The following is a 72,089-nucleotide window of genomic DNA, read 5'->3' as shown; positions in this document are numbered from 1 at the left end:
TTGAAAGCTCTTTCCTTATGCTTCCTAATTCATACTGGAATGTTTTTTCAACTGTTGAATATGCTTCTCCATACTATGGATACTATGACTAGATTCTTGGAGAGGCCTCATAGTCAGTTTTCTGTAGTCTTTCTCTGATAGTCCCTCTGCGTCTGTATTTTCTTGGAGTCCTTGTTTCATTTCTATCTCTCTAATTTGGCATGCTTGGTAGTTTGTTTCAGCTATATTTCTCTTTACACATTTATCATGTTGTTATTGCTGGCCAGCAGGTGGTGCTATTGTTGTGGTTTCTGGGCTTTGCTTTGTTTATATGGTGTTAGGAAGAGGGGTGGGGCCTGGGGTTAGGGTTTTTTGTATGTTTTTTTTGTTTGCTTTCTTAATCTGTTTGCTGCTCTGGTGTGTGTCTATGGTTTCTCTGTATGATTTTAATATGAAACCAAACCTCAGGGGTTTGCTGCTGGGCTGCAGTTGTGTGCATAGAAGCAGGGCTCCTGCATCCCCAGATCCCTGCCCCACTAAGGAAAGAAAGAGATAGGCTGGGAGTATGGATTGACCTGTCAATGCCCATGTTCAGCAGAGAAGCAATTACATAAGCCAGACCTTCCACCTTCTACACCTCACAATGACCCTGGGTTCATGCTTCCAGAGAGATAAAGAATAGGGAAGATATCAAGGGAAGGGATTGGATATGGAGCTCTGGGTTTGGGTATAGTGTGTGGAAATGTACCCCTCTTATCCTGTAGTCTTGTCAATATTTCCATTTTATACACACACACACACACACACACACACACACACACACACATATACTAATATATACTAATTTAAAAAAAAGAAGCATCGCTCACTTTACCATTTAGGCATCCCTTTGCCACAAATTACCTTTATGTTTTGATGACAGACTGGGCTTTTTTGGGTCACAAATGCTCCTTGCTTCTTTTGGTGTGTCCTTGCCTGTAATTAAGTAAGTTAACACCCCAAAGGTCATGGATTAAAAGGACATAAATTCCCTTTTCTCACCATCAGCATTGTGTGTTGTGTTGACTACTAATGTGTGTAGAGGGGAAATGGCACTGTGCTCTGCTGAAGCTGTAAAATCTTTGTGTTTGACTTCAGTACCACACCCATTCTCATCCCAAACATTCACATACCTGAGGCTATGGTATTTCTTCAGATGTCTCAGCTGTAGTTGGTAAATTTTGTTAAATTTGATAGTTGTAGGTATTTTCTGTTTTGAGGAAAAATCTGATCTGGTTTCTGTTACTCCTTGGTCACTCTTCCCTCTCTGACCTCCCTTAATTCCATCTTTATTGTCTGTTTTCTTTAATTTTTCTCCTGGGTTTAATTTAGTGTTGCCTATACAAAATCCTCTTTCTTGGTTTATCCCATGTGTTTTGAAGCATATTAACTTAGCTAACTTGCTAACAACATCTTATTTTATAAGAATAAATTCTTGAAAATATTTGCTGGTTGTCGCATTTGATAAAATCTAAAAGTCAACAGCAAATATGGTTTCCATATTTTTTAATAATATGGCACTTATATCTGAGAAGTTGAGGCTTTCTATTTAAAAACTCATACTTTATTTAAAATATAGCCTGTTATTTACATATAGTTCTATTCACTATAGACAAGGAAAAAAAAACTCACTCTCCTACAACTTTACCACCTAGAAGTAAAAGTATTAAAATCTTAAGTTATTTTATATTCTTAGACTCTTTCTATTGACAGAAATGTACCTATTTATATTTAAAAATAAATACATAATTATACAATAATAGCATTTTTGACCTTATTTTTTAAGCTCAGTGTTATTGGGAAATATTTTAATTGCATTTTCATTCATTGTGTAGCCTTTTAAAACCAATTCAGAAAGTGTCAGAATGAGAATGGTTTGTAATAACATTATCATTAAATAGTATAATACTTTTAAATAGTTCTAAATTATATCTATATTAGTTTGTAAAAATATTTATTTACTTATTATGAAAGACAGAGAGGAAGAGGAAGAGAAAAAAGGGGTACTGAGACACCAGAGCTCTGTTTAACTCTGGTGTAAGACATTATACAAAGAATTAATCCTATGATCTCAGAGACCTCAGACATATGAATTTGGTACTCTAACAGATTGAATTGTCTTCCTGTTCCTTTTCCTACATTATTAACTTTGTTAAACACACACACGCACATGCACACTTAAATTCTGAAGCATGGAGTCAGGAACATCAGTAACCTCTTCAATTTTCTTCTTTATTTTTGTAGAACACAAAAATTGAGACAGATAGTACTTGGTACAGAAACAGTAATTGTGATAGTTTTATATGCCAACTTGAGGGGACTGGCTCGATTAAACATGATTTCTGGGTGTGTTGGTAGGATATCAAGGTGAGATTAGCATTTGTATCAGTAGAATCAGTAAAGTAGATTGCTTTCCTCAGTGTAGGTGGTACCATTCATTCCCCTGAAGATCTGAATACAATTAAAAGGTGAAAAAGGGAGAATTCACTTTCTGCCTGACTGTATGAGCTGAGGCATCTATCTTCTACCCTTGTACTGAGACTAACCTCATCATTTCCCCTTTTATTTGCTTTTGGGCCCTGGTTGAATTTACCACTGATTTTCCTGTATCCTCAGGAAAACAATTTGCAGATGGTGGATTATGGGAGTTCTCAGACTCCATAATAACACAAGCCAATTTCTTATAACAAATCTCATTCTCTTTTTTCTTTGTTTCTGCTTCTATGGAGATCTCTAATACAGTGATATAAAAATTTAGGACTTAACATGTTTTTTAATTGTAAATTTTTCCTCTTTGTGAATAGTTATTTACATATATCATGGGAACCACATTTCCTGATCATTTCTAAAAGCTTTTTTTGATACTTCAAATGTACAAGAGGTACCCAGAAAATGGTATTTATATTCTATCTGCCTCAATTTCACTATTACATAGTGACAGTATAAGTCAGTAGTAAAAGAACTTGTCTTAGTACAAACTAATTTCATTGACTGGTCAAGTCCCCATTATAGGACTTGTAATGTTCTTAACTTGGTTTACAGATGAATGCTTGATGAGTCCCTGGAGTAAATGAATCCTATGGAAGAGGAATTTCTGCCAAGATGACTGAACTTACATAAAGAATCTGATCGCTTTTTTTTTTTGAAATCTAATATTCATGACATTTATTAGTTAAAGAGTTGAGAAAGAAATGGATGACTTTATTATCAATAGTTGGTAGGGTTATCATTACATAACACTACAAACTAGTTGACTTCAGACAACAGAAATTTATTCTCTCACAGTTTCAGAATCTAGGAGTCTGAAATCATGGTGTCAGAAGACCATGATCCTTTTCAGTTATGGGGTAAAACTCTTAACTATCAGGCCAGCAAAATAGATCACTTGGATAATGTGCTCCTTATGTCATGTTACAGCATGGGAGGAAACTTCATTGTTGTGGTTTCTTTTCTTTTCTCTCTCAGTTTCTCTTTCTCACTCTTTCTCCCTGAAAAAGGTCATCCTAGAGTGGTGAAGTACAGAAGATAAGAAAACAGGTAGGAAAACAAACAACAAAACCCTTCAGAACTTGTGGTGGTGCTCATCAAATCTTAGTGTGCTCACATAACTACCCCTGGCACTTATTGTGCTTGAGTGATGCTTCACTTATTCCCCCACCCCCTCAGTCATTACATTAATAAGTAAACGATTAAAGGAATGAGTAAATATTAATTTAAAAGAAGAACAAGATAGAAAACACGCATTCTATTAAAAAAAAGTTTAAGTTGACAACATTGAGTAGTAGATGGATGTTCTCATTCTTGTCTCATCTCCTGTATTTTATTTTACTTTTTCTTTATTGAGGGGATTAATGGTTTACAGTCAACATCAAAATACAGTAGATTGTACATGTGTAACATTTCTCAGTTTACCACATAGCAATTCAATCCCCTCTAGGTCCTCCTTTGCATTATGTTCCAGGACCTGAACTCTCTTCCCCCATCCTCCCCATCTCCACCCCAGAGTCTTTTATTTTGGTGCAATACAACAGACCCAGTCCAAGTTCTGTGTTTTCTTATTTTTAAGTTTCCCTTTTTTTTCTTAAATTATTCTTAGAGATTTAAAAATTGATATGCAAGACTGTGGGATAAGGGACACAATTCACACAACTTACACCCCTAGCGTGCCATATCCCATCCCCTCCATTGGAAGCTTCCCCATTCTTTATGCCTCTGGGAGTATGTATCAAAGATCTCTATGGGGTGGAGAAGGTTAGTGGTCTGGCTTCTGTAATTGATTCTCTGCTGGACATAGGTGTTGACAGGTCAATCCATACCCCAAGCCTGTCTCTACCTTTCCCTAGTGGGGTAGGACTCCCTGGAGGTGGGGTTCCAGGACACATTGGTGAAGTTGTCTGCCCAGGCAAGGCAGGTTGCTTGCCGCCCTCTACATGGTGTTCTTCTTTTGTATCTTCATACTGTTTCAGAAGGACAGCCTTGAGGATGAATATGGGATGATCTCACTCTCAGGCAGAAGTTGCAAAACAAGATCAGAAAAGAAAACACAAGTAGAACCTGAACTGGAATTGGCGTATTGCACCAAAGTAAAAGACTCTGGAGTGGGTGGGTGAGGAGAATACAAATCGAAGAAGGATGACAGAGGACCTAGAGGGGGTTGTATTGTTATATGGAAAACTGGGAAATGTTATGCATGTACAAACTATTGTATTTATTGTCAAATGTAAAACATTAATCCTCCAATAAATTAAAAAAAAGGACAGCCTTAAATTAGAGTAAGGGCCAATGCTACTCCTATACAACCACACCTTAATTAATTATATCTGCAGTGATCTTCTGCATCTACTCTCTTACACTCTTGTAAATAAATATTAAATCACTAATAAAAAAGATTTATGTTAGTGAATGTCACACAGCCAATACCATGCATTTCTTTCTTTTTGCAGTTCTCTAGTATTTTATGATAGGGAGGCAAAAAACAATTCTGAGATATTATTACCTTTTTAAGATATAGTTATCAGGGGTTGCTGTTTGTTTTAATTTACAAAACACTGTCACATACATTGTTACTTAGATCTTAATGACACTGTGATACTGTGAGACTGATTCCCCATTTTAGAAAAGTGGAAATAGAGACTTGCCGGGATAGCCTGAGGGTACTTCTTCCCGAGCTAGTGCTCTCTGGGTTGGAGAGAACTCAACTGGAGCTGATCTAGGCTGCTGTGTGGGAGAGGGATCAGGAACTCGTGCTGCACCAACTTCCGCAGGAGATACACTCTGGAACTCTCGGAGCCGGAAAGCAATTTCCAAGTGTCTTTAATCAGAAGAGCAGCTGTTTTTATACTCTCCAAGTAGGGTGGAAACAGGATGTGATATAGAGAGGGTGGAGAGAAAAGTGACTGGTGAAAATCAGAGTGTGACAAGGAGGGGGCAGAACAGGCGAGAATCCTATAACTGAACCACCAATGCCCTGGAGTGCTTTATGTAAAAGTGATTTATGTAAATAGACCAAACCTTTGGATCAGTAAATCCCTATATAGCCATATGGATAAGAAGAAGCCAGGGGGAGATGGCAACTACCCAACATCTCCCCCTTTCTTTTTAACTTTTTGCCATGGTATCAGGAGTGTGGGGCACTTTGTGAGGCAGGGAGACTGATAAGAGGCACACCTTTTTTGGGGTTCTACTGTCCCTCCTTGCTCAACCTCTCCGTGGAGAGAGAGACTAACAGGATTGACACACCCCTCAGGCTCAAGCCCTTCCAAGCTCAACCATATCCTCACAATTCCCCAACATCTTCCTCTTACTTAATGGCCATATATAACTGGGTCAATGTCTGTAAAAGGCTTCATCTCTGTGAGGGGAATAGCAGTGTAGGGGTGAACGGAAACCTGTTGGGAAGAAAGCAGAATGATAGTGTGTAAGTGTCTTTAAAAAGAACTAGCACAAGATGGAGGGATAAGTAAGAGTAGCAAGAGACAGAGTGAGCCTGATGGGTGGAGGAGTGGGGGCCTGATAAGCCGAGGGGCTAGAGGGGTGATCTGGCATTGCAAAATCCCGAGTCAGCCTGCTACAGTCATTCTTCAAGAAGTCCAGGAGTATAAAAGGAGTGTCCAGCAAGTTCTATAGAAGCATCAGTCCAATGTCAACGGCCAGGAAATAAATGCCACACGTCTATCTTGATGGAGGAGGACGGCCACCGGAACTTTTCTTCTCTGTAGAGAGTGACCTGGAACCGCCAAAACATGATGGGCGAAACAGAAGCAGGAAGAGCAGACACCGATGGTTGAGAGAAAGGCAGTAGGAAAGTCTTGTCCTTCGGAGTCTGTGAATCAGGTTCTCCAGATCGTGTCAGGTCACATCATGGGTTTCTGGGGATGGCTGTAATTGTGGGTGATGTCAGAGGTCAGGGGTCCAAGATGGATTTCTGTGGATTCTATATGAGCAGATGCTTCTTTATGCGAAGGCTTGTCATAGCTGTAGTCAATTACTTATGAAAAAACTTTGTAACAAATTAGAAGTTTACTACAATTGATAACTCAATGATTATAACTGGTTTAGGTATCTTTATAATTTTGTGTAAAGGTCATCTTACGTGACCTCATGTAGCAGTCTTTATATAGCAAAGTTTTCATACCGAGTTTAAGTTACATATATTGATTCTTGACTATTTTTACATTGGGTTTTTAAGCAAACTCAGGTTACTAGAGTTAACACATTTTATTGACAAAATTTTTTTTTTTTTGGTACATTTACAATATCAGATTGATGCCAAATTTGTTGTGGATTAATTTCCACAAGATAGCTTACAGGACATTTTTGGAGGCCCTCCAAAAATGTCCTGTATAGAGAATTTGTATTTTAACTTAGGAGATGATGAATTGTCACATTGAATATTTAGAGTTTTACCTTAAACACTCAGTTACTTAAATGAATTGATTTTACCTCTTCTCGTAAAAATGTAACTTCGAAGTTACGATTTAACTGTCAAGTTAATGTTTACCAAACTTGAAACACGCATATTAAACATATAGTTTATAACACACAGGAGGAGAAAAACTTGTAAATAAGATATATCATTTCAAATGTGAATTTAGAACTACTGTCATAGTTGAACCATCTTTACTCACACAGTTTAAGACTAAACATTTCATATTGATATCAAGACTTAAAAAAGAAATCAAAAGGGGGAATGAACAATTTTTGGACTGTTTCTGGACGTCTCCAGAAACCATGGATGCGTTCAGCCGTTTGATATAAAGTCAGTTAACTTTCAGAGTACTCTGAGCACAATGGGTCATACAAAAATTTTGGTCACTCAACTCACTCAATTTTTTTTTTTTTCACTCACTCACTCACAAAACACAACTGGCCAGTCATAGCATAAGACATTCATTCGGGGGGGGGGGAGAGTTCTGTGAATCAGATTTTTTTTTTTTTTTTTTTGATTCTGCCATGCTGTATTATGGATCCTGGGGTGCATCCTGTAGCCAGTCCTCTTGCAGCCAGTCTTCTTGCAGTGTTTCTTGTTCTTCAGGGATATCAGCACCATCATGTGGGTATTGCCGGACATGGCGGGCAGGAACCCAAACAGGCTTGGAGTAATTTTGTGGAAAAATACATGCGAAACCCCTCCCCATAGTCAACAGGGGGTCAGGTCCTTTCCAAATTTTATCAAGTGGGTCTTTCCATTTGACTTTAATAGCTGGGAGGGTGGGTGGTGTTTGCCAATGAAGAATTATAGGAGGTTGGTCGGAGTTTTTGTAAATATTAAAGAGATTTAATGTAGTTAAGGCTTTTGCCAGCTGGATATTAGGGGGGTACATTTCCCCTTTTTCTTTATTTAATTGAGCCTTAAGAGTTTGATGGGCCCTCTCAACAATGCCTTGTCCCTGTGGATTATACGGAATGCCTGTAGTATGAGTAATGTTCCAGAGGGAACAAAAATCTTTAAATTGTTTGCTGGTAAAAGCAGGTCCATTATCCGTTTTAAGTTGAAGAGGTAAGCCCATTACAGCAAAACAGGAGAGCATATGGCTTATAAGCTTTTTTGAGTTTTCTCCAGTTTGAGCTGTAGCCCACATAAACTTAGAGAAGGTATCAATTGAGACGAACACATATTTTTGTTTGCCAAAGTTAGGTATGTGGGTAACATCAATTTGCCAAAGAGCGTTGGCTTTTAAACCTCGAGGATTAACTCCTAGAGTCTGAATAGCAGGTGTTTTGATTAGACATGCACAGGAGGAACATGTAGCAAGAATACGTTTTAACTGTGGCAGAGGAATATCAGGAAATCGAGCTCGAAGACCTTTAAGATTAACATGGGTTAGGGAATGAAAGTCAGCAGGATCAGAGACAGAGGCTAGGAGAATTCCTGTGGAGGCAAGGCGGTCAGCTGCAGCATTCCCTTCGGACAGGGGACCAGGAAGAGGGCTGTGGGAACGTAGGTGCTGAACATACAGTGGATGGGTTCGAGAACAGAGCATAGAGGCAATTTGAATTAAAAGAGGAGAAAGTGGGTTGTCATCAATTCTTACATAAGATCGAGCAAGCCATGGAAGTAAGTTAACAGTATACACACTGTCAGAAAAAAGGTTGAAGGATTCTGGTACAGCTTTTAATGCAAGGAAAACAGCATAAAGTTCTTTGTACTGAGGGGAATTATCAGGAAGTTCAGTAAAGAGAGGTTTGGGGTATTGCTGGTCTGGATAATATATAAGGGCAGCAGCTCCCTTTTTTCCACCATCAGTGAACACTGTAGGAGCAGAGGGGATGGGATCTCGAGAGAAAAGTTTAGGTACTAGTAGAGGCAACAGAGGTAAAGAAGCTATCAAATTATTAGAGGGAAAATGATTATCTAATTGTCCTGGAAAACCCATTAAACTTATGGCAAAACGAGAATGGTGGCGTATGAGCCATTCTGTATCAGTGAGAGAAAAGGGAAGAATGATTGAATCTGGTTCCCTTCCTAAGACCTGAACCGATCTGTTTCTTCCTTGGCGAACCATAAATGCTAAGGCATCAATCTCGGTAAGGAGTCTTGGAGCTCCGCCTACTGGCGTATGAAGCCATTCGAGAACGCCATGCTTCTGCCACAATGCCCCCACTACCGTGGGGGTGGAGTTAAAGATTAGAAGATTTACTGGAGAGGAGGGGGAGAATCGAACGAGGTGCATGTCCTGGAGAGCCTGGTTAACTTTTTCCAGAGCCAAGGATGCTTCGGGGGTTAACATACGCTTTGAGGAGGGCTGTTTGTTTCCTTTTAACAGATCGAACAGTGGTTGCAGGCAGCTCGTAGGCAGATAAAGATACTGCCTAAGCCAATTCAAATTTCCAAGAAAACTTTGTAAAGAAGCAAGAGTGAGATTAGAAGGAAAAGTAACACAAGGTTTTAAAGGACGAATCTGCGTTAGGGAAATCTCTGAGCCTAAGAAAGATATTGGAGGGATTAGCTGTATCTTCTCAGGAGCTACATTAAGTCCACTTCTCTTTAAGGCAGGGATTAGAAAATCACGTAGGGCGGAGAGATCTGTATCTAATTCTCCCCATATTAACACGTCATCCATATAATGGAAAACTTTAAGGCCCTTATGAATATATGGGAAAAGGGCAGATTTAACAACCTCTTGACAAATAGTAGGACTATTAGCCATGCCCTGGGGCAGTACCACCCATTCAAATCTATCGGCAGGGCTGGCATTATTAATAGAAGGAACAGAGAAAGCAAAACATTTACAATCTTGTGGGTGTAAGGGAATAGAGAAAAAACAATCCTGTATATCAATAGCTATGATTGGAATTCCTGTGGGAATTGTGGAAGCAAGAGGCAAACCCCTTTGGGGGGAGCCCCAAACCTGCATGGTTTTATTAACTGCATGAAGATCTTGGAGGAGGCGCCATTTTCCTGAGCGCTTTTTAATTACAAAGACTGGAGTATTCCATGGGCTCCGAGAATGACGAATGTGTCCCAACGATAACTGCTCTTGGACGAGTTTTTTTAAAATTTCTAGCTTCTCCCTAGGCAAAGGCCACTGTTCCACCCAGACAGGCTCATTAGAAAGCCAATCTAAGCGGGGAGTTCTGTTACGAACAGTGGCAGTTAGTATTGGGGGTGCTGGTTGGGTCTAGCAGTCTCACAGGAGTGAGTGTGGTGTCCTGCAGAGGTGTCTGAGGATATCACTACATCTAAAGATTCCAGCAAGTCTCTTCCCAATAAATTGGTGCTTATATCAGCTATTAAAGGCTGAAAGCGTCCGGTAGTCCCTTCTGGATCTTCCCACACAAGGGAATCTCGTGTGCGGAATGCCTGAGTCAATCCTCCAACACCATGTAAGCGTGGTCCTGGGAGGAGTTCCCAACTCTGGGGAACCTCTGCTTGTCTTAATATTGTCTTATCTGCTCCCGTGTCAATCAAACACTTAAAAGGAATATTACCAATCTTTACTGTCATAGTTGGGTGACCCCTTTCTAAAACAGGGGTGGTCCATAAAATCTCAGGCTCTGAATTCGAGCTGTTCTCTTGCTCCAGCCGGTTATTTCTATGCTGGAAGTTCCCACATACCACGGGTTCCTCCTTCTGCTCACCCTCTGTTATTGTTACTTGGCGTGGTGGGTATAGCGACGGATTGGGTCCCAAGCTGGGCTTCTGTTTGTGGAAGAAGGGCACAGCACCAAGCGGGCGACCTGCTTCCTTCCCTCTTGGGGGCGGGGCTAAGGGAAGCCCCATACTTAGTTTAAATCCCTGTTTACATTTGGCAGAGGCGTGCCGTTCCTATGGAACCTTGACCAACAATCTCTCCTCCAGTGAAATCCTTTCTGGCATCTGGGACAAGGCATTCGTGGTCTCTGATTCCCTGTCTGGAGGCGGGGTTGCCCTGATTGGAGGTGGGGTCGCCCTGACTGGAGGTGGGGTCGCCCTGACTGGAGGCGGGGTCGCGGTCTATTTTCTGGACATTGGTTACGCCAATGCCCTTGGCGACCGCACTGAAAGCAAGCTCCTTTTTGCTTATGTAAGGTAGCTGCATAGGCCTGTAACATAGGTCCTTGAAAAGAGCTTGATCTGAGATCCTGTGTAGCTAGAATCCAAGTATCTGGGTGTTCATTTTTAAGAGTGATACAGGCCTGTCGAAAATGCGGAAGCATTCCATCCCAGACTATGGATCGCAGAAGGAGAAAACGAGCATCAGGATTATAAATCTTCCTTTCCAAACTCGACTGGACCCTGGCAATGAATTTAGCAAGGGATTCATCAGGTTCTTGTTGCAGGGAGAGAATGGGGGCTGAGGCTGCTCCCATGGGTGGTGTTAATCGCTCCCATGCTTTTAATGCACACAGGCGTACTTGATCAAAATACCCCGCTGGAAACTTGGCTTCCGCCTGTTGAATCCCTGTTTCTAATTGGCCTGTTCCAAACAATGCATCAAAATTACCCTCTGGCTGATTTTGAATATTTTTCCGCGATTGTTGTAAACATTCGTCGCGAAAGAATGCCTCCCATTGCAGGAAGAGGGGGCCTGGGAGCGTAGCACGAGTCACATCTCTCCAATCTTGAGGGGTATTAAGGTTCTGAAGCAGGCCTTGTAAAATGGACCTGGTCCATGGGGCATGAACACCGTCATCTTTGATAGCCTGGCGTAGTTCCTTCAGGTCTGTGGCGGAATATGGATACCAGGCCTGAGGTTTTTGTCTATTGGGGGCAACATTGACCGGAAATGTGTGGACTTCCTCTGATAAGTGTGTAGTGGTAGGAGGAGTCACTGAAGTGGAAGCTTCTGGACAAGTGGCCGAAGAAGCGGTTTTGGAGGCTACAGGAGAATTCGGACATGTGTCTATCAAAACAGGGTGGGGTGAAGAAGCAGCCGTGGAGGCGGCAGGAGGTTCCGGACACGTTTCTGCCAAAATGGGGGTGGCCGAAGAAGTGGCTGTGGAGTCCAAAGGAGAATTCGGACACGTGTCTGCCAAAATAGGGGCCTCAGGGCAAGATGCCAAAATAGGGGCCTCAGGGCAAGATGCAGAGGAATTAGGGTGGGTCAAGATCACGACAGGCCTTTGCTTCTTCTTGTTTTTAAGGTGCTGGTTAAGTTCTATGATTACTTCCTTTATCTCTTGGACCTCAGCCTCTAGTTTCTTAAGCCTTTTGAGAGGTTGCCCTATATATCCCTTAAAAGCTGCTATGATGATCAACAGGATATAAGGTGAAGCCCCGAGAAGAATGTCCCAGATATATAAAAATTGTATACTGGAAAAAGAATGCAGGATTTGGAAAAGATTTTCCATGGTGGAAAGATCTCCGGAAAACAATAAAAAAGAAAAAAAATCACAGTGCCTTAACACAATATTGCAGATACCCAAAAGGTGTGTACTTATCTAAGATGTCTTCTTGTAAATCTGCTGCTTACGGGTCCCTGTTCCGGGCGCCAGATGCCGGGATAGCCTGAGGGTACTTCTTCCCGAGCTAGTGCTCTCTGGGTTGGAGAGAACTCAACTGGAGCTGATCTAGGCTGCTGTGTGGGAGAGGGATCAGGAACTCGTGCTGCACCAACTTCCGCAGGAGATACACTCTGGAACTCTCGGAGCCGGAAAGCAATTTCCAAGTGTCTTTAATCAGAAGAGCAGCTGTTTTTATACTCTCCAAGTAGGGTGGAAATAGGATGTGATATAGAGAGGGTGGAGAGAAAAGTGACTGGTGAAAATCAGAGTGTGACAAGGAGGGGGCGGAACAGGCGAGAATCCTATAACTGAACCACCAATGCCCTGGAGTGCTTTATGTAAAAGTGATTTATGTAAATAGACCAAACCTTTGGATCAGTAAATCCCTATATAGCCATATGGATAAGAAGAAGCCAGGGGGAGATGGCAACTACCCAACAGAGACTGAAGCAGGTTACAAAATCAATCATGGACTCCTATATCAAGTTACTCTTCTCATACCAACCTTGGTACTTTGATAAGTCAAATCTCTCCCTCCTGTGGCTTCCTATATTATATTTAAGTATTTACTTAAGTCTCATTAACTTGGGAGAGTAGTGGGGAAACTGAATAATAAACCTATCAGTCCTTGGGAATGGCTGATAAAAACATTCTCTTCAGCTATTTCAAGTGTCTAGGGGCTCCTGAAGTGGCGTTGAGTTTTTCTGTTTCATCAGCTTATTTAACAGAAAGCTGATGCTTTTCTTCAAGGCTTTCCTTTCCTTGAGTGAGGGATTCTGTGTGCACATTAATCCACATAAGCAAGAAAAGGATTATTTTATGAAGAAAAAAACCTATTAAAGGGAAGGCATTTAAAAGATTTATCTGAGTTGGAGATGGACTATGATCGTATTTCCTTTCACATTTACCTACTAAAAAAAAAGACATTTTAATGGCAATACATGTAGATGGAGTATAAATCAAAGAATATAAAAAGTGCCAGTCATGGCCAGGGAGGTAGATCACTAGTAAAATTCAAGTCTTGTATACAGGAAGTCTCAGTTCTATCCCTGGCACTTACTGTGCTAGAGTGATGCTTCAGTTATCTCCCCCATTAAATTAATAAATGAATGAGTTAATGAATGAATAAATATTAATTTAAAAGAAGATATAAAAAGACACACATTCTACTAAAAAAAAACTATTGACAACATCTAGTGTATGCATGCTCTCATTCTCTTGTTTCATCTCCTGTATCTTATTTATTTATTTATTTAATCATAGCACTGCTCAGGACAGGATTATGGTGGTGTGGGGGATTGGACCTGGGACTTTGGAGCTTCAGCCATGAGAATCTCCTTGCATAACCATTATGCTATCTCCCCCACCCCCATCACCTGTATTTTATACAAGACAGCACATCATTCATAGTCTGCTGAACTGTGATTTTTTTTTTTTTAAATTCAGTAATGTATTTTGGAAGTCATTCCACATTAAGATACATAGAATTTCTTAATTTTATGTTACACTGTATAGTTCTACTGTGTGACTACCCCATTTTATTTATAGTTCCCCATCACAGGACCCCTGGGTTGTTCCAATTTGTTTTTATTATAGACAATGCTATAAAAAAAGACTTATGCACATGCCATTTAGAGTATATATATCTAAGACAAAATCCTAGAAATGAGATTGCTGGGTCAAAAGAGAAGTGCTTTTGTTATTTTGATAGTTTTTGCCAATTGCCCTTCGCAGTGGCTGGATACATTTTTAATTTTGCTATATTTTTAGAGTGTATTGTCAACATTTAAAATCTGGGGGAAACTTTATTATGGTAAATGCTGTAAGCATATTTTCATGAGTTTAAGAGTTATTTGTAGTTCCAATTTTAAAAAATTACTAAATTCCTTTGCCATTTTTGTCTGGATTGTCAATTTCTTTAGTATTCAGTCGCTCATTATGATATTTAGTTTTTTTTTTTTTTGGTTTGTTTTAATGAGAGATAGCAGAGAAAGACACACACACACACACACACACACACACACACACACACACACACACACACGGAGAGACAGAAAGAGAGACCAGAGCTCTGGTGTAGGGTGATGTTGGGGATTGAACCTGGGACCTCAGAGCATCAGGCATGAAAGTCTTTTGCATAGCCATTATGCTGTCTCCCCACCCTCATCTTTAATTTTTCCAAATTATACAACTAATGTATGCTCAATAAAACAGAAAACTCCAAGTATATGTGACACCAAAAGATAACAGGCAATTTTAGAACTATTTACATCTATATATTCATATTTTTATGATATAACATCATATTGTATGTAACACCATCTACTCTTTTTTTTTAACCAGATGTTAATGCTTAGCTCTGGTTTTATGGTGGTGGAGGGGATTAAACCTGGGACTTCAGAGTTCCAGGCATGAGAGTCTCTTTGCATAGCCATTATGCTATCTACCCCTGCCCATTCTTTGAAAATATATTTTGTTTATTTTAATGACAGAGATAACAGAGAGAAAGAGTGAGAGGGACCAGAGCACTGCTCAGCTCTGGGTTACGATTAAGCTGGGGATTGAACTTGGGACCTCAGAATCTTAGGCATGTAAGCCTTTTGCATAACCATTATTCTATTTCCCCAGCACTGTAGTCTACTTTTTTTTATTTTAAACATATCATAAATATCTTACTATGACAATTTGGAGACCTGGCATAATTAACAAATGAGGACTGAGGCAAGTCTGAGTCTTTAGACACTTAGGTCTACAATAAACTCCCAGTTTGTTGAAGGGGAAGTAGCAATAGTGATAAACTAGAGGTTAGATACGAACTCAAAGATGAGATTCTGCCAAGTGGAGTTTAGACCAAGTAAGGGATGAGAGACCTCGGGTTGGAGAGTTACCTTGGGGTGTAGGTTCATCAGTACTGGGTCTCATGTTACACAAACTCTTCCTTGGACCAGGGTATCTCAAGGATAGAGGCAGGGATGACATTCACTTAGTCAATAATCCTAATTCTGTTATAAATGTTGAAAGACTAATTTCATCAGAAAACTATATTGTTACTTAAAAAGACAAGGTAACAATTTACTTACTACCATATTAGCTAAACAAATTTATGGAATAAATAGTACATTCTTATTCTATTTATGGGTGTCTTTTGTCATTATAAGCATAAAACAATTAAAATTTGTAAGGTGATTTCCATTAATTCCCCCACTGGCTATGTATTGATCACTGGGCATTTTTTTTTTTTTTTGGTCTTAGATTCTTACAGTTCTACTTGCCCTGAGTCTTCCACTGGTTTCTTTATCGCATATGCTCATTTAATATTCTTAATGTTTTTCAAAGTGAGGTCTCTGGACTGGCAATGTCATTGACACCTGGGAACTTGTTGGAAATGAAAATTCTCTTCAGATCTTCTGAGTAATAAACTATGTAGATGGGAAAAATGATCCATGTTTTAATAAGATTGTTAATTGTGTTGTGTAGTCAAGTTTGAGAAAACTGGTTTAAAATAATAGTCCACTAAAGTGAAAAAAATAAAAGAGAGAGAGGGAACCTTTGTATTAACTCTCTGGCAGTCCTTTGAAATATATATTAACAGAAAACTGAGGCTCAGAATGGTCTAGTAATTTTATCAGTTTTTTTTAATTGTTTATATTTTGGATAGAGACAGAGAGAAATTGAGAGGGGAAGGGAAAATAGGGAAAGAGAGAGATACAACTGCAGCACTGTTTCACTGCTCTTGAAGCTTTCCCCTTGCAAGTTTGAACTTGAGGGTCTTGAACCTGAGTCCTTGCGCACTTGTAACTTGGCTCTAATGGGTGAACCAATGCACAACTGCCTAATTTCATCAGTTTTTAAGAATTAGAAATGAAATTTTAATTGATAATTGCTGTGCTTAGCCTGCTTGTTTGCTTTTCTTCCTTCCTAGCAGTTACTGACCTTTCTACCTCCTTCTAATCCCTGTAATCCATTAATTTCCTTTCCATCTCTTTGTACCTTAATATTCTGAACATTATATGTAAGTGAAATAGTACAGTGTGTAGCCTTTTGTATCAGGCATCTTTTATGTGTTACATGTTTCAAGGTCTGCTTATGTTATATAGTGCATATAAGTATCACATTCCTTTTACTGAGATACTGTTATTCCATTTTATGGATATTGCATATACTATTCAATCTCTTATTTGATGGACATGTGTTTTGTTTCCATTTTGGAGCTCTTGTGGATAAGGCTGCTATGGATAATTTGGTAAAAATGTTGTATGACCTTTTACAGGAAATCTTCACAAAAGCATAGGGGAGGGGGACAACTTAGAAGGACTGAGACACGTTGCTCAATACTATTACTTTGGTTGGTGATCTCTGTCCTCAAATGTTCTGAAAATTTTACGCTACTTCAGTGGGAAAATATTTTAACACCTGAGTTGGGAGAAATCCATAGGAAGGTAAGCATTCACATCCCTGAGTTTGTTTGGACATGACAGAGAGAAAGGAGGAAGAACTGACACAGATGGGATGATTAGGGAGAGATGCCATCACAAAAAGAGCTTCTGATTTCATTACTGTGGGCGTCTTTGCTCATTATTCTGATGAGAGGTGTGAACCTCTGCCTTTCTGTGTGAATGAAGATGGACGTGGAATGTCTATTGGAAGGCAACAGCATTCCAGCTGGCTGCTGTGACATGTAGAACCTGGAGTTGGACTTAATCAGCAGCAGTCATCCATACTTTCTGTTGCTTGCTCCAGGTCACACTGAAGAGGCCACCAGCTGGTATTTTGGGGAGTGAGCTGATGAGATATTATTATCTGCTAGTCTTCATTTTCAAAAATAAAAATTAATTCAGATGAATGCAGGGACTGTTGTATGCTTCACAATAGTTTTGTCTCGCTCTCCCGCCGCCAGGAGAATTGGTTTGGCCTTTGCTAGTTTTGCACCCCTCTTTCTCCCCGCCCGTATGCTAAGGACGTCCAGAGTCCCAACAGGAGCAGCGGGGAGAGAGAATGATAGGGAAGCACATGGTGTGGTGATTTGCCTGTTCATGAATAAAGATTAAACTGCAGCTTCTCAGCCCAGCCGTGTGTCCCCGAGTCTCTGTCTCTGTCTACCGCCGCGACGCTAACCCGGCCTGCTGGAGCCTCCGAACTTAACAACAAGGGACCCATGTTTTTAGCTCTCAGCTGAGTTGTGCATGAGCCTGTTTAGAGTTTAAAGGACTTAAAACATTTAGTGAACTGAAAAACTGACAGATTTGTTTGTACTACTAGGTAGGCTCAAGGTGTCTGTGAATTGTTCTTTCTTTACTTATAGTCTCAATATCTTGGTGGATGTGCTCCCCACACCCTGTTCTGTTTTTAAAATTTCCTTTGTCAAGGTTTTTTGACTTCACTTTTTTATTACTCTACTTTAATCTTGACTACTAGTTTTTTTTTTCTTCCTCTCAAATGCAAGTTTGAAGCTGTTGAAAAACAATTCATAGTGGGGGTCGGGCAGTAGCACAGTGGGTTAAGCACACATGGTGGGAAGTGCAAGGACTGGTATAAGGATCTGGGTTTGAGCCCCCTGCTCCCCACCTGCAGGGGGGCCGTCGCCTCACCCACAGTGAAGCAGGTCTTCAGGTGTCTGTCTTTCCCCCCTCCCTCTCTGTCTCCCCTCCTCCCTCGATTTTTCTCTGTCCTATCCAACAACAACAACAACAATGATAACAATAGTAATAACAACAACAAGGGCAACAAAATGGGAAAAATGGCCTCCAGGAGCAGTGGATTCATCACAGGCACCGAGCCCCAGCAATAACCTTGGAGACAAAGAAAAAAAAAAGTTCATAGTAACCAGTTTGGAATGTAGGGCAGAATTGCAGTCTTTACATAAAATCCAAGTTCTCTATCATCTTCCTGTCAAACAACTTAAGTCCTGGGTACATATGAACAGTTTAGGGAGGACTTGTGTCTTCCTTCACCTTGGTTATTCTTATTCATCTTTGGAGGTATAAATGTAATATATCTCTTTTAAGAAACCTCTTCTGATTCCTCCAAGCAGGAAAAAATGTATTCACCAGGACACTCCCATAATGTTACACAATGTGCCTTTTTCCCAGCACAGAATTTTTTTTGGGGGGGCTGGGATTCAGTCAATGTTCTAGGCTGAGTCCCCCACATCCCTTGCAGGCTCTTATGCAACCAAGAATTCTCAGTTCCTAGCAAAATATGTGTGTGTGTGTGTGTGTGTGTGTGTGTGTGTGAAAGAGAGAGAGAGAATAGAGGAGAGAGAGGGAATATATCTGTATTAATACTATTTTTTTCAAAGAAGGAACGGACAGTGGGGCCACATACATTGATAAAATATAGTCAAGAAGAATTTCATATTTAAAACAGGGTATTTTAAAACCAGAACTCATACCATTTATATATGTATTATTATTATTATTATTATTATTATTATTCTTTTCAGATGAAGGGCACCAAAAATGAAGGCTCCAAGATCATAAGCAGTGAGAAATCCCAGAATTGTCAGGGTTCATTGTGATTTGAAAATGGTGTCCTTACTAGGAAATTAAGCTTAGCTCATTATCTCATTAACTTTTGACTGGAGAGGGAATATTTAGCTGAAATTGTATTATCTTTCCAATATGACAAGTTGGTAATAACCTGGGATTTTGAAAGACATTTTGTTTTCTTAGCAAGAAATTCTGCCAATACAAATGAGTATCCATGGAGAAGAATTCCATTTTAGAAAGATCCTTAAAGGCAGGAACCATGCGTGTCTAAATTGCTTTGTGTGCATGATAAATCCCAGTAGATGATAAAAGTATTCTTGTGCTAAGATTAAATCTCACCATCAACATATTGGAGTAGTTAAGAAATGTAACAGCTATACAAGATAACTATGCCTGACTAACCTTTTTTCTTTCCCAAGAGATTCTGTGAAATGCAGATAACAATCTTAGCATGCTTATTAGCATCCACTATTTTCAATGTCCTTCAGCTTCTGTCGGCATGCTCCACTCTATAGTTGATCAAATTCTTTACATTATAGCCTTATTTTCTAAAGATGGGAGGTCATATATTGATATTAATAAATGATTTTCTGGTCAGATAAGCACTTACTTCACAAAATAGAAAGGATATGTATTCTTGGAAGAAATTATTTTATTTATAAAGGTAGATGGTAGGTGATAAAGTGGAAAGAGCAGTGGATTTAAGGAGATAGGAGTTTTAATTACAATTCTTCCTCACATTTGTTTAGCTTTCCTTTTCTCTTAATCATAAAATGGGTAGAGGATGCATGTCACATGGGATTTTTTGGGGGGAAGAGGGGCAACCCTACTAAATGGGGGTAAAAACTGGTATGGCACAGAACATTTGGATGTTTTACTTGGCTTACAAAGATCCTCATGTGTTAACCTGAGCAGGGAGGTCCACTATAAATATTCGGAACAAAAACATTAATTGATTTTCTTCAAACGATTTTCTTCTTTATAGAGTTCAACTCTTTTAAAAATTAATTTCCATGGGCTGGCAAAATAGCTCACTTAGATAGTATACTGTCTTGCCACAAGCATGACAATCTGAAGCCCAGCTCCCATGGCATTAAATGCAGCTTTAGTGTTGTGGTCTCTTTCACAGTCTTTCTGCCTATCTGCTTCCTATGTCTCTTACCTTAATTTTTTAAAATAATTTTTATTGAAAAAATATTACATTATAACATTAATGTTTCTGGTATGTATCATTATAAATTACAATCTTTCTGAGTTCACCATTAAATGTTCAGGTGTAGCCTTCACCAAACAGTTGACCAGTTTTAGCAACTTTAACTACCTTCAGAGTTATCTGGTAATGATCTTGGCTTCTGCTTCTTTCTCTCTCTTTTCAGTCATCACTACTCCAGGGTAACTTTTCTAAATTGATAGATACATGGGGAGAAGTCTATAGCATCAACGCTTCCCCCAGTGCAGCAGAGACTGGGCTTGAATCTCAACCATACACATTGCCATGTAACCATAACCCGTGATCCAAGTGAACCAAGTGATCCAAGTGATCCAAGTGATCCAAGTGAACTATTTTGCTGGCCCATCTACTCTGGTCTTATAGTTTAAGTGTTTACTAAATGTTATATTTAGCTCATTAATTTGTTTTCTTCTGTGTCTGCTGATGGTTAACTCTAGAATTCATAAATTGCAACAGTCAGTTGGAATGCTTTTCCCTTCCAGCAAATCCTCCACATCTAACTTTATTTGCACTGTATCGTATGAACAAGATAATTTGTTTGCGATTTTTAATCTGAGTTATCTAACTAAACATAATGCTTTCTGGGTTCATCTATGATGTTTCAAATAGTAGAATTTTATCTTTTCCACTGTGTTTATATTTCACATTTTTATCCAATCATCTGTTGATGATAGACACTTAAGTTGTTTCGAACTATTGGTCATTATAAATAATGCTACACCAAGCAGGAAGACATATTATGTATATTAAAATATCTAATACTGGGAAGTAAGGAATCATAGGTTTAAGCTTCTTGGTGACCATTTGTCACTGCTTTACAGGGTGAGCACCTATCAATGTTTTACTTAGATGTGGCAGTAGAATCTGAGGAGGCACCCAAAATAGTAGCCTCATGTGAAGGCAAGCTGAGGGATCACCATGACAGTGACTGCAAATTTCTTTTATAAAATTCTTACTCATCTGCTTTGTCGCACACAATAATGAGCACTTATGTTTGAGAAACTAAAATCGTAACTCTCTTTAGCTAGCATAGGTTTTCTTTGCTGTCTTCTAGAGCAACACAAGCTTTCAGCCAGGATGATAAAGAGGTCACACACACATAAACATAAAGATTATAGAAACTAGAAATTCTTTCCAGGATTCCTACACAGAATTTAAGACCTACATTAAGGAGTAAAGGAACCTGAGGCTAGAGAGCTTGCCAAGGAAGACTAAGACACAACTTTTCAGAGCTATGGAAGTAAGGGCTAGGGAAGAGCAGTTGTGCAGCATCTACAATAACTTTTCATTAAGATGAAAGGGTAGCAACAGCTGAAGGAATGTTACAGGTGGCTGAATTAATTAACTCTAAATCCCAACACCCCCAAACATCCGGTACTGGGATTAGGGTATCAGAGCTAGTTTACCAGTGAATCCCAAATCTCTGACATTATTTGGATTCAAATTGGAACTGTTGCAGATAGGTCCATGTGGGAGAAAGATAAGGAAAATTAGTTGGTTGGATATTTTCTTTCCCATTGGGGCAAAACTGCTTTCTTTTTTGCTATCTTTTCTTCTTGCTCTTATACCTCTCTTCTTTATATCTCTTCAATTGGTCAACCATTTTCCTCTTTTCTTTCTTCTCTCTATCCATCTTTCTGTTCCTCTATTTCATGGGATGTTTGATCTTCACTATTTTCTTCTCCTGTCAACCATCTCTCACAATTGATCTGTCTTCACAGTCTTTCTATTTCTTCTTAAAAAAAAATCACAGTTTACTTTTGCTTAAGGCACACAAGTCTTGGTGGATTTATATAATTTATAAAATATTTTATTTATTTATTTATTTTTAACCAGAGCACTTCAGAGCCTCATGCATGAGAGTTTGTTTGTATAACCATTATGCTATCTACCCCTGCCCTAGAATATTTTATTTAACTTAAAGTGAAAAGTACTGTCAATACAAAATTGTGACTTTTAAGGATGGTAATGAACAAGCAACAGGAAAGCAAGTGGACTAAGAAGATAGTTCACCTGGGAGGGTGTCTGCATTTTCATGCCTGCAGCCCAGGTTCAGCCCTGCTGCCATTGTACTGTAGGAGACTAGAGTGCTGTGGGGTCTTTCCTTCTCTCCCTTTTTCTCTTAAAAAGTTGGCATGAAGTGCTGAAACCCTAGCTACAACAACAACAACAACAACACAACCACCACCACTGTTATAAAAGGGATGACATCAAAGAACACCTTTTTACCGTAATGTATGTGACACATTTTTTGTTCCCCCATACCTAGCTTATATCTCAGTTACTGGTGGAGCTTTATTTATTTGAGGACTAAGTAGCCAAAAATAAAATTAAGGGCTGTTGAATGTACTTAGCTTCCATAACAAATTTATGATTAGTCAACAACTTGTTTGGCTTTATATGTTAACTCTCTTTTTAGCCACCAGGTTCCAGATGCTAACATGATGCCAACCAGATTTCCCTGGGCAGATGAGCCCACCAATGTGTCCTGGAGCCCCACTTCCCCAGAGCCCGCCCCCACATGGGAAAGAGAGAGAGAGACAGGCTGGGAGTATGGATCAATCTGTCAAAGCCCATGTTCAGTGGGGAAGCAATTATAGAAGCCAGACATTTCCACGTTCTGCATCCCACAATGACCCTGGGTCCATACTCCCAGAGGGATAAAGAACAGTAAAGCTATCAGGGAAGGGGATGGGATATGGAGTTCTGTGTGGAGTTGTGGCCCTCTTATCCTATGGTTTTGTCAATTTTTCCTTTTTGTAAATAAATAAAAAGTAATAAAATTTAAGAGGAAAATAAACTAGGGCAATCTACTGTGTATAGGAGAATTAGGGATGTAATGGAGTTAATGAGAAAAGCAATTTCAGGTACAATAGATTATGGTGTTACTCCCAATATGACTTTGAGCCTTCTTGAGAATGGGCTTTTGATTCATAAACAAATAAATCTAAAAATCAAACAGACCTAGGTTTGAATTTTCATTTGGCCATTTATTAGCTGTTTGATCTTGGGAATATTTAAATTTCCTAAGCTTTGGTTTACTTACCTTGAAAAGGGGGATAATGAATCTATCACAAGGAATTGCAGAGCATACTAATGAGGTAACACCTTTGAAATGCCTGAAACTTATTATTGTGTGTTCAATAAATAATAGTTGCTATTACACTTTTCATAGAAAAAAATCTATGTAAATGCTTTTGTTGTACTTAAAATATTCTTTTACTGAAATAATCACCTGTGACCTTCAAATTCTTTTAGAATGCTTATATAAATACAAATGTGGAATTCACTGGCAGAACTTTATATTTTAATGGAGTAGCTTGGAATGATACCTAAAATGAAGGTCAGCAAACTTTTTCTATAAAGAACTACATAGAAAATATTTATATTTTCAGACCACAGTCTCTGATGCCACTGCTCATCTCTGTTGATGAATTATGAAAGCAGTCATTGACAGTATGTAAATGAGTGAACACAACAGTATTCCAATGCAAGTATATTTATGGCTGCTAAAATGAGAATTTTCTATCTCTTTCCTGTACCATGAAATCCTTGCTAGCTAGTGGGTCATGTAAAACAGGCAACTGACTAGATTTGCAGTTTGCTGATCAAAGTCTTAGGTGTGGAAGATGCTAATACATCAATTTGCTTCCTTTCTGCAGGCCAAAGATGAAGACACCAAGGCACAGAAATATTTATTGACACAGCAGGAATCTCTTCTAGGTGTATAGCAGACTGTGATTAGAATCTAGATATAACATAGTTGATTTTGTAACCGCTCCTGCTTTCTTCTTACTAACATTTTTTCCCTTTGTTATAAAGCTGCCCTTAGTCCTGACACTCTTTTAAAAAAGATTTATTTACTTATTTACTTATGATCCAGTGGAGAGAGGAAGAGGAGAGAAACAGCATCACTCTGGCATTTGCAATGCTAGAGATTGAACTGAAGACCTCATACTCTAACCAGAAACTATGCTCTAACAACTGGGAAATCTCCTGGGCTACCCTCTTGATATGTTTATGTTGTTTGGTTCTTTCAAATAAATTCCCAGACAAACAAACAAACAATCAAACAAAACAAAAACAAAAAAGCAGTAATGGTTAAGCAAATCATATCTAAGGACCATAATCAGTCTGCAGAACATCCATTTGTCAGCTGTCATTTTTTCATGGCATGACAGAAATGTAAAATATATTGAAAAAAATCTCTTGTATGTTTAAAAAGTTTATTTGTTAAAACATATTTGTTCCGGAGATGACAAATATTTATTTTGCCTACGACAAATAGTCTCTATCTTTTTAAGTCTATGATTCGGCACTTGAAAACATTTACCCATTTATTTATAATAGAAGGAGGAGAGAAATGGCTCTGGCACATGTGATTCCAGGGTTCAAATGTGAAACCTTATGCTTGTACATTTAATCTACTGCTCTAGCCACAAGGGCACCTCCAGGGCCACAATTGTATTTGAAAATAGACCATTGGGCAAGACAGCAATTTTGAAGGGGATTGAACAGAATTGCTAAGTGCCTCAGGGATGGGTGACTGGGTTTCAGATTTTAAAGTTGTGACTTCCTTACAGCTTCCTGGAGCCTTGTATTGCTTTTTCTTTCTTCACTAGCAAAGCACCACCAAACAATGCAGTTGTTTTGTTTATTGAAAAACTGAGATTCCATGGTGACTTGCTCTTCCTCATTTCCCTTATACTAAAAGTAATACAGTTCTCCCCTGTAGGCTGCCTCACTCTGGAAGTGGAGAGTTGAAAGGCAGGGAGCTGCAGCTGTGTGTGTGTGTGTGTGTGTGTGTGTGTGTGTGTGTGTGTGTGTGTGTAGGGGGGGCAGCAGTGGGGAGGAGTGGAAGGCAAATGTGACTGACAGTGACAAAGTGGTTGGGCAGGTATCGGCTAAATTTGAAGTTCCTAGGTTTGAATGTTCAGAACAAACCAGAGGGTATGCATGGTAGTTACTTGGGAGCTTATAAATTTCTGGGTCTTGTCTTTAAAGACTCTGCCCATCTAGGCTTTTGGGACCACTAGTGCACACTGGCTCAAGACTTAGTTTTATTATCAAGAAGTTCTCTAGAAATCTGAGGGAAACCCTTTTGAGGAGTTGATTCACAACTAAAGAGCACTCTGAAGGGTGTTCTCTATTGGCCTGGAAACAGTAGGAACCACAGAAACTTAAAACTGAGATTTAAAATCAACGAGGTTTACAGTCAACAACATTTATACCCCTTCTCCATATTAGGGTGCTACTCCCTTCCCTGATCCAGCTTTCTGTATCTTTTCCAGCCATGACATCACCTCCCCAGACAATAACTTGGATCCACCTGCATATCAGGTTTCAAGCTCAGAGGAAAAAAAAAAAATCAACAAACTAGTATAGCCACAGGCCCTTTGGAATTTAACTAAAATATGCCTACTAGCTATTTACAAAATGGAGGACACCCCCAACACTTCATTTGCACTATTCCAGCCTTTAGGTCCATGATTGTTCAACAATTTGTTTGGCTTTGTATGTTAACTCTCTTTTCAGCCACCAGGTTCCAGATGATGCCAAGATGCCAACCAGACTTCCTTGGAGAGACAACTCCAACAATGTGTCCTGGAGCTCTGCTTCCCCAGAGCCCCACCCTACTGCTTCCCCAGAGCCCCACCCTACTAGGGAAAGAGAGAGACAGGCTGGGAGTATGGAGTGTCCAGTCAACACCCATGTTCAGCGGGGATGCAATTACAGAAGCCAGACCTTTCACCTTCTGCATTCCATAATGACCTTGGGTCCATACTTCCAGAGAGTTAAAGAATAGGAAAGCTATCAGGGGAGGGGATGAGATACGGAGGTCTGGTGGTGGGAACTGTGTGGAGTTGTACCCCTCTCATCCTATGGTTTTGTTAATGTCTCCTTTTTTAAAATAAATAAAAAAACTTGAGATGTAAGCAAAATCACTTGTCCTTTGTGTATTTCTATCAAGGAAAAGGTAAAAAGTAATGCTATAGGATAAATAATAGCTTGCTATGTGGCACTTTAGTTCTCTGTGTGATCCAAGATTTCATGCTCCTAGTTTGCAGTGGATGAATCTGGTATGTTTGAACAGTCATGACTGAAACTTGAATGATTCTCAGCCTATGTAAGGAATTATATATATATATATATATATATATATATATATATATATATATATGTGTGTGTGTGTGTGTGTGTGTGTGTGTGTGTGTATGTGTATGTGTGTGTGTTTCTGCTCTGGGTTTATTTTGAGCATAATCACTATTTTTACCCAGCCTTCCCATTCTCATTTGTCATTTTCCTTTGTAACTGTTATCTGATATATATAACTTATGTTCCTATTATAGGGGAGTCACTGCTTTGACTTGCTAGGTAGTTTGGTAGATAAAAAACAACCTTGACTATTATCAGTTCTATAGCATATGCTGCTGTTCACATGGAGATGGGTCTATTTCTTTTCTTGAATCGGGCTGTGTAAGGAAGGGATTTGATCAATAACATGCTGTAGAAACAGCTTGGTGGACTCTGATTAGTACTACGTGCTAACTGTGATGTAGTGGGCTAGCAAGATAGCTCACCTTTGAGAGTGTGATTGCTTTATTACACATGTAGTCCAGGTTCAATACCAGCTGCTACTGAACTGGGAGAAATTTTGGTATTATGGTGTTTTATTTTCTCTCTGTGTACGTCTCTGTCTATCTGAAGAGAAATTTTGCCTGAGAATGGTAAAGCCTTGATAACAACAAAAAAGAAAAAGTGATGGGGTACTCTTAACAGGACTGTTAGCAGGGCCAGACAGTGGTGCACCTGGTTGAGCATACACATTACCATGCACAAAGACCCAAGATCAAGTCCCCAGTCTCCAGTCCCCAGTACCCAATAGCAAAGGAAAAGCTTCATGAGTAGTGAAGTATTGCTGCAGGTTCCTCTCCTTCTCCCTCTCTCTCTCTCTCTCCTCTATTTTTTCTGTCTCTATCCGATAAGATAAAAAATTTAAGACAGGTGGTGAAGCAGGTCTGCAGGTGTCTATATTTCTCTCCTCTCTGTATTCCCCTCCTCTCTCCATTTCTTTCTGTCCTATCTAACAATGATGACATCAATAACAACAACAATAATAAGTATAACAATAAAAAACAAGGGCGGGAGTCTGGCAGTAGCGCAGTGGGTTAAGCACACTTGATGTAAAGTGCAAGGACTGGCATAAGGATCCTGGTTCGAGCCCTTGACTCTCACCTGAAGGGAGGTCGCTTCACATAGAGGTGAAGCAGGTCTGCAGGTGACTATCTGTCTCTCCCCCTCTCTGTCTTCTCCACTCTCCATTTTTTTTTGTTCTATCCAACAACAACTACAACAATAAAAAAGGGCAACAAAAAGAAAAAAAAAATAAAGATAAAAAATTAAATTAAACAAAGGACTAGTAACCATGAATTCCACTTTCTTTAAAGCCATTATATAAAAGGTCTGTCTGTCTTGATAAGTTGGGACCCTCATCATACTGTGTGTGAAGCTACCTTGTGGAGAAGTTTTACAGAGAAAGAGAGTTACTGAGTGTTGATGTATAGTTCTCTATGTTGTTCCTACATAATTATATAACCTTATTTATGACAACCTTATTTATTATTTATATATACATATATATTTATTTATTTATGTCACCAGAAGGCTTTACTATTTTGAGATGACTTTGTCCCCCACAGAAAGAAACAGAGAGACAGAAAGGTATCACAGCACTGAAGCTTCTTCCAGTGCAGTGGGGGCTAAGATGGAAACTGGATCATGGGCATGACATGGCAGGAGCACTAGCCAGGTTAACTGTCTTGTTGGAAATATGGCAACTTTTCTTGTGGACTGTTTTTTTAAAGGATTTTTTTTTTTTTATGACAAAGAACCTTGAAATAAAGCGATAAAGCTGAACTGGAAAGATAGCACACCAGGTAGAACTTGTATCTTGGCATGTATTATGCAGCTCAGATTTGATCCCTGATGTCATATACGACATTAGAGGAAGTGCTAATGCTGTGATGTGTCTCTCATATCTCTGTCTATCTTGCTATCTGTCTCTGCAAAAAAAAAATGAACAAAAGAAGGAAAGGCAGAGATAGAGATAGATAGAGAGAGGAAAAATAACCAAAGAGGTAATGTCTCCTTCTTGGGAAAAGGGTAGATTTTTTTTTTTCCCTTGACTAGGATGATGGAGAGAATGGTTCCTTCTGGACAAAGTTGGGCATGCTTGCTAGTAGTCCCTCATCAAGTTATAGCACATGGCGTCTATGGGACATAATAAGGGCTCTTATTTGATTCTCATAACAATGCAATGAGTATTTTTCTTCTAATTTTCCAAAGAGGACATCAAATTCCAGAGATGCCAAAAAGCTAACTTAGTTTTCCTAGTTAGCAAGAAGATTAGAGGAAAACTCAGTTCCTTTTCCTGTGCTTTAGCACTCCTCCCTTGGAGAGAACCTTGTGAAATTCTGTGTGCCTGCACTCTTATTATTTTTTTTTAAATAATTTATTAGTTTATTTATTTGATAGGACAGAGAGAAATTGAAAAGGAAGTGGTGATCAAGTGGGAGAAAGAAAGAGAGATACCTGCAGCTCTGCCTCACTGCTTGTGAAGCTCCCTCCCTGCAGGTAGCGACTGGGAGCTTGAATCCTGGTCCTTGTGTATTGTATCATGTGTTCAACCAGGTGCACCACCACCTGGCCTGTTGTACTCTTGTTCTAAGAGGTGGTAGGGAGGTGAGAATGCTAGTTTAACTCAGGTGCTGTAGGTCCCTATAGTGAGATTTCGGATATTCTCTGAAACATTGTTATTTGCACTGTCTGTAAGCCTACTAATTTTTCACTGCTTGTAAAGTCTGCAGATTTTGAGTCTGTGACTTCATGATAGGGGAAAAATTAAGGGAGCAGAGCAATGAGAAGCAGGAAGAAATGGTTCGGTTCATTGTGTGCATTTCAGTTACTAATAGGATAATCACTGACTGTTCTCCCCTAAGCTGCCAGCCAGGTTAGCAGAGTGATGGAGACAGCCCCCCCCCCCCCAGCACACTAGCAAACCTCACTAATGTAATAGAAATGATAATTATTCCCAGTCCCAGGCATTTAACTTCCTCTGGACTGCAGGGGTATTAAAGTTGATTAAACACATATGCTTTGGGTTGAAACCAACTCCAATCACAGATGGAGCGATCAGTCTTCCTGCTCAGTAAGAGGGAGACTCCAAGACCACAAGGGCAAAGACTGATCTGCCTTAGGAAACAAGCAATGAGTCTAATTCCTTTGCTACAGGCAAGACAGAGACAAAAACACAGTCTTTCAGTAGTCCTAGAACTCTAGTAGATCTCTCTCTTCACCATCACTGGCCACTTCCATATGGAATGTCATCTTAAGTCCTCTTGTGGGTTTCTTCAACACCATATCCTCACTATGAACTACTTCTTCTTCTAGCATTTGCCCTTCTTCTATAGCCAGTCAACAGCGTCAGGTGGAAAGCTGTCAGGAGCTGCTTGTTGCTGGCTTTGAAAGTGACTGGGATCCATGTGGATTCAGTCAGCTAGGAAGGATCGTCAGTTTCCCCAATGAATGGTTAGACCTGCCTCACACTCTGAAGGGAGGCTGGTTCATCTTACTCTGCCACTCAAGGATAACTGGTCCTGAAATGAGTGTAGCCTAAAATGTTCCCAGCTGTGAGCATGGACTGTGAACACAGACTGACAAGAACTTGGAGGTTACACAGGCTCCTGTGCTAAATGTGAATATATATATGCCCTAGGTCAGACAGATGTGATAGTTAGTTGTATTTATATATTTTCTTCAAATTTGGGAGCTATTCTCTGCTCTGATGCATTTTTTTAGTCCTATTTTCAACTCTGACACCATCTATTCTGACAATAATTTTAGACCATCTCCATTTTAGCTATCAAGCCCCAGAAAAAATTATCAAAGTCATGAGCCCCTAGGAATATACTTAAAATAGACTTCATAGCTTCTATACCCCCCCTAATATCCTTATTCCCATTTACTCTATTACTATTCATGGTTCCTATTTATTTTTATTTTTAAAATTTCTTTATTGGGGGAATTAATGGTTTACAGTTGACAGTAAAATAGTTTGTACATGCATAACACTTCCCAGTTTTACACATAACAATTCAACCCCCACTAGGTTCTCCTTTGCCATGTTGCAAGACCTGAATACCCCCCATACCCCACCACACATACAGTCTTTTATTTTGGTGCAATACACCAATTCCAGTCCAAGGTCTGCTAGTTCCTTTTTATTAAACATTCTTTTCTGCTTTACATCTTGTTGCATTTCAGCCACCAAGTTGTGGATGCTACTATGATTTCATCCTGAACTCCCTGTGCAGTTGACCTCACCAATGTATCCTGGAATCTCACCTCTCTGAGCCCTACTCCACTTGGGAAAGATAGAAACAGGTTGGAGCTATAGATCGAGCAGCCATTGTAGAGAAACAGTCACAGAAGCCAGATCTTCTACCTTCTGCACTCCATAAAGAGTTTTGGCTGATACTCCCAGAAGAAGATAAATCTTAGGGGAAGATGACCAGAGGGCTCTGAACTCTAACTCCATTAGTACTCTAAGAGAGAATAGAAAGAAAAAAAAAAAGGGAGGTGAGGCACTGAGAAATAAAAGGTGTAACTTAAAAAGGAAGAGAAGGCAGGACCATAGGAAAAAAATGGGTAAATATATAAAAATATAGATAGTTGTAGAAATAATAGTCAATTCATTTCTGTGATCTTCGGAGAAGTGATGCAGTTTCCACTGGAGGGAATGGGGACACAGAACTCTGATGGGAAAGATGTGGAATTACACCCCTGTTATCTTATAATTTTGTGAATCAATATTAAATCATTAATAAAATATTTTGAAAATTTCCACATTTCTGTACATAGAAAAGCTCAGAAATACGTATATTGCTGAAATTCAAATTTTATGATTTTTAGAGAATTTATAATTTCCTTCTGCTTTCAAAATATGCTGGATAAAAATTAATAAATTTTATCCATTTGTCTAAAATTTGCAATTTTGGTACAAATGTATGTATATATGCCATAGATTAGAGCTTTAAAGTACTACATTTTACAGTATGTAAGAAATGACTCATGTCCTTGCCATTCATTATTAGTATTTTTAAAAAAGAAATGTGTTTCTTAAAATGACTGTTCTACTCTGAAATATTTCTCAAAGCCAAGAACTGATATTCATCTCATTCTTTTTTTTTTTTTTTTTTTTGCCTCCAGGGTTATTGCTAAGGCTCAGTACCATGAATCTACTGCTCCTGGAGGCCATTTCCCCTCCTTTTGTTGCCCTTGTTGTTGTAGCCTTGTTGTGGTTATTATTGTTGTCCTTGATGTCATTCATTGTTGGATATGACAGAAAGAAATGGAGAGAAGAGGGGAAAATAGAGAGGGGGAGAGAAAGACACCTGCAGACCTTCTTCACCGCCTGTGAAGCGACTCCCCTGCAGGTGGGGAGCCGGGGGCTTGAACCGGGATCCCTATACTGGTCCTTGTGCTTTGCACCACATGTGCTTAAACTACTGTGCTATCACCCAACCCCCTCATCTCATTCTTATTCATATGTTTAATTGATCACAGCTTGATTTTTTCACACTATTGGCATGAGTAAATATTAAGAGGTTATGATAAAAATGCTTTGGAATAGTTGATGCTAGATCTTGAGACAAAACTTCTGAATGTTCCACTTCTCACTTGTTCTTCTTTAGCCATTTTCTTCCAGGAGTGATTCAGAGACATGAAAGAGCCTACAGCTTTACTACTAGACATAGAATTAGTGATTCAAAGTATAATCCAAACAGAAGAATGGGCATTTGGGTAATGGTTGGCTGCAGTTATTTTCTGGTTTGTAGAGCTATCTTGCTGGACCATATTGAACTTAGAATAAGGAGAAATCCCTTTCTACTCCATGTATGAGAATATATGTATGAGGAGGAAATTAATTTAACTGAGTGTATAGGGTATGTGTGTGTGTTACTGAGACCTCATGCATGCATGATTTCTCCTTTCCATCTCAAACTAAAAAATATACAGAGATAAGGAGTAAAACTAGAGCACTAGAGCCTGCTATAGTATGTCATGGCACTTCCATGTAGAGCCAGCATTTGAACCCAGGCCCCACAAATGACAAGGTCAGTGCCTTTGTCATAGACAATCAACTCTATTGTTGGACACCAAGGTCTTTGAAATATATTTTAATTTTTAAAATAATCTTCCCCAAATACCAGTATTTTTTTTTAAACTCTTGGGAAAGCATTTTTTGTTGCTTGTTGTGTTTTGACGTAGAAAACCTTAAGAAATCACATAAACCCAGTTCAGCTATTCAGAAATATTCACTAATCATTAAATATATTTGAAACCATTTTATTCATAATTTTAGAGAGGGCTGCAATTATAAGATTGAGTCTACATGGAAAGATGTGGATGAAACTTAAATGCATATTACTAAAAGTAATAAGATTTTCCCAGTTTTTAAATTAATGATTTAATAATGATTAATAAGGATATAGAATAACAGGGGTACACTTGTAGACAGTTTCTACTACCGGAATTCTATATGCCATCCACTCCATTGGAAGTTTCCCTGTTCTTTATCCTTCTGAGAGTATGGACCAAAATTCTTTTTTAAAAAAATATTTTTATTTATTTATTATTGGACAGAGACAGAGAGAAATTGAGAAGGAAGGAGGAGACAGAGAGGAAGAGACAGAGAGACACCTGCAGCTCTGCTCCGCCACTCGTGAAGTTTTCCCCCTGCAGGTAGGGACCAGGGGTTTGAACCTGGGTTCTTGTGCACTGTAATGTATGCACTTAACCAGTTGTGCCACCACCTGGCCTCAAGGACCAAAGTTATTTATGGGGTGCCAGAAGATGGTAGGTCTGGCTTCTGTAATTGTTTCTCTGATGAAAATGGACATCGACAGGTTGATCCACACTCCCAGGCTGTTTCTATCTTTCCCTAGTAGGTTAAGGCTCTGAAGAGGTGAGGATCCAGGTCACATTGATGAGTTTATCTGCCCAGGGAAGTCAGGATGACTTTATGATAGCATCTGCAATGTGGTGGCTGAAAAGTGGTAAGATATAAAGTAGGACAAATTGTTTAATAATCAGGAACTTGAGTAAGAATAGGGTAGATGGAACTAAGGGTCTTGATTGGGAAGAAGCTAGAAGTCTGTTTTAGGTATATTCTAAGAGGCCCATGACTTTTGATGCAGTATCAAATGGAAAGGATCAAGAGAAGCATTAGGAAAAACAAGCAAAACCCCAGAGGTTCCAGGATTGGGAGAAATACTGCTTTTTCATTTTATTTTTATTTTCAGGAACTTTAAAAAAAGTTTTTATTTATAAAATGGGTACACTAGCAAGACCATAGGATAAGAAGGGTACAATTCCACACAATTCCCACCACCAGAACTCTATATCCCATTCCCTTCCCTGATAGCTTTCCTATTCTTTTTTTTAAATGTTTCTTAATCTGTTTAATGTAGACAAAAAAATTAACAGAAACCACTGAAGTCTAATTATTGGAAGAATAATTAGGGATATAACTTTTTTGAGTGATGATATATATTTTTAATTTTTATTGGGGTATTAATGCTTTACAGTCAACAGTAAATACAATAGCTTGTACATTTATAACATTTCTCAGTTTTCCACATAACAGTACAACCTCCACTATATCTTTTGTCATCCTCTTCCAGGGCCTATACTCTCCAGGGTGGGGGGAGAGTAGCTTTCCTATTATTTATCCCTCTGGGAGCATGGATCCAGGGTCATTATGGGGTGCAGAAGGTGGAAGGTCTGGCTTCTCTAAGTGGTTCCTTGCTGAATATGGACATTGACAGATCGATCCATACTTTCAGCCTGCCTCTCTTCCTAGTGGGACAGGGATATGAGGAGGTGGGTCTCCAGGATACACGGTGGTGTTGTCTGCCCTGGGATGTCTGGTTAGCATCACGGTATCATCTGGAACCTGGTGGCTGAAAAAGAGTTAAGATAGAAAGCAGAGCAAATTGCTGACTAATCATGAACCTAAAGGCTGAATATTGCAGATGAATTTTGGAAATAGCTAGTAGGTCTATTTTAGATATATTTCAAGGGGCCCATGACTCAACTAGTTTTTGTCTGCACCTGACATCTAATATGCAGGCGACCTAAGCTATTGTCTGGGGGATGGTGTCATAGTTGGAAAAAGGACCAGGTCTTTGTACATGATAAAGTGTGCACTCTACTGGGTGAGCCATCTTCAAATCCTCTCATCTGTAAATATTTTGAGTTCATTATTAGACCTTATCTAGCATAATTTTTTGGATTAAGTATAACAAGCAGGACCGAAGGAAACAACACCCTAAGACTCCTGGCTGTAGAGCTGATGTCATCCCATGAGTGACATACCAATTTTTTTTTTTTTGAGGACAGTTTGTCACACTGCTTTCAGCTCCATGTTCTCTTCTTTATTACTCACTGATACTTCCCCAGTGAACTGTGAAAAAGACCAGTGATTATTCCTGTTTTTAATAAAAGAAATGGTGGCTTAGGTAATCTCATGGACAAAATAGTAATTCTGAAAAGTGGCCTGAACCTTAACTCAGTGCTAGCTCCTTAAAACCAAATAAAGTAAAATTATCACAGTCTATGGTATCCAGAGGCAAAAGAACTGATAAAAAGCAACAAAAGAGATACAAATCGACAGGTCTTCTGGCACTTTCTGCAGCTAGTTGAGACTCTAAAGGGAGGGACAGAAATCGCTGTGGCTTTGGAATATACTTGCCTTGGACTACCTAGGGAAAAGAGTGTGAGAGAGTTCTAATTTGCAGAAGTCACAAACTAGAGCTCTTTGAAATGCACTTAAAAAAAATCAAAGTGCTGAGACAGCTTTATTCCCCAATAACCACAATAGAAACTTGGGATAGTACAGTTTTTAATCAGATGGTTAGGGGATCCATGTAGCTATTCTCTTGGTGGTGGTTGTGTTTTGTTTTGTTCCTTTATTATTATTTTTTGAAGAAGGAGCTAGACAAAAGTTCTTTGAGATGAATGTTTTTGACCTAGATTAAACTAACAAAAAGCAAAACTCAAGCTATTAACTCTTCCGTGGTTCACTGTATTTGAAAAATGAAAACAAAAAAAGTGCCAGAATCCCTAAATCTGGATACTAATCACTAAAGTCAGCAGACACTGTTGTATTCTAATCTGCAGCTGCCCCTGGTCCTACTGTTCAGATCTGGATTAGTTTTTTGAGTTCTGGCAGTATGAGCTGGTGTTTCACTGAGGATATTTACTCCCACACAGCTGTTAAACAGTGGGAGAAGAAAATCAACTTGGATACAATTAATATCATGTTGTAATAAGGAGACGTCATCAAGAAAAACAGTTGCTGAATTGATTCTGACGATGCCGAGGAAAGTAACTATAATGATAATGGTGATTAATGTAACCATTATAAGGTACAGGCTCATAGAAGCAGCATATTTTCACTGTGCCTTTGTTTGTTTTGTTGCACTCTTTCATGCTCCAGTTACCTGTAGATCATATACAATAGCAGATATCTTTGGTTGAATTTTCTACATAATTGACAAAACCACTTTTTAACATAATTCAGATAGATAATTAAATGACAGCAGAATGCCAATCTGACTTTTTTGAGACTAGAACTTTGAGTCCATGAAATAGTTCACTTAGACTGCTGTTTGCCATTTGTATGATGTAAGCTCAAGACCAGCCCCAGCTGCATTGATGTAAGTTTTGTTGCCATGGTCTCTTTACCATTTTTGGTTTCTAAAAATGTGTGTGGGGGGGAAGTGCGTGGTGTGGCTCACCTAGTTAACCGCACATGTTATAATATGTGAGGACCAAGGTTCAAGCCCCTGTCCCTACTTGTGGGGTTAAGCTTCACAAGTGGTGAAGAAGCATTGCAAGTATCTCCTTTTCCCTCTCAGTTATGTCTTTATCCAAAATAAATAAATAAACAATTATAATCATCCAAATACAAAATACAACAATCATAAATCCATTAGAATGGCTGAAAATAGACAGTAAATACAAATTACAAACAAATAAAAAGTCAGCCTTGTTTATAATTGCTAAAACTAGGATTAATTGAATAACTTAACAAGAAAGACCAGGCTAATGATGTAAGGTTAAAGAGGATACCATGAGACTAGTTGCTTGGTATTCCTCCCTGTTTTGGAGAGGACCAATAGAGCTCTTTAATTAGATACTGTATCTGGATCAGCTAAGGGCTAGTCCATGGGTACTCTTGTCATTCAGGGAAGATTATCGTCCTTTGAGTGGATCTGTCAGAGAGCTGTAGACCATTTGGATGATGTGGGTTCTACATGTTGCTAGATCCTAGCAATATGACAACATTAAGTATTCTTAACATGTTTCCAGATGACTCTGGACTGCCAGCATTATTCAGTTTTAATTGATTTTTAAAAATGTAGTAGTAGGGGGATGAATTCAGGGTCTTGCATGTGTGCAGTGCCACTGAGTATCCTTCTGGGCCCAGTTTTTTTTTTAAATAAGTAGAAAGAAAGAGTGGAGAGAGGGAGAGAGATGGGAGCTGAGTAGGGCAGAAAGAGAGGAGAGTCACAACAGCACTTCTCTACCACTTGTGGAGTTCCCCTGGGGCAGTCTGTGGTGTACATATGTGGTGCTGGGCTTCAAAACTCATGGTAAGGCATATGGTAAGGCACATGCTCTACAGGGTTAGCTATCTCTCACTCCCTAACTAATTTTTTTTTCTTTTTACCAGAGCACTGCTCAGCTCTGGTTTATAGTGGTGTTGAGGATTGAACTTGGGACTTTGGAGTCTCAGGCGTGAGAGTTGCTTTGCGTAACTATTATACTATCTCCCCATCCACTAACTTTAAAAAAAAAAATTTATTTATTCCCTTTTGTTGCCCTTGTTGTTTTATTGTTGCAGTTATTATTGTTGTTATTGATGTCATTGTTGTTGGATAGGACAGAGAGAAATGGAGAGAGGAGGGGAAGACAGAGAGGTGGAGAGAAAAACACCTGCAGACCTACTTTACCACCTGTGAAGCTACTCCCCAGCAGGTGGGGAGCCAGGGGCTCTAACCAGGACCCTTAAGCCAGTCTTTGCGCTTTGTGCCACTTGTGCTAAACCCACTACACTACCTCCTGACTCCCTATCCACTAACTTTTAAGTTTGGCGAGAAGAGTTGAAACCTGTGAGTTCAATTCTCTTTCACTGATAAAGTATAGGTATTTTTAAACTTCTATGACTCCACATAAGAATCTCATCTAAAATTCCACTGGTCACAATTAAACATAAATATGGGAATGTATGAGCTCTCCCCTGGGCATCACCTTATTACCTGCACTCAGATCCTCTCTACTCCACTTTATAGCTTGGAGATTGTGGGCATACTACAAAACCTTCTGCTACAGTGTTGTCATGGTTAGATTGGGGACAAAATAGTTATTAACTCACAAGATTTGTTCTGCTGATGAAGAACGTAATGCATGTGAGAGACTAATATATGATGGCCACTTAGCTTTGTGCATATATGGAGTGTGTATGGAGTTGGCATGGAACTTGAGAACATGAAAAGATCTGGACCTGAGCTATAATTAGTCATAGATAACCAACTTTTGAGATCCAGAAAAAAGGTCTGGGAGGAAGAAAACAGCCAAGGAAATAGACCTGTATCATGTCAAGGGTGCCAGTGGTACTTGCTGTGGTGATGATTGATTGATGATAATGATGATGATGATGATCACTTTTTGTAGACTGTTAATGCCCCCAAAGATGAGAAACAAACATTGTGAAAACCTTCTGAGTGAGTAGCTGAGCAAGTAAGAACTATCAGTTGTCTGTCTCAGATCTTTAGAGAATCTTAGATTCTCAGATTTGACTGTGAACACTATTACAGACATAGATTCCTGAAATTTATCTTTGGCTTCAGTGGCTTCTGGTGGACTGAAAAATTCAGATGTTTTAAATTCCTTCTGTTACTTTGAAGATGTTTGATTTGATCAATATTGACCAAGAAAAATAGCAATTTTGTATAGGTTAGACCTTACCAATGTACAATTTTGTCACTCCAGGCTGCTTTTCTTTTACTCAGAAAAGGACAGAGACAGAAAGAGTTGCAGAGAAATGAGAGAAACCATAGTATCCAGGCTTTCTCCAGTGCTGTGACACTCCATGTGGTGCCATGACTTGAACTAAGTTTCACCTGGTGAACTGTCTCTCAGTCCCAGGAAAAGATTTTCTCTTTTCCTTTTTCTCCTCTTTCTTTCTTTCTTTCTTTCTTTCTTTCTTTCTTTCTTTCTTTCTTTCTTTCTTCCTTCCTTCCTTCCTTCCTTCCTTTCTTTCTTTCTTTCTTTCTTTCTTTCTTTCTTCCTTTCTTTTTAAGATGAGAGAACATAAAAGCTTCTAGCCATAAAAGCTTCAGCATCTTGGCATCTTGGTGGCAGTATGGGTCCTAGAAATTGAGCATCCCAGTTACTTTCTTCAGGGTTCTTTCTGATGGCATGAATCATGGTAAAAGAGCCCAAGGAAGGCCAATGGTTCAGCATCATCCCTCTTTTTTTTTTCTTTAACTTGTTCTTTGCCCTTAGAATCTATTTCATTTTAGTCTTGCTTCTCAATTTTTATCATTGGAGGAAAATCCTGGAGGACTATTTTCTGAACCATTTATTTAGAGAATACTGAGACATTTGTTTAATGAGTTGCAGTGTTTCTGCCCTCCTAGAGAGACTTTGAGAAAGTTGGAAGAGGAGGGAGTGAGAAGGCCTTGGCTACCTCATGATGTAGCTGTGAGTCCAGATGGAGCCTTTCTCTCTGTCACTCACCACCTACAGTGGGTACATGGTTGTCTGCAGGATAACTAGAGAATGGGTCTGGTTATTGGGATCATACTATCATGCCACTAAATGTGCTTTTATTACTTTAAAAAAACTTAAATAAATGAGAAGATACTTCACTCCCTAACCCCCTGCCAGCAAACCTATTCTGAATACTGCTTGCACCTGTCAGTCCATATTCCCAGGCTATGATGTTACTCATTTATAGTTATTCTGTGCAGGGACAGCTGGTTAGCAGCCTCTTCCTTAATAACATAATGATGATAATACCTTCTGTTTCTTACAGTATTTCAAATATTATGCCAAAATAATCTATACAAAAACCCCTGTTCTTTACTTCTCACTTAACCCACTTGAAAATCCTATGGGATAAATAGTTTATTTGAAAATTAACATTTCTGGATATTTCTGAAATTAAACCACTTGTCCAAAGTTACATGGTTACTAATGGTATAGGCAGACTCCAAGCTAAGACTCCTTGAATCCAAGTCTTAATTTCTTCTTCTTTCTTCTTTTTCTCCTCTTCTTGATCCTCCTCCTCCTCTTCTCCTCCCTCCTCCTCCTTCTCATCTTTATTTCTCAAGATCACTTTACTGTTTTGACTTATAAGTCTGTTGTCACAGGTGTACAGTTTCATGATAGGCGTCATAACTTCACATCCTCCACCAATGTGTCCTTGTTCTCTATCACAGGAAACAGGACCCCAACCTCCTCTCCAACCTCTTCCTGCTTTCCTACTTTAAAATCTTTGTGTTTTTAGTAATAGACTATAACTAATTAATGTTTACCCTTTGTTTTCATTGTCTTTGTTTCTCAATTCCTGCCAATGTCTGTGATTATTCACCATCTGGTTTATTTCACATAATATGATTCCATCAAGTTCAGTCCTAGTTGGTGAAGGAGAAAATTTCATTATTTCTCATAGCTGAGTAGTATTCATTTCTAATATATAACTCAACTTCTTTAATCAAGCATCTGTCATTGGACAGTTGAATTATTTTCAAATTTTGGCTATTTCAGTCAGCCCTGTGATGAACATAGGTGTCAAAAATCCCTTTCAATAAGTATTTTTATGTTCTTTGGATATACATCTAAGAGATGCATTGTCAGGTAGTATGGCATGTTCTCTTCAATTTTTTGAGGGATCTCATTTTCCTTGTATGTTCTACCATGTCTTGTAAAAACTCAGTTTGCCTTTTGACCTGTACTTCCCATCCTCACTTGGGATATGAATGTCTCACATGTGATGTAGTTGGGATGCTGTTTTGTTAACAAAATTTATTTTATATTTGAGAAATGCACCATCTTCAGGATCCTTTTTTTGTTAGATATTGTAGAGGAGAAAAAGAAACATAGTTGGATGTGTCTAGAGTAAGGATTATACTCTAGAGAAGTAGAGAGAAAGTTGGTTATTTAGACCCAGTTGACAATAAGATGGAAATCCCTACCCCCTGTTAAGTTTCAATTGAGTTTACACTAGGTGAAGGGGCTCAAAGTACACTGGAACATGGGTTAATATGGAAAAGAAGAGAATCAAGATTTGAATGTTTGATACACACACACACACACACACACACACACACACACACACACACACACACACACGTGAAATACAGTTTCTGAGCATACATTAAGCTATAGACATCAACACTCTCCTGTGGCCTAGTAATGGTTGTTTCTCCCTAAGGTTCAATCCTACTGTTGCTTTGTTCATCAGACTCCCCTGTTCCATGAAATATTGGATCTGATTCTGCTCTCTGAGGTGAATACTGATAGCAACGAGCTATTTGTCTTGCTCTGGCATTGGTTCACCTAGTGGATGCTCTTTCCATTTTTCTGTCATATTTTTATCAGCTCCAGTTAATTCCTACCATCTTTCCTACAGTCACTCAGTGAAGAGAGGAGACTGGTGGGTTTTAATGTGGGTGGATAGTAAGACCTCCAAAAAATTCACGGCTCCTTCTCTTCCAATTTTTTACCCTGAGTTCGTCATATGTGTGTATAAACCCTCTTCATAAACAAAGTTTGAAGTGCTTCTTTCACCCAACCATTTTCTTTCTTTTTTTTTTTAAATATTTTATTTATTTATTTTATTTTATTTTTGAGAGAGATGCAGAGAAATACACAGAGAAACACCAGAGCACTGCTCAGCTCTGGCTTATGGTGGTGCGGGGGATTGAACGTGGGACCCAGGAGCCTCAGGCATGAGAGTCTGTTTGCATAACCATTATGCTATCTCCCCTGCCCTCACCTAACCATTTTCTGGACAAACTCAATAGTAATTCAACTCATCAGAATGTAAACAGCACTGAATAAGAGCTGTGAAGTTGAGAACCCAGCACCTCCTAGCAGTTTTCTGTGATCTAGTTTCTGAGTTTTCTCTACAGCCCAATATACAGCTTCCCTATTTTAAATTTTTCCCACCAGTAACATTTATCTATTTGTGACTCCTATACAAAACTTACCTCTGAACCTTAGCTTTTGCCATCCCCTTTGCCTGGAGATTGGTTGATTATTTTAAGCAAAGCACTGCTCAGCTTGGTTTACAGTGGTAGAAAGGATTGAACTTGGAACCTCAGAGCCTCAGGCATAAAAGAAGTTTTACATAACTATCATGCTATCTCCCTAGCCCTTACTGTATATATTTTTCTCTTGGATATGTGTATATATACAAGAGAAGATATATATATCTCCAAGCTACTGATGAAATCCCATAGAATTCTAGTATGGCTGGAAAGCACTGAAATGGCTCTGATGGCATAAACACACACACACACACACACACACACACACACACACACACACACACACACACGCAAACAGGAAAAGACTAATTTTAATCCCTTTTCTCTCTGTATATATTAATTTCACCAGGGCGTTGATGAGGCTTCTTGCCTGCACAATTCTACTATTCCCACTCCTGGCAGACCCCCCCCCAACCCCAGATAGAGGGAGGGAGAGACAGAAAGAGAAGTACAGTAACCTTACGGTTTTCTGCCTTTACTGTTGTCTTTCCAGAGCATACCATTGAAACTGGTAGTTATTCTTTTAGAACCTTGGCTAGTGAGCTGGGAGGTGGTGTAGTGGATAATGTGTTGAATCCTTAAGCATGAGGTCTTGTGTTCATTTGCTAGCTACACCTGCTAGAATGCTACTGGTTCTTCCCACTTTCTCATTAATAAATAAATAAATCTTTTTAAAAAATTTGATTAGTTTGGTTGTCCATCTTTTTCACTTTAGTGTTCTCAGCTTCAGACTATATGGGGCACTTGACTATCTTCTCCTGAACTTTTCAGGAGGGATATAGGCCAATCCTTTAAATTAAAAATAAATTTTTTTTTTTTTTTTTTTTTTTTTTTGCCAGAGCACTGCTCAGCTCTGGCTTATGGTAGTGCAGGGGATTGAACCTGGGACTTTAGAGCCTCAGGCATGAGAGTCTCTTTGCATAACCATTATGCTATCTACCCCTGCCCTAAAATTATTTTTATTTATTGGATAGAGACAGTCAGAGATTGAGAGGAAAGAAGGTGAAAAAAAAAAAAGAGGGCATGATAGATACCTGAAACACTGCTTCACCACTCACAAAGCATTCTTCCTACAGATGGAGGCCAGGGGCTCAAACCTGTGTGCATTGTAGCATGTGTGCTCGTCAAGTGAACCACCACCAGGCCCCTAGGCCAGTCTTTTACAGTTCTCTTTTGATGCCTTGAGAATAACCACCCCAATGACTCTTAGCTATCTACTGGTGAAATCTCTGGGCCCCATGGGGATTTCACATGTATCTTGAGGCAGTCGAGGACACTTAGCAGTTTGGTTTCAATTCATTTGAGTCAAACAATAAATTTGACCTAACAATATGTAGTTTCATGAGTAGACATGCTCAGCACCAGCAGCTAATAGGAATTGACAGAGGCTTTACTAGTAGAGTCCCCTGTAAGGGTAGCAGATGCCCTCAAACCCAGGCACAGTCCAGTAACACATTTGCATATAACATGCAGGTAGGTTGTTTTCTGTATTACTCCATCTTTTAAGATTATATTCCTATGGAACAGTCACATTGTGTAATTAATATAGTAAAGAAATTTTGTGTGAAACCGTATTCATATCATATTAATGAGATCTGAGTTCTTTACTGTGGAGAGATTGATTCTCAATAGTAGTGATGTCACCCCAAAGTAGGTTCAGAATAAGAATGTATCTCTTTTGTCTGAATTAAAGGCAAAGTAGTTATATCATTTCATTCACCTCATTACCAGTAAGTTTAAGACACATCAAAAAAATAAAATATTGACACTCCAGCATCCTGGAAAGTTTGCAGTGGGCAGAGTGCTAGACTTCATAGCATGAGATTCTGAATTCAGTTCCCAGCACTACATAAGCCAGAGTACTCCTTTCGTTCTTTATCACTCTCCTTTCTTTCTCATTGTTAAATAAACAAAACAAAATAAAGAAAACTTTTACATTCTGTTACAAATATTTGTAAAACAATGAGTATGAACAAATTCATGCTCTTGTAATGTGACTTTGTAGTTTCTTTTCAAAAGAAGTGTCTTTCTTGAGTTTTTGCTGTATCCTTATGGCATCTTTTGACCAATAAAGTGATTTGTTTCATGATAATTTTTGTATCTCTATATGATAAAAGAAGACAAGAGTTAGTGTTAATTTCAGTGGATGCTAATGTAAGCTTTAATAGTTCCAATACCCAGGCCGTACCCAATTGGTAATATTACTGCAACTGGGCCATGCAGCAGAAATGCTTGGTCTTTAATGAGGCTTCTTTAATGCAGAGAATTAATGGTTTTAGTTCTCCTGGAACTTTTTTTCTTTTAGAATGTCTGTAAAGTAGGTATGTTTTTATGACTTTAGGACCTAAGTGTAGTGGGCCATAATATCAAGAGAATTGTATAATTTTTTTTTTTAGTACCTTAGAGATAACGATTGATAGAGGTCTATTTTTGAGAAGCTAGAATAAGAAATTAGGAGCATCTTCTAGCAAGGTTACTGTTTTCCCTAAAGTTGATCATCTCAGGAGTAATCTCATGAATGGAGCTGCTGCAGGGGAAGAGTAATTGAAAAGCAAAGGCTGTCACAGCTTTAAGTTGTGAGAATCATTTGTGAAATTTATTAACGTAGGAAAAGTAGCCTTATCTCATTGCCACAAGCCAATTTTGTGATCTTTAATTTTTTTAAAATATTTTATTTCATTTATTCCCTTTTGTTGCCCTTGTTGTTTTATTGTTGTAGTTATTATTGTTGTTGTCATAGTTGTTGGATAGGACAGAGAGAAATGGAGAGAGGAGGGGAAGACAGAGAGGAGGAGAGAAAGATAGACACCTACAGGCCTGCTTCACCGCCTGTGAAGCGACTCCCCTGCAGGTGGGGAGCCGGGGTTCGAACCGGGATCCTTATGCCTGTCCTTGTGCTTTGCACCACGTGCGCTTAACCTGCTGCGCTACAGCCCGACTCCCTAATTTTGTGATCTTGAGTGAGATCATAACACATGAATATCAGTCTGCTTTCCAGGTTCTTGGATGGGTGTTGTAGAGATTGCCATCAGACTGGCATGTGCCAGTTGGAAGAGTTGCTTGTGGAAGGAGTGCAGTTTGGAGTCTGTGGTCACCATTGAAAGTGCTTGGGCTGAGGGAGAAGTATTCTTCATTCAGAACCCAGTTGACATACCCAGAGAAGGGATCATAATTTATGGTACCATGTAGGGCCAGATTATAGGGAACAGTCAATAATTAAATTGTGTAATACATTGAATTTATACCATACCTTTGAAATGCTATCTGTTGGTCAGTAAGAGAGTTGATGAAACTTCTTTTTTTTATTTATTTATTTAAGAAAGGATAAATTAACAAAACCATAGGGTAGGAGGGGTACAACTCCACACAATTCCCACCACCCAATCTGCATATCCCACCCCCTCCCCTGATAGCTTTTCCATTCTCTATCCCTCTGGGAGCATGGACCCAGGGTCATTGTGGGCTGTAGAAGGTGGAAGGTCTGGCTTCTGTAATTGCTTCCCTGCTGAACATGGGCGTTAACTGGTTGGTCCATGCTCCCAGTCTGCCTCTCTCTTTCCCTAGTAGGGTGGGTCTCTGGGGAAGCTGAGCTCCAGGACACATTGGTGGGGTCTTCAGTCCAGGGAAGCCTGGCCGGCATCCTGATGGCATCTGGCACCTGGTGACTGAAAAGAGAGTTAACATACAAAGCCAAACAAATTGTTGAGCAATCATGGACCCAAAGCTTGGAATAGTGGAGAGGAAGTGTTAGGGGGGTACTCGCTGCAGACTCTAGTGTACTTCTGCTTTCAGGTATATATTTTGCAGTAGTTTATGGATACATGTGAACATATGCTCTGTCTCACAGAACCTGGTGTATATCTAGGTTTTGGGACTTTGTTAGAAAGTGAACCACCTGAGATGGAATTAGAGTATACTATGAAAGGAAAGGTCTCACCCGAGTAATGAAGCTGAAGGGTTGTCATTCCACATGTGAAGTCTCTGGACACAGTCTGAGCTGAAGCATGTTGAGGTGGCAATCGTTGTATTGGTTATGTTGTGATCGGCAGATGCAATATTTTGATATGGATTGGGAGAGGCTTACGGGAAAGTGGGCCCTATCCAACGGTTCCTGGGCTGGGGGAAGTAGAGGCTCTGTAGTAGAGATGTGAGGTTCCTGCTGTCTTAGGGTTCAAAAAGACAATCAATAGTTAATGTTATCATCACATTATTTGGTAATTGGGTTAACTTTGAAAAGTCCTTTTGTTAGGGTTTGCTGTATAGTACCCAGTATCTTGTATATAGCTGTGCCACTGGTTGCTTCTGATCTACTTGGTCTAGGCTTTTGACAGAGTCTGCATATCAACTACACAGCCTATATATTAAAAAGACTCAGTCTGTGTTTTAAAAAACTTTGAGACATACAATTAATTTTCCCCATCTCATATTAATTAACTAGTGATTTATATGACTACATTTTACTAGGAGTGTACATAAACACCATTCCCACCACCAAAAGACTGTGTGTGACCCATCCCTCCCACCCACTCCCACCCCAGGCCCAGGAAGCTGCATGTCTACCCCTCACCACAGGTTTTTACTTTGGTGCCCTACTTACAATTTGGTCAGGTCCTGCATTTAGTTTCCCTTTCAGATCTTCTTAGTCAACTTCTGTTGATGAGTGGGATCATCCCATACTCATCTTTATCTTTCTGACTTAGCTCACTTTTGTGTTAAATAATTCCTTCTAGCTCTGACCAAGATGGGGATGAAACTTCTTTTTAAGTTTTAGTTTTTATTTTTTCAATCAGATAAGAGGTGGGTATATATGCATATAGAAACAAAATCAGAACTTGAGCCAGAACTCAGCTTTGGCTTATAGTGGTCCTGGAGTTTGACACTGGGTATCTAGGTCCTCAGGCATAAAAGTCTATTGTGAAACCTTTACACTGTTTTCTCAGCCCTTGATCAAATCCTATCACATGCTTCCTAAATTCATGAACCCTTTGCTTCATATCATGAAAATATTTAAAAGGGCTGGGTGGTGGTGTACCTGGCTGAGCGGGGAAGTTTCATGAGTGGTGAAACCTGCAGTCTTTCTCACTCCCTCTCTATCACTCTCTCCCCTTTCAATTTCTCTATTTCTATCCAAAGTAAATGAACAATAGTAAATATAAAAATTAAAAAGGAGGAAAAGTTTTGCACTGGTATAAAAAGTGAAACACTGAATCAAGGTATTGGGTAACCAAGTTTCACATTTTTTTGTAGGTTGATTTGTGAAGGAAAACTGAGGGGCATTATTTGTAGAAAGACACCTGTAGACCTGCTTCACCGCCCGTGAAGTGATTCCCCTACAGGTGAAGAGCTGGGGGCTCAAACTGGGATCCTCAAGCCAGTTCTTGCACTTAGCGCCACCTGTGCTAAACCCGCTGCGCCACCGCCCGATTCCCAGGAACTATCTTTTAGCATAAACTCTATGGCCATGCCAATAGCAACCTTGAGGGCACATGTGGCTCCCCACATGTCCCCCTGTTTTATGTCATGTTTGGTGTTTGGTGGACTTTGTTTTGTGGCAGGAGGGACTGTGCCTGTCTTAGGTTGGGGATCAGCCTTCCGTCTCACCCAATAAAGAAATAATAATAATAATAATAATAATAATAATGATAATGATAATAATAATAAAGAAAGGTGGTCAAAGTGAACCTGAATCAAGACCTGGAAGAGGTAAAATCTGATATCACTAGGGAAAAATAGCAAGTTGGAAAGTTCTTTTGTTTGTCTTTATATCCCTCCTCTCAAAGAATCCAGTCAACGATTTTATTTATAGCAGTGACTTAACTAACCTTTCCAGATAGCAATGAAATGAAATTGAAAATTACCAAACATTTCTTCAAAGTGTCTCTTCCCAGAAAAGAAGGCATGGTGCGATGTATGTGTGTGCATGTGCGTGTGCGTGTGTGTGTGCATGTGCCTGTGCCTGTGCTTTGTGTGTGATCACAGGGGTTTCACTGTTTGAGGCTGACTTTTTTGGATAGATAGATAGACCACCATATCCATTCTTCCTCCAGTGTGGTGAAGGGCCAGCTCAAAACTCGGCTCAAACCTGACAATGCAGAAGATGTTCCTATTTTCTTTCTTCTTCACTTCTTCATGACTTTACATTCTTTTCTCCATGTTAGTCTGAACTCTGTTTTACTAAAGTGTCCCTCCCCCACTTTTTTTTTGCCCTAGTGAACCTGTTGCTGTGGTTAAAATAATAGAGTTTTGGAGATTTTTCTGTTTATCAATGGGAGTTTAGATAGTGCTACTGTAGGGATGAGTCTAGACCTGTCCTCATTCCAAGGGTCCACGTAAGTATGATACCCTGCCCTCCAGATTGTCAAGAACTCTCTACTTTCTTCTCCTGCTATCAAATCCTGGCAGAAAGCAAGAAGAAACTTGGAGAGTTTCCTCAAGGAGTTCCTCAGCTGTCAGAAGGTAAAATACTAACTTCCTCTATTCAAGGGGGAAATAGATTTGACTGACAGACTAGAGAAAGCTGCTACTCATTTATCCACCAAAAGATATTACATGGCTTTAAGCAGTGTTCAGGCGCATGAGAAGGTAATAAACTATGTGTATAAGCTCAGTCCTCAGGGGAAGGAAAACCACAAGAAGCTGTACTCAAATTATTTCTTTCTTTCTTTTTAAGGTCCTTGGTGCATGCTACGCTTAATAAAGGTAATAAAAAGGTAAGATTATAAAGAAAAAATGGGGCCTACTAAAGTAAAAATTCTTTCTTTGCTCTACTGCCAGGGTATTTTGGAATTCTTTCAATTCCATTGTCATTTCAACATAGATGGCTCACCACAGAATGGTTGGGCATAGAATAAAAGAGAAGGGAAGTTCATGTGGATGGGTCATTAAACATACTTGAAGTGATTCCATTCTTGTTCTGGATTTTTGATGGGAACACACACACCCATCCATCTCTCAAGAGGTAAATAGTTAATCCTCAAGAATCATTGTTGCCTCTTGGCCTTTGGATGCTATCATGGTGTGTTCTTGACTAATCATAAGTGTTCTATGTTGCTGTATCCAGTCATCTTCTCCAGATGGTTACAGTTCAATGGCATCCTTCGTTAACTTTCAGTCCACAACTGGGTACACTTTGGATTACACTGTTGATTCCAAAAAGGGATTCATTTATGAAGTGACTGTTCTCCCCTGTTTTTCATACCTCAGTTCCCTCACTTGTACAGTAGTATAATATACTAAATATAGCTTCAGCATTCACCCTTCATCATCTGGTTATTCATCAGAAAGTAAGTTTTTTGAGTGTTATAAATCTTTAAGGAGAGTCTTTGTAAATAAACACTACAGAAGATTACCTTGTCTTCCCTGGAAACTTCCAGTTGTTAGGAAGTTCGGGCAGGGGGAGTCCTGATAAGACACATTTCCCAGTAAAATATAACATAGTGCATATAATTTCCTATTCTAGGTACTTACATGTACAACTTCATTTAATCCTCACACATGTGGTTGGTAAATCTTAATGTCATCTTATAGATGAAAAAAAATTGAGCCACAGGAAGGCTAAATTGCTCAGTTTCCTGAGACTTAGAGTTAATTAGTAGCAGAACTAGGATTTGAATGCTGCCAGTCCAAGCCTCAGAAACTTCTCTTATAGCCACCAGGCTGTTATGCCTTCTCAGCAGCAATTAATGCATAAGAGAGCTTTCATGGAAATCCTGAGTAAGCTCTTCTGATAAGGAAAATGTTATTGTTTCCAGGTGACTGGTAGTTATTTCAAGTTTGTTACATTTCATTTCCATTACTTAATTAAAAAATAAATTTATGAATAATCTGTGCATTCCTGGGGATTAATTATTCATTTTGACAGACAATATAAATAACCATAGAAGTTCCTTCCCTCCCCCCCCAAAAAAAAGAAATTCCTTCCCATTCATTTATTCATCTGATGAATATAAACCTGTTTTTACTGTGGGCCAATGACAATGGGGACTATTCATAAGCCATAATAGTTGTCATCTTAGAGAATGTTTAAGAAATAGGATCTCGGGAGTCGGGCGGTAGCGCAGTGGGTTAAGCGCAGGTGGCGCTAAGCACAGGACCAGCAGAAGGATCCCAGTTCGAGCCTCTGGCTCCCCACCTGCTGAGGAGTCCCTTCACAGGCGGTGAAGCAGGTCTGCAGGTGTCTGTCTTTCTCTCCCCCTATCTGTCTTCCCCTCCCCTCTCCACTTCTCTCTGTCCTATCCAACAACAATGACATCAATAATAACTACAACAATAAAACAACAAGGGCAACAAAAGGAATAAATAAATAAATTTTGAAAAAGAGAAATAGGAGCTCATTCATTGGAGAAATAAGAATATTCACAGAAATTCTGAAAGACACACTGCATCAGTGTGTGGTGTGTATAAGGGAGTGACACAGATACTAAGCTCAGTGGAACTTGAGCTTATAGTGGAACTAGCAGGAGGATAAGAGAAATGCCACATAGGGAGGGATAGCTTGCCCCTTAGATCATGGAACAAGTGGGTTTTTGATGGGGGCCAAAATAAAATGCAATTGCATTTTTATGATCTTTATTTATTAGATAGAAATAGCCAGAAATCAAGTGGGTAGGGGGATAAAAAGGAAGAGAGACATAGAGACACTTGCATCACTGTTTTTACCACTCATCTTCCTGCAAGTGGGGATGGGGGCTCAAACCTGGGTCCTTAAGCATTGTAACATGTGTGCTCAACCAGGTGTGCCACTAACCTGCCCCAAAAATGCAATTTGTAACTTATGTATAACTAAGGTATTTTAGGGTTGTAAGAGTAATTTCTGGAGTTAGACTGCTTGGGGTTCAAACCTGGTTTCTGCTATTTGTTAGCTTTATTTTTTATTTATTTTTTATTTTTTTATTTAAGAAAGGATTAATTAACAAAACCATAGGGTAGGAGGGGTACAACTCCACACAATTCCCACCGCCCAGTCTCCATATCCCACCCCCTCCCCCGATAGCTTTCCTATTCTCTATCCCTCTGGGAGCATGGACCCAGGGTCATTGAGGGTTGCAGAAGGTAGAAGGTCTGGCTTCTGTAATTGCTTCCTCGCTGAACATGGGCGTTGACTGGTAGGTCCATACATATTTGTTAGCTTTAATTTGAGAAATTTAGTAATTTAGCATCTCTGAGGCTTAGTTTTCTCATTTCTAAGTTAATGGAAGGAGGAAGACTTTCAACCAGGATTCTAACCAACAGGTGTCAAGCTATAACAGGTAAGAGGATGATGATTTATTTATTTAGTGGTATTTCAGTGACCTAGAGCAATGATATGAAGGTCAATAGTTCTGATTATATATTTTCCCATTCCTTCCATTGAAAACTGCATTAGTTCTCCCAAGATCACAAATCACAAATATGAGTTGACTATTATTAGTGTAATGCTCTCTCTCTCTCTCTCTCTCTTTCTCTCTATCTATCTATCTATGGATATATATACACACATATATATGTATATGTTCTAGGACCTGTACTCAACCCCCCAACCACCCTAGAGTCTTTTACTTAGGTGCAATACACCAACTCTAGTCCAGGTTCTGCTTAGTGTTTCTTTTCTGATGTTGTTTTTCAACTTCTGCCTGAGAGTGATACCATTCCTTATTCATCCTTCTGTTTCTGACTTATTTCACTTAACATGATTTCTTCAAGCTTCATCCAAGATGTGCTGGAAACAGTGAAATCTCTATTTTTAATAGCTGAGTAGTATTCCATTGTGTATATAAACCACAACTTGCTCAGCCACTCATCTGTTGTTGGACACCTAGGTTGCTTCCAGGTTTTGGCTATTATGAATTGTGCTGCTATGAACATAGGTATACATGAATCTTTTTGGATGGGTAAGTTTAGTTCCGTAGGATATATTCCTAGGAGAGGAATTGCAGGGTCATAGGGTAGGTCCACTTCTAGCCTTCTGAGGGTTCTCCAGACTGCTCTCTGTAGGGGTTGGAACAATTTATATTCCCAGCAGTAGTCCAGAAGGGTTCCTTTGTTCCCTCAACTTCTCCCCCATTTGTTGTTACTTCTCTTCCTTTCTAAGTCACACTTACTACTTCTGAGTGTCCTTCCCCCACACCCCCTTCTCCCTCTAGGTTCTGATGGAATTGGAGTTCAGCACCCTCTAGTAATCTTTTCCTAACAATTCTCCCCCTCTTGGACTATGGACAAAAATTCTTTTTTGGGGTGCAGAAAGTAGGGGATGTAGCTTCTGTCATTGCTTCTCTGCTGGACAGAGAAGTTTGATCCATACCCCCAGCCTGTTTCCATCTTTTTCTAGTGGAGTAGGGCTCTGAAGAGGTGAGATTCCTGAGTACATTGGTGAAGTTCTCTGCCCATAGAGTTTAGGATGAAGTTATAGTAGCAATTGCAACTTGTTTTCTGAAAGGAAGTAAGTTATGAGGCAGGACAAAATGTTTAATAAACAAGAACTAGAAAGTAGGAATAGAGCATATGAGAATAGGGATTTTTAGGGTGGTAAGAAGCTAGGAAGTCTATTTTAGATCTGTTCCTTGGGGTCCATGATTTTACTGATTTTTGCCTGAGCTTGATAGTTAACTTTGTATGAGAAGATGTAGTCAGAATTGATAATAGGGCTAGAAAGCTAGATTAGGGTGGAGAGTAACTCCCAAACTTTCAAAAAAATACAAATATAGTTAACCATTAACCACATCACCAGATAGACTTTTATAGCTTTTGGTCTCTTAAACAAATTGGTGGGACCTTGATGGGGATTGCATTAAATTTGTATATGACTCTAGGTAGAATATTCATTTTGATGATGTTATTTCTCCTAATCTATGACATAGAATATATTTCCACTTCTTTGTATCTGTTTATACTTCCTTGAATAGTGAATCATCGTTTCCAGTATACAAGTCCTTTACTTCTTTTTTTTTTTTTTTTTTAGGTTTATTACTAGATATTTTTTTTAAAAATTTCATTTAAGAAAGGAGATATTAACAAAACCATAGGATAGGAGGGGTACAACTCCACACAATTCCCACCACCTAATCTCCATATCCCATCCCCTCCCCAATAGCTTTCCCATTCTCTATCCCTCTGGGAGTATGGATCCAGGGCCATTGTGGGTTGGCCATTGAAGGTGGAAGGTCTGGCTTCTGTAATTGCTGAACATAGACATTGACTGGTTGGTCCATACTCCCAGTCTGCCTCTCTCTTTCCCTAGTAGGGTGGTTCTCTGGGGAAGAGGAGCTCCAGGACACATTGGTATTCCTAGATATTTTATTGCTTTGCTGCAATAGTAAATGAAATTGATTTCTGGATTTCTTCTTCTGACTTAGTATTTGCATAAAGGAATACCACCAACTTTTCTGTGATAATTTTGTAGCCTGACACCTTACTATATTATCTGATAATTTTCAGGAGCTTCCTGCTGGACTCCAGGTTTCTCTATGTATACTAACATAACATCTGCAAATAGTTACAGTTTGACTTCTCTTCCAATCAATATCACTTTAATTCCAGTCTCTTCACTGATTGCTATGGCAAGAACTATGCTGAATAGTAATGGTTATAGTGGGCATCCCTGTTTAGTACCTGACCTAAGTGGGAATACCTCCAGTTTCTTATAAATGAGTATAATATTAACTTTAGGTATATGGACTCCACTAGGTTAAAGATTTTCCACCTATTCCCATTTTTTGTAGCATTTTGATCATGAAGGGATGTTGGATTTTGTCAAAGGCTTTCTCTTTACAGATAATCATGTAGTTTTTGGTTTTTATTTTATTGATGTAGTGGGCCACATTGATCAGTTTACAATTATTGAATCATTCTTGCATCCCTGGGATAAATCCCACATAGTCATGATATGTAATCCCACATAGTCATGATATGTAATGGTTTTAATATACTGATGAATCTGGTTAGCTAGAATTTTGTAACATATTTTTAACCAGGTGTGCTACATCCTATCCCAGAATTTTGTCAGTATTTAACATCTATGTTCATAAGAGATACCAGTTTGTCATTTTCTTTTTTTGTTGTTGTTGTTGTGTCCCTGTCTGCTTTTGATGTTAGGGTGATGTTGGTTTGATAGAAGGTGAAAGGTAGTATTCCTGTGTCTTCAATACTTTGGAAGAGTTTCAAAAGTATAGATATTACTTCTTCCTTGAATGTTTTGTAGAATTCATTTATAAAAACATCTGGTCCAGGACTTTTACTGTTGGGAAGGTTTTTGATAGCTGTTTTAATTAATTTGGCTGTGATTGTCCTGTTAGTATTTTCTAGTTCCTCTTGGTTAAATTTTTAAAGGTTGTATCTTTTTAGGGATTTTCCCATTTTTTCCCCATGCTTTCTAGTTTGCTGGTATATAGTTGTTTATAGAAGTCTAGCATGATACTTTGAGTTTCTATAGTGTCTGTTATGAAGTCTCCTCTTTCATTTACAATCCTATTTGTTGTATGCTTTACATTGGGTAGTTCTCCCCGCCAAGAGAATTGGATCAATCCAGTTAGTTTCGCGGGCCCGCTAGGAACCCCGCCAGAGTTCCAGAGTTGTAGAGGGACAGAGTAAGAGATAGTGTTTGCGCCGCCGCAAAGAGACAGCAGAGTTCTGTCTGGTGATTAGTTTGGTTTAGTTTATGAATCTGTTCATGAATAAAGAAATACAGCTTCCCTGCCCAGCCGTATGTCTCTGCATCTCTGTTACCCACCCGTGAAGCTAGCCCGGCCCGCTGGAGCCCACGAATTTTACCAACAAATGGCGCCCACGTGGACCTGACCTGCGCATCTCTCAGATAAGTAAAGACAATTTGGCTACCTATGTACTATGGCCTTCTGCTTGTGAAGAGATCTCCAAAGACCTCTGCTCTTTCTTCACAAGACTGTTATGCTGTTTCTGGAACATTTACCACTCTGTGGTTTCCACTCGCTCGGGCGAACTCAGAACAGCCAGCGGGAAGAGCCAGTGGGCGAGAGGCAAGGCGCGGAGCTGCTGTTTCCACCTGGTTAAATAGCCAGCCAGCCGGCTGCGCCCAGACAACCCCACACACCACACCCGCAGCCCCGCAGCCCCGCAGCCCGCAGGAGGCTGACGCCAGCACACAGGAGCCCGATGCCAACACGCAGGAGCCTGATGCCACCACGCAGGAGCCCGATGCCACCACACAAGAGCCCGATGCCAGCACGCAAGAGCCCGATGCCAACATGCAAGAGCCTGATGCCACCATGCAGGAGCCCAATGCCAGCATGCAGGCCAGCCCACAGGAGCCGGCTCTCCACCGCGTGGCGCAGGGCACTGGACGTGTAATCCCTCCACGCAGCTCGGCCACTGCGAGCAGGGCAGCAGACATGGCAGGGCCGCGGCAGCCTATTATGGCCGCCACCCCTGGGCACCTAGGCCCACGCCTTCTACAAAGCTGGCCCGCCTGCCCTCTTGCTATAAATTCTGGAATGATCCCGGACCTCCCGGACCCCCGGGCTCCCTGCCGAAACTGGGCACACGAGATCTCCAGTCGCCAGTCCAGTCTGAAGGCAGACAAGCTGGAGTATGCAGAGATTTGTGCAGAGATGGCAACCTGCAATTCCTAGAAGTGGAGTTGCACGGGAAGCCACCTCCAGATGGTGAACCTCCCCCAACAACTAAGACAGTACAGATTTAAATTCGTGTTTGAAATGACATGTCTTTGTAACAAAGGTTTCTCTCCTTGTGTATTAATGACCATGTTTATGTGTATGTTTAAAGTTTGGTAAACAGTAACTTTAAGGCTAAATTCTTACTAGACAAAGTTAAATGAAAAAAGTTTTCAACGTAATTCTCATAAAGATAAAATTAACTTACATTTAAAGTCTGAGGTAAAAATTAGTTAACAATCAATATATTTTAACTAAGTTGGTCTAAACAAAAGGTTAAATAGACTTGTTGATATGTAAAACTCTCCATTACCTTCTCTATTAGAAATGGTAGATCGCACAATGGCTATGCTAATTATTCTCATGCCTGAGGTTTCCTTTCCTAACTCCATCTTGAATGGGTGTAACAAAAGGTTAAAAAGACGTTGTTGATATGTAAAAGTCTCAAATTCCTTCTCTATTAGAAATATGCTAATAACAAGTTTTGTTTCATAGTAAGTAAATTGCAGCCAGCTGCCTTTGGGACTCTAGGCCGTTCCCCGCCCCCATGCAAATGCCCGTCCAGGCAAGTACGCCCCCCAGAGGCAAGAAAGTACGCCGCCCCAGAGGCAAGAAATGTTTTTTTTTAAGCTGATAAAGTTTAGCCCACAGAGGCAGAAATGGCCCCCTCAGGCCTTCCCTTGGCAACACACTGGTTCTTGTTACTTGCTTACATGTTTCTCCATGCTTGTGCCAGTTTCTTTTTTAAAAATGCCTGTATGATATATGTTTCTGTTCACCCCACACCCTTGATACTATAGTCATTTAGTTAAAAATAAAAGGGGGAATTGTTGTATGCTTTACATTGGGTAGTTCTCCCCCGCCAAGAGAATTGAATCAGTCCAGTTAGTTTCGCGGGCCCACTTGGCCCCGCCCCTAGGAACCCCACCAGAGTTCCAGAGTTGGAGAGGGACAGAGTAAGAGAAAGTGCTTGCGCCACCGCAAAGAGACGACAGAGTTCTGTTTGGTGATTAGTTTGGTTTAGTTTATGAATTGCTGTTCATGAATAAAGAAATACAGCTTCCCTGCCCAGCCGTATGTCTCTGTGTCTCTGTTACCCACCTGTGAAGCTAGCCCGGCCTGCTGGAGCCCACGAATTTTAACAACACCTATTTATTGGAGTCTTCTCAAGTTTTTTTTTAGTGAGTCTGGCCAAGAGTTTATTCATTTTGTTTACCCCTTTGAGGAACCAAATTTATTTTCATTTATCTTCTCTATAGCTTTTTTACTTTCATGTTTTTATTTCTCTCTTAATTTTAGTTATTTCAGTCCTTCTGGTTGCTTTAGGTTTCCTTTGTTCTTCTTCAAGTTCCTTAAAGTGTGTAGTAGGTTTTTTTTATATATAAAATTTTAAAAATATTTTTATTTATTTTATTATTGGACAGAGACAGAAAGAAATTGAGAGGGGAGGGTAGTAGAAAGGGAAAGAGACAGAGACACACCTGCAGACCTGTTTCACCACTTGTGAAACTTTCCACCTGCAGGTGGGGACCAGGGGCTTGAACCTGGATCCTTGCACACTTTAATGAGTGTGTTTAATGAGGTGTGCTACTGCCTGGTCCCATAGGTTGTTTTTTTATTTGAGCTTTTTCTTGCTTTCTAATGCATGCCTGTATGGCTATGGATTTCCCTTTTAGTACTGCTTTAGTTCGGTCCCAAATATTTGGATAGCTTGTGTTGGTATGCTTCTAAATTCTGCTTCTAAGACCCCTTCTGTTTCATTGGTTTAATCCCCCCTGCTTAACACAGTATTCTATTTACATAACCACTGTTAACTAAGTAACACCCTGCCTCCAGGCCATTGGTTTAATCCTCACTGTTTTGCACGCTTTTTCCTTCTCCCCACCTCCTATCCTATGTACATCCTCTTCAGACCTGACTCTTCTGCCTCAGGATATATAAGGATAAGATTGTGATTAGAGATAGCTTAGATTTCACTGCGTTCCACATGAATAAAGACTGAACTGCGTACCACTCAGCCATGAATCCCTGGTCGTCTCTCTCTCTTGCCCGCGAAGCTAGCCCAGCAAGCTTGTGTCTTAATTTTTATTAGATTCTAGAAACACTTTAATTTCTTTCTTGATTTCCTCTTTGAACCAGCAGTAGTTAAATAGTGTCCTGCTGAGTTTCCATATTTTGAGACTTTTACTAATTTTCTCTTTGTTGTTAAGTGTTAGTTTAATTCTACCGTAATCTGAGAAGATGCTTGGGATGATCTCAATGCTCTCAAATTTTTTCAAAATGTTTTGTTTATCAATGAGAGGGATGGGGAGAGAGAGAGAGAGAGAGAGAGAGAGAGAGAGAGAGATGGAGAGAGATATCACTCTGTGCTGCTGGGGACAGAACTTAGGACCTCATGTTTGAGAGTCCAGTGCTTTACCCACTGCGCCACATCCCAGACCACACTCTTGCTCTTAAAATTGTTGACACTGTCTTTGTAACCTAATATATGGTCTACCCTTGAGAATGTTCCATGTGGACTCAAATAGAATGGGTATTTATGTTTCTTGTGGTGAAGGACTGAAAATGTCTAACAGGACTAGTCTAACTCTTTAATTAATTCTCTGCCTAGATAATATGTCAATTTGACAATGAGGTGTTGAAGTCTCCTACTTTTACTGTGTTGCTATTAATATATTTTTGTAGCTCTTTCAGTAGATATTTGACACATTTAGATGGCCCCTCATTTAGTGCATAGATGTTAATAAATGTTAAGTCCCCTTGATTGACTAATCCTCTGATCATAATGTAATATCTATCCCAATCTTTTGTTATTTTATTTTAAACTCTGTTTTGTCAAATATGAGAATAGCTATTTCTGCCATTTTTTTGTGCATCATTAGCTTGTATGGTAGTTTTCCATCTTTTCACTTTGAGTCCATGTCTGTCCTGTTAAGTTAGGTGGGATTCCTGCAGACAATATATAGTTGGGTTATGTTTTCTGACCCATCTTCCTACTCTGTGCCTTTTAAAGGGTGAATTCAGATCATTGGCATTTATTGATATTATATATTTAAGCTATTCAATGCCATTATTATAAATTTTTTTCAGTGTTATATTATATGGCATGTTTTTGGTGATGCTGTTATTGCTTATAGGAGACATTTTAGAATTTTTTGCACATTATTTTTGGTGATATTTGATTCCTTCAACTGCTGCTTGTCTGAGGTGGTTTTTATTACTCTATCTAGTCTGAATGACAGTTTAGTGGGATACAGTGTTATTGGTTTAAAATTATTCTCATTGAATGCTCGAATATATCTTGCCACTTTCCTCTGGCTTTTAGAGTTTGTGTGGAGAAAGCTATTGGTAATTTATGAGTTTTCCTCTCTATGTGACCTTTGTTTTTTCTGTTGCAGCCTTCAGAATCTTTTCTTTATCCTTATACCTGCCCATCCTAACTACAATGTGTTCTGTTGTCTGCAGGTCTGGGTTGATTCTGGGACTCTCTGGGCTTCTTGAATCTTTATGTCTTTTCTGTTGTTTAGAGTGGGAGGAGTTTTTTGCTACTATCTTCTGTAATATGCTTTCTCACCCTTCCTCTCATTTTTCCTTTGACAAGTCAATAATATATATGTATATGTATATGTATATGTATATGTATATGTATATGTATATGTATATGTATATGTATATGTATATGTATATGTATATGTATATGATGTATTTCATGCATTATCTCTGTGATTTTCACAGCCTCTTATTCTCTTTTTTAGTTCTTTTGCTCCTTCTATTAGTTTTCTCTAACTCATTCCTGATATTGCTAATTCTTTTTTTCTGCCTCACTTATTTTGCTCTCACTTCACTCAGATATTTTCTCTAATTCAAATATATATTGTATGTATTTTTTTTTTTCTCTGTTTGGTTACTGTATTAGCCTGTTTGGCTAATTGTACTCTTATCTCAGTTATTTCATATTTTAGCTCTCTAATTACCTGAAGATAGTTTGTGTTTTCTTTTAGGGTCTCATTTGTTGTTTCCCTATTTTAGATATTTACCTCAAAAGCTTTCCTCACTCCTGTGATTAGTGTATCAATTAATGTTTGGCTATTTTCCTCATTCTCATTTGCTTATGACTTTTTGGGATTTTTTTTTCTGGGCTTCTGTCCTGTTATATTCATTTTTGGTTTGACCATTGTATATGGTGACTTTTGAAATTTGTGTCCTGGGGGCTGCTGTCCAGGTACTGTGTGAGGTAGACTCTGATCTTTGGGTCATGGACCCCTGAAGTCAGTCACCTTGTGGTGTGTCTCAGGGGTGGGTGAAGATCTTGTTCTAATGGTGGCACCACTAACTTTGGAAGATGAGAGGTAGAGTCTTGTGTTCAAATTGAGGAGAGAAATAGATGGCTGTAACAGCAAGATGGTGCCCTTATACACTGAATATGATTTCCTGAGTCTTGAAAGGTTCTCCTGTCACCTATTTTCAATTCACTGATCACACTTGCCTGGATTGACTTTTGTCTAAGTGAGTTACCAGTTGTAATCATTATTTTTCTTTAGATTTTTAAATTAAATTAAATTAATTTATTTTCCCTTTTGTTGCCCTTGGTGTCTTTTTATTGTTGCTGTAGTAGTTGTTGTTATTGATGTTGTTGTTGTTGGATAGGACAGAAAGAAATGTAGAGAGGAAGGGAAGACAGACAGGAGGAGAGAAAGATAGACACCTTCAGACCTGCTTCACCGCCTGTGAAGCGACTTCCCTGCAGGTGGGGAGCCAGGGGCTCAAAATGGGATCCTTAAGCTGGTCCTTGCACTTCGTGCGCTTAACCCGTTGAGCTACCACCTGGCTCCCCCCAGCTGTAAATTTTAAGTTAAAAAAAAATTTTTTTTCATTATTAACTTCACTTCAATCCCTGGGTAAAGCAGGCAGCTGGTGCTCCCTTATTATGCCTCAGGAATTTGGCTTTGATTTATCTTCCCCACAGGCTTTGCAGACTTTTTAACTATATGTAGATTTTTCACTTAATCACTCACTTGTCATTTAGAGGATAGGAGAAAGATGAGAGATAAGAGAAGCGAGAAAACAGTAACTGAGGAAGCAATATGTATTGGTCTTATAACAGGAAGTGACAGATTAGGGGTGGGCCCCAAATTCTTTCTCCTATTATCCAGTAGCTAAATCTAGATTCTGCCAAGCACTGGATTGACAGCCAATAGTCTTGGAGAGATGAGCTCTGATGAGTAATCTGAGTGCTATCCTTGGTATTCTCTTGCCCCAGGTAATGTGCTCTGCTATTTCACTCCAGTTCAAAGCTAATTATGGCTTCTGAGTTAGGAGAATTTCTTCCTCACACCTTTTCCATCCACTGACCACACATGTCTTTACTCATCTGTGGCTTAGTGAATTTATGGTAGTATTTTGTTGAGTTTTCAGGTGATTTGTTTTTTCCTAGTTTATCAGGAATGTGATTTTAAATGGCTCCTACTCCACAGCCATGCCTCCATAAGTCCCTCTGATTGTTTTTTTTTTTTTTGTGAATAAGAGATACAGAGAGAAAGATACAGCAAAACAAAGAGATTAAAGCACTGATAATTTTGGGGATTCAAAGCTTCAGGCATGAAAGTCTTTTGTATAACTATTATGTTGTCTTTCCAAGCCTAACATATACTTTCATGCCTGAGGGATCAAGAGGTCCCAGGTTCAGTCCTCAGCACCACCACAAGCCAGAGTTGAACAGTATTCTCAATATATATACATATGGAATAAAGTGAAAGGAGCTACCTGATATTTGTATGTGGGCTTGAAAATTAAAATTAAAATATATGAAAAATTGGCTCTATTTTCTTTTCATAATTTTTATATGACAAAGGATTTCAGGACCAAGAAGCAACCAGAAAGCCATCAGCAGCTACCTTAGGACACAGATGGATGTGCTTCTGCCCTGCACAGTGGATTCCAAAGGAAGATATTCACAGAAGCATATTCACAAGTAGATCAGTTAAAAGTTTCATTTTTCCCACTGCTTTCAGATACTTTTTCTGAGTCTCTAAAACCCAAACCTGGGGGGCAGTACTGTTTCTTTAAAAAAAAATTACACGGCCAGGCTTTTTTTTTTTTTTTTTTTTAATCCAAATTGTAGGTCACTCAGCAGCCAGGCTGATTGTGATGAGGTTTGACTTCAGGATAGAAAGAGTAAGTGGGCCTTATTTTCTGATGAACATAGATGAGGTTGCATTTTGCCATTTTTAATCAACAACTCTGAGAGATATCAGCAAAGGTCAACCATTAACTATGATTTATAAGAGAAATGTGAAACCTCTTCAGAAAAAGGCCTGCAGTTGTCTGTCATTTTCCATAGTGCCCATCACTTATAGGATGATTGCCAATAAATCTGAATCGGTTTTCAATTCTGCTTTTGGATACTCATAAAATAATTGCTATTCAAACAATACTCTCATGATTAAAAAACCAGAGCAGCTAAAAATATTTAAATCAGGAAACATATCAAATAAAGGACTTGGCAAAATACATCAGATATGACAAAAATTCTTGCTGGCAGAATATAAAATAAATATCAAAAAACTAAATTGCACACAAGTCATCATGAAGCACTAAAGTTTTGCTTGGTACCATTTTGCCTGAATTATTTATACATCTCCATTTAATTGCAGCTAATCACATAAATGCTTTGTTTCAGTGTGAAATCTGTTCAGGTTAGCACCTATACTTTTGTGTTGATTATTTTCCTCTTATCTTCTGATCTCTTTCTTCTTTTTCTTTTTTTAAAGAATAAATTATTGGCAGAGCAGGGGTTTGGTTCTACTTAATTAAGTATTCCCTTTTTCCTAATTTTTTAATGTTTATATTAATAACTTTTGATATTAAGTTTCTTATCGATCTCAAGTTCTCTCAATAAATCCTTCTTTTGTTAATTCTTACCTGGGATATCTATCCTTACTCCTCTCCTCTTCTCTCTTCTCCTCTCTTTTCTCATTTCCTTTCCTTGGTTTTCTTCATCACATGGGGGAATTATGTGTTGGATATGGTAGTTATTCTGGATATAGGTCTAGTGGGTGGCAGTAAAATAGTATGATATTAAACTAAAGCCAGAACCATTATTCTTCCATTTGTCATTGCCCTCTCTGAGCAATTGGCTAGACTCAAGTTGAGTTAAGGAGAGAGCAAAGATCATGTTTATCACCCTCTAACTACCCTCCTCATGGAAATTGTACATGGATTGAGAAGTTTTTTGAACAGATAGAAGGTATCCATGAGGGCACTGGGGTTTCTGTACTATTATTGTCAGAACATTTGTGTAGCCCCTAAATTGGTCTGTTGAAGTCCTAATCCCCAAATTGATAATATTAGGAGGTTTTGATAATGATAATGCAATTTTATATTGGAGGTTTTGATAATGTGTGCTTTTTACTGGATATACCATCACCTGGCCCCCTAGGAAGTGGAGCTTTTGGGAAGTGACTAGGCCATAATGGTGGAACCCTGATAATTGGACTTATTAAAAAAGACCCTAGAGAATAAACTGAAAATGATATTTCTACTTGGGGGTGCTGATGTGGAAAATGATCTTTAGGGAGAAAAAATATCTTCACCACACCATGAGTCTGCTTGCTCACTGATCTTGAACTCTTCAGCCTGAGACTATAAGCAACAATTTTCTGTTAGTAGCCTGCCTATGAAGTTTATGATATATACATTTTTATTATAACATCCCCCAGTAGACTATAACATAAGGAGGAGTGCTTTGGAGACAATGCAGAGCAAGAGTGTGAAGATACTAAAGTAGAACCAGGAGGTTGTCTTACTCCAGTCCTTCCCTTCAGCACCAATATCCCCAGAGCAATGAGACTTAGGGTACTTGCAGGCGCTGTGAAGAATTCTCTCCCCTCTCAGACTTTGTAGTTCTCTGGTTTATTATTTCCTTGGGAGCTTCAGTGAGGTATATTATTATTATCATTATAATTACTATTATTACTATTATTAACAAGATTGTAGGATAATAGGGGTACAGTTCCATACAATTCCCACCACCAGAGTTCTGATCCCATCCCCTCCATTGGAAGCTTCCCTATTCTTTATCGCTCTGGGGGTATGGACTAAAATTCTATATGGAGTGCAGAAGCTGGAAGGTCTGGCTTCTATAATTACTTCTCCACTGAACATAGACATAGATAGGTACATTGATCCATACCCTAACCTGTTTATATTTATTTATTTTATTTAAGAAAGTATTAACCAACAAAACCATAGGGTAGGAGGGGTACAATTCCACACAATTCCCACCACCCACTCTCCACATCCCACCCCCTCCCCCAATAGATTTCCCACTCTCCATCCCTCTGGGAGCATGGACCCAGGGTCACCAGGGGTTGCAGAAGGTAGAAGGTCCTGCCTCTGTAACTGCCCCCCTCCGCTGAACATGGGCGCCGACTGGTCGGTCCACACTCCCAGTCTGCCTCTCTCTCTCCCCAGTAGGGTGGGTCTCTGGGGAAGCGGAGCCCCAGGACACACTGGTGGGGTCTTCAGTCCAGGGAAGCCCGGCCAGCATCCTAATGACATCTGGAACCTGGCAACTGAAAAGAGAGTCAACATACGAAGCCAAACAAGTTGTTGAGCAATCATGGACCCAAAGCTTGGAATAGTGGAGAGGAAGCGTTAGGGGGATACTCACTGCAAACTTTAGTGTACTTCTGCTTTCGGGTATGTATTTTGCAGTAGTTTACGGATACGTGTGAACATATGCTCTCTCTCACAGAAACTGGTGTATATCTAGGTTTTGGGACTTTGTTATAAAGTGAACCACCTGAGATGGAATTACAGTATACTATGAAAGGAAAGGTCTCACCTGAGTAATGAAGCTGAAGGGTTGTCATTCCACACGTGAAGTCTCTGGACACAGTCTGAAATGAAGCATGTTGAGGTGGCAATCGTTGTGTTGGTTAGGTTGTGATCGGCAGATGCAATATTATTTGATATGGATTGGGAGAGGCATAAAAGTGGGCCCTATCCAATGGTTCCAGGACTGGGGGAAGTAGAGGCTCTATAGTGGAGATGTGAGGTTCCTGCTGTCTTAGGGTTCAAAAAGACAATCGATAGTTAATGTTATCATCACATTATTTGCTAATTGGGTTAACTTTGAAAAGTCCTTTTGTTAGGGTTTGCTGTACAGTACCCAGTATCTTGTATATAGCTGTGCTATAGGTTGCTTCTGATCTACTTGGTCTAGGCTTTTGAGAGAGTTTGCATATCAATTACACTGCATATATTGAGAAAAGATTCAGTTTGTGTTTTGAAAAACTTCGAGACATACAATTAATTTTCCCCCTCTCATATTAACTAGTGATTTATATGACTACATTTTACTAGGAGTGTACATAAACACCATTCCCACCACCAAAAGACTGTGACCCATCCCTCCCACACACTCTCACCCCCCACTGGCCCAGGAAGCTGCATGTCTACTCCTTACCTCAGGGTTATTACTTTGGTGCCCTACTTACACTTTGGTCAGTTCCTGCTTTTAGTTTCCCTTTCAGATCTTCTTACTCAACTTCTGTTGATGAGTGGGATCATCCCATACTCATCTTTATCTTTCTGACTTAGCTCACTTAACATAATTCATTCTAGCTCCGTCCAATATGGGTCAGAGAAGGTGGGTTCATTGTTCTTGGTAGCTGCATAGTATTCCATTGTGTATATATACCACAGCTTTCTCAATCACTCATCTGTTGTTGGGCACCTGGGTTGCTTCCAAGTTTTAGCTATTGTGAATTGTGCTGCTATGAACATAGGAGTACACACCTCTTTTTGGTTGGATGTTATGGAGTCCTTGGGGTATAACCCCAGGAGAGGAATTACTGGATCATATGGAAGGTCCATGTCTAGCCTTCTGAGAGTTTTCCAGACTGCTCTACACAGAGGCTGGACCAATTTACATTCCCACCAGCAATGTAAAAGGGTTCCTCTGACCCCACAGCCTCTCCAGCATTTGTTGCTGCTGTCCTTTTTGATGTATGCCATTCTTACAGGAGTGAGGTGGTATCTTAGTGTTGTCTTAATTTGCATTTCTCTGACAATCAGTGACCTAGAGCAGTTTTTCATATGTTTGTTAGCCTTTTGGATCTCCTCTGAGGTGAATGTTTTGTTCATATCCTCTGCCCATTTTTGGATGGGGTCATTTGCTTTTTTGGTGCTAAGTTTGCTGAGATCTTTATGTATTTTGGTGATTAGTTTCTTGTCTGATGTATGGCATGTGAAGATCTTCTCCCATTCTGTGAGGGGTCTCTTTGTTTGTTTAATAGTTTCTTTGGATGTGCAGAAGCTTTTCAATTTGATGTAGTCCCATTGGTTTGTTTCTGCTTTAGTCTTCCTTGCAATTGGGTTTGATTCATCAAAGATGTCCTTGAGGTATAGGTGGGAAAGTGTTTTACCAATGTTTTCCTCTAAGTATTTGATTGTTTCTGGTCTGACATCTAGGTCTTTGATCCATTTGGAGTTGATTTTTGTTTCTGGTGAGATAAAGTGGTTCAATTTCATTCTTCTGCATGTTTCAACCCAGTTTTCCCAGCACCATTTATTGAAGAGAGCCTCCTTCTTCCATTTAATCCTTTGGGCCCCCTTATCAAAGATTAGATGTCTGTAGATGTGGAGATTTATTTCTGGGCTTTCAATTCTGTTCCACTGGTCTGTGTGCCTATTTTTGTTCCAGTACCATGCTGTTTTGATGATGATGGCTTTATAATATAGTTTAAGGTATGGGAGTGTGATGCCTCCATTTATGTTTCTTTTCCTTAAGATGGTTTTGGCAATTCTAGGTGTTTTCATGTTCCAGATAAATGATTGTAGTGTTTATTCTATTCTCTTAAAGAAGATTGGTGGAACTTTGATGGGTATTGCATTAAATTTGTATATGGCTCTGGGGAGAATATTCATTTTGATGATATTTATTCTTCCAATCCATGAGCATGGGATATCTTTACATTTCTTGGTATAAGTTTCTATTTCCTTGAGTAGCGACTCATAGTTTTCAGTATATAAGTCTTTCACTTCTTTGGTCAACTTTATTCCTAGGTATTTGATTAATTTTGCTGAAACAGTAAATGGGAGTGATTTCTGATGTCTTCTTCTTCTGATTTAGTGTTTGCATAAAGAAATGCCACTGATTTTTGTACATTGATTTTGTAGCCTGATACCTTGCTATATTGCCTAATAACTTCCATTAGTTTTCTGCTGGATTCTTTAGGTTTTTCTATGTATACTATCATATAATCTGCAAATAGTGAGAGCTTGACTTCTTCCCTTCCAATCTGTATTCCTTTGATTCCTTTCTCTTGCCTGATTGCTATGGCAAGAAGTTCCAGTTCTATGTTTAAGAGTAACGGTGACAGTGGACAGCCCTGTCTAGTCCCCGAACTGAGGGGGAATTCTTTTGCTTCTGTCCATTGAGTATGATGTTGGCTGTAGGTTTGCTATATATAGACTCCACTATCTTGAGGAATTTCCCATCTATTCCCAATTTTGGTAGAGTTTTGAGCATGAATGGGTGTTGGATTTTTGTCAAAGGATTTCTCTGCATCTATTGAGATAATCATGTGGTTTTTGGCTTTGCATTTATTGATGTGGTGAATGACATTGATTGACTTATGGATGTTGAACCAGCCTTGCATTCCTGGGATGAATCCCACTTGGTCATGATGAACAATCTTTTTGATATGTTGCTGTATCCGGTTGGCCAAGATCTTGTTTAATATTTTGGCATCTATGTTCATCAGAGATATCGGTCTGTAGTTTTCCTTTTTTGTTCTGTCTCTATCAGCTTTTGGTATCAGGGTGATGTTAGCTTCATAGAAGGTGGAAGGGAGTATTCCTGTTTCTTCAATCTTATGGAAAAGCTTAAGAAGTATGGGTACTGTTTCCTGAAAATTTTTGTAGAATTCGTTTGTGAAGCCATCTGGTCCAGGACTTTTGTTGTTGGGGAGGTTCTTAATAACAGTTTCAATTTCTTTGTCTGTGATTGGTGCATTTAGATCCCTAACCTGTTTTTATCTTTCTCTAGGGAGGTAGGGTTCTGGGTAGGCAAGGTTCTAGGAGACACTGATGAAGTCATCTGCTGAGGGATGTTAGGATGGCTTCATAACATCTGAAAAGTGGTAAGATATAAAGCAGGGCAAATTGTTCAATAATCAAGAACATAAAACTAAGAATAGAGCAGATGGAACTAAGGATCTTCATAATGAAAGAAGCTAGGATTTCTATTTTAGATATATTCCAAGGGACCCATGACTTTAGTAATTTTTGTCTGGGTCTGATAGCTAACATGCAAGTGAGCCAAAAAGTACTGTCTGGGAAGATGGTGTCATAGTTGAGAATAGGATTAGAAAGCTGGATCAGGGCATAGAGTAGCTCTCAAATATGAGGAAAGTACATAAATACCATTTTTCGGTATCTGTTTCTCTGTCTGGTTCTGGTTTGGGGTGGCCTCCAGGGGAAAGGTAACGGACTGGTTCTTTCTTGCTCATGACAGGGGTGACACGAAGTAAAAGGCACCATGGGACTCTTACCGTGCCTAGAATCCTAGAATCTGTAGAATCCGTTTATTAGCAAAGTGGACATGAGTTAAATAGAAAAACAAACGAAGGGAATATTACTGAAATATGTCAGAAATTACAGGTTTCTTAATGGTCGGCATGCCCCTAAGGTAGGGGCTGGTATGACAGGAATTGATGAGATGCAAGACAGTTATTCTCCATGACACAAGCAACTTAATTATCCAAAGGTATGTGAGAGAAGCATAGGAGTTAAACCCTTAGGGTGAGACAGAGAGAAGATGGATATCAAAAAGCCATATAGTTTGGAATTTCTCTTGTCTGGGGTCTGAGGTGTGTGATGAAGTGTGTGATAAGGTGTGTTCTTCTGTGATCAGAAGGTGACTTTAAATAAGTGAATGGAGGGAAGTACTAGGGTTTCTGTGGGTCTGAGAGTCAAGAAGGAAAGAACTAAGTCTGATTTTCCCCCCTTATGCTCACCTCGGTTGAGAGAGAATTACCAAGAGGTTATCTTCTCAGACCTCCATCCAAGGACTGGGGTGATTCTCCCTAAGCTCTATCAGGCTTACACATGGTCCCAACAACCATTAACTATAAACCCCATATATCTGACCTGGGGCCCATATCTGCTCATATTTCACACAGGAACCTGTGTAACCTCTGCATCCCTGTCAGTCTGAGCTTGCAGTCCATAGACACAGCTAGGAACACTTTGGGATGTGCTCTTTTCAGGACCAGTCTTCCTTGAGTGGCAGAGTATGTTGACCTAGACTCCTTTTGGAGTGCTATTCTATATTGAGGGCAAGGTCCTGTAGAGGCCCACAAGAGCACTTATGATGATGTCCCTGATGCAAGTGACCAGTGATAGTGGAGAGAGGGATCTATTAGAGGTATAGACCATTATATCTATGTGGGAATCCAAGGATTCCCTGACTAGGGCCTTAGATGATGGGGAGGCCTGGTATTGACCAAAATGACCATCATTAAAGTATGCCAGTCTACTGCTCTTATCCAGTTTTTGTAGTCCTTATTTTATATGACAAGGTTAGACTTAAAGTGACTGAGGGAAGTGAAGTAGCAAGGTAGGAGAGTAGGTATCCAGGCCTAAGTAGGAAATATTTGATTAAATACTTGATGGTGTCTTTTTTTGTGTGTGTCTTTTTTCTTGCTTGCTGTACTTAAGTCTAAGTCTACTCATTACAGATTGTTGCACACTTTTACTTTAAGTTATATATTTTCCTCTGACTTATGGATACATGTGAACATGTGCCATATCCCTTGGGTCATGGCCTATATCTAGGTTCTGTAACTTTGTTAGAAAGTATGCCATAGCAATGGAAATATGGAGTCCCATGAGTTAGGAAAGGTTTCACCAGAGTATTCAATGCAATTCTTAACTGAGTGTGATCCCATGGTTGAGATCTAGGAATTTTTACATCCCAGAAATACCCTTAAGATCTAGATATAGCAGCATTCTAAAATATTTTTCCTTTAGCAATATTTATATTTATTTCATACTTTCCTCTACCTTAGAGAAATCATCTTAATGTTAGTACAGCAGATCACAATTTCTAACTATAACTTAACCAGGTATCTTCTTCCTATGATTTAAAGATCCTGCTTTTTCTGATTGTTCAACCCATAGTTATCTTTCCACTTTAACATATATATATATATATATATATATATAAATATATACATATATATATATGTATCTCCTTATACCGTGTTTCTATGATGGTGGACACGGTATCTATTGTATCCTCAATACTTTTAGTAAACGTCATGTCAAATGGCTGGCGACCAGTGAATACTATTGACTATTGAATATTTATTATGTATTGAGCATTTACTATGTATTGTGTATTTACAACATGCATTACTTTCTCCTTAAAATGATTTATTTATTAGTTATCATTATTATTATTTTTACCAGAGCTGCTCAACTCTGACTTATGGTGGTGTCAGGGACTAAACCTGGGACCTTGAAACATTAGGCACAGTAGTCTTTTGAATAACCACTTTGCTGTGTCTGCTGCCACTGATGGTACAATTATTTCTTTTTCATTTACTTATGTTTTGCTTTCCAGATAGGCTGTAGGAATCTGAAAGCATTGCATCACATTGCTGTCACAGAGTATTGTTCTTTGTATGAAGCAGTTGCTTATTATAAATTTGTTTTTTTGATAATTATTTGGATCCCTTCTCTGCACCAGAAAATGTGGTGGATGCGTAGGAAGAAAACACAAAGCAAAAAGAAGAACCTTGCCTGCCAGGAAGTCATACTAGCACAACAGCAGTAACATACTTCTGGGGCTTGGCAAAGAGATGTGTCTTATACCAATGGCTGTTGATTTAATTGTCATTATGTAGACCTAGTTTCAGATATACTTGGGCATTGTCAACTGATCACTTGGCATGTTTATTGTGAGACTGAGATTTAATTAATTGCATTTGAGGTGCTCTTGATTTTTTTTTTATCCAAATGTTCTGCATGTACTGCTTTCTATTTAGTAACTTATCCAATAGTAGTTTGAACCAACTATCAATACAGGCTCTGTGAAGGCACTGGGTGGAGAGAAAAGATGTATTGGATAAATCAGTAGTCTCGAGGACTCACAACTTGGACTTATACCAACACTGTTCACCCCTACTGTGAAGTAGACCAGCTAAGTGCTAGACCAGAGATAAAAACTAAGTGTTACTGGAATTATTAATTTTGACTGCGGTGATTCTAGCAGACATCACAAACAAATTGACATTTGAGTTGGTCCTTGATATTGGATTTTGACAAGCAAGACTGGTAGAAAGACCTACTCAGACAGGTGAAACAGGATAAATGAAGGCATGAAAGTGTGAAAGTTTCTGTCCTAAATATGCACTGAAAGCATAAGAGTTGAGTGTGGTTTGAATATAGAATTTTCAAGGACTGTGAATGACCTTAGGCAGGGATGTTCTAACTCATCCAGGTCATATAAGATCTTTGGCCAAGTTTTATTTGGTTTAGTATACAGTTCAGCTTTTTTTCCAGTTGTTTCCAATATTTAAAAGCCAGATTTTACATATACTTTCAGATTTTGAGTTCTTTTGAAATTAGCCTAGCAATATCATGCCCATATTTCCTTAAGGTGACACCTGGCTAAAGTTGAGTCATGGCTGTTCTTTTTAGATTGGCAAACAGGGCTCTTCTGCTTGCCACAATCCCCAGTTAACTAACTGGTTGTACTCACATGTTACAGACAGGTGTCTCCGAGTGTATATCCTCTGACCCAAAAACTTTACTGCCTGCTTCTTACTAGGAGACACAGTGTCTGTTTCAGGGAACTTTATATAGCAGTTGACTTAAACACACATCTGGATCACTCTTGGGAATTGGCAGATACTTCAGGGAAGGAACAAGTGTCAGAAAGTCATCCCAGATGCTGCTCTGAGGAATCTTGTTTGTCTAATTAGATCCAAAACTGGCACACCTGGCAGAATTTTTGAGGCAGGGGATAATGACCCTTGCAGTCTCAAAGATCTCTTTCCATGGCAACCCATGATGCTTTCGTCAGTTTGGGAGCTTGTTAGCATCACGTCTTCCCCTGATAAGTGACTTTTCTTTTCTTCTGGAATGCAGGCTGGCAACATGCCAACAAGAATTATTCATTTTCAGAACAAAGGAGGATGTGCATATGTTTTTTTTTCTCTTTCATTTTCTTTGTTCAGTTGTTGCGACAATCAGATGTTCATACTTCCTAGGCTGTGGTGAACTAACTTTTCATTTACCTTTTTCTCATGGAGAAGTCCATTTTGAGTGTAGTACTGCCTACATGCATAGGCTAGACTTAAGACTTGAAGCCAGGCAAACACCCCTAAGTACAAAATGCTGAACACCAAACAACACATCTGTGTATATACTCTGTACACAGAGAGCTGTGAGCAGTTGCTCATATGCAGACCTGCTCTGTGCTTGATGTGTATTAAGAGTGAGAGGTTCCTAACTGACATAACCTTCTTTTCAGAAGAATAAAATAGAAGGTTACTGAGTCTACGAGCCAATCTGTCTAATTAGATGCCTCTGAGCAAAATGCATAACATTTGCATGAATTATCTTAACATGCGAAGAATAGGACACAGGAAGGAAAGACTCAAGGAAATTTGCATTTTGATGAAGGAAGAAGGAAACTGGGGGGCTATAATCCAGAAGGCCCTTTCTTTTTCCCCATTTTGTAGCTGGGCTCAAGGAGAATTGCCATGTGGTGCCTAATGCTAGTAAAGGCTGTCCTTGTATCCTTGACTTTGCAAGCATTTCTTCCAAGTCTTGTCTGAGGGTTCCAGGGTGTGGCTGCCATCAAGCCAGAATTTAGGAA

This window comes from Erinaceus europaeus, chromosome 2 (assembly GCF_950295315.1).
Source record: "Erinaceus europaeus chromosome 2, mEriEur2.1, whole genome shotgun sequence".
Classification (NCBI taxonomy): domain Eukaryota; kingdom Metazoa; phylum Chordata; class Mammalia; order Eulipotyphla; family Erinaceidae; genus Erinaceus; species Erinaceus europaeus.
The sequence above is the reverse complement of the archived record's forward strand: the minus strand, read 5'-3'. Positions refer to the sequence as shown.